Source organism: Chiloscyllium punctatum, chromosome 13 (assembly GCF_047496795.1).
Source record: "Chiloscyllium punctatum isolate Juve2018m chromosome 13, sChiPun1.3, whole genome shotgun sequence".
Lineage (NCBI taxonomy): Eukaryota > Metazoa > Chordata > Chondrichthyes > Orectolobiformes > Hemiscylliidae > Chiloscyllium > Chiloscyllium punctatum.
Genome location: NC_092751.1, coordinates 40,684,486 through 40,756,574, shown reverse-complemented (window position 1 = coordinate 40,756,574; position 72,089 = coordinate 40,684,486).

Here is a 72,089-nt window from a genome sequence, read left to right as displayed (position 1 = left end):
TGCTCATATTGGGGTGGGGATAGGCCTTGACCCCCAGGCGTTTGGTCAGGTGCCTGAAGGGGGTGTGGTTTGCAGCCGGGGCTGGGCCAGCCGAGCCTAAGGCAGCGGCTACCCCGGCGTAGGTGCGGCTGGGCCCCGCGACCTTCGGGTTCGCCATCCTCTGCTGCCGGTGGTGGAGTCGGTCCTCTGGCAGCAGCAGTGGTGGAGGTCGCAGGGAGAGCCCCAAGCAGTGACGGTGGAGACCTGCCTCAGGTGACAACAGCGGTGGAGGCAGGCCTCAGGCGAGTCCCAGGTAGGCCCTCGGTCGCTGTGGTGTGGGGCAGACCTGTTGGGGAGGGTCCCCAAGGCAAGTGCCAGGCAGCCCCAAAATTGAGTCCCAGGCAGCAGATGTAGAAGCAGGCCTCAGGCAACAGCAGTGGTGGAAGGCAGGCCCCCGGCAAGTCCCAGGCAGTACCTCCAGTCACAGCAGTGGGGGGGGCAGGCCTGCTGGGGAGGGTCCCCAAGGAAAGTCCCAGGCAGCCCCAAAACCGAGCCCAAGGCAGCAGTGGTGGAGGTAGGCCTCAGGCAACAGCAGCAGCAGTGGTGGTAGTGGAGGTCCTGGGGAGGGGCCCCAAGGCGAGTCCCAGGCAGCAAAGGCGGAGGCAGGCCTCGGGCGGCAGCAGCAGTAGAGGCAGGCCTCTCCTCAGGCCACAGCAGCAGTGGTGGTGGTGGTGGAGGTCCTGGGGAGGGCCCCCAAGGCAAGCCCCAGGCAGCAACAGGAACAGTCCTCGCATGGTCACAGTCACAGAAATGGTCCAATCTCTCCAGCAGGGAAGGAAACACTCAAGTGGCCAGTCACAACTCCAGGGTGTCAGTGGACACCCGCGTGCTCCTTCTCCAAGGACACCCGGGCTCTAACGTAACCCTGGAAGAGGGGCAGGCAGTCGGCCCTAACGACCCCCTCCATGGCCCGCTGCCTGGACCTGTTGATGGCCAGTTTGGCCAGGCCCGGGGGGCCAAAGTATTTTTTTTTTTTTGTCCCGTGTGCTCCTTCCCCAAGGACACCCGGGCCGCTCCTGTGTTTTTTTTTCGCCTAAGTGCGGTAGTGCTTATTTTTTCCCCTGCACCCATGGTGTGTGTGTGTGCGCAGGTGTGAAACACAGTGAAAGACACAAAGTGCACGAATCTTTATTCAATTTCCACCACCAGGAAGATATGAAAAACACCCGAGTGGCCAGTGACAAGCACTGCCCTTCAAACCACAGGGCAATGCTGTGTGAGCAAAACAGTGAAGGGGAGGGTAGGGACTAAATCAAAATAGAGTTGGAGGGAGAAATGATGCACTCCACTCCCTGCGACGCCCACCTCTCCCTGAACGACTCCAGGGTGTCGGTGGACACCGCGTGCTCCTTCTCCAAGGACACCCGGGCTCTAACGTAACCCTGGAAGAGGGGCAGGCAGTCGGCCCTAACGACCCCCTCCATGGCCCGCTGCCTGGATCTGTTGATGGCCAGTTTGGCCAGGCCCGGGGGGCCAAAGTATTTTTTTTTTTTTTTTTTTTTTTTTTTTTTTTTTTTTTTTTTCTTTTATATTTTTTTTTTTTTTTTTTTTTAATTTTTTTTTTTTTCTTTTTTTCCTTCTATCCCCACACTACCGCCTAAGTGCGGTAGTGCTTATTCTTTCCCCAGCACCCATGGTGTGTGTGTGCAGGTGTGAAACACAGTGAAAGACACAAAGTGCACGAATCTTTATTCAATTTCCACCACCAGGAAGATATGAAAAACACCCGAGTGGCCAGTGACAAGCACTGCCCTTCAAACCACAGGGCAATGCTGTGTGAGCAAAACAGTGAAGGGGAGGGTAGGGACTAAATCAAAATAGAGTTGGAGGGAGAAATGATGCACTCCACTCCCTGCGACGCCCACCTCTCCCTGAACGACTCCAGGGTGTCGGTGGACACCGCGTGCTCCTTCTCCAAGGACACCCGGGCTCTAACGTAACCCTGGAAGAGGGGCAGGCAGTCGGCCCTAACGACCCCCTCCATGGCCCGCTGCCTGGATCTGTTGATGGCCAGTTTGGCCAGGCCCGGGGGGCCAAAGTATTCTCGGGCAGTGAACGCTTCAGGATTGGTTGGAAAGCAAACTATTTTGCAGGATTGATTATCCTCACTACATAGTGGGGCATTAAATCTGTCCCATGAATCAATGTGAGATTTTTAAGAAATAGTTGAGATGTAAATCTGATAACGTGCATTAGGGAGATTTGAACAATCCTGAGATAAACACGTGTGATTTTGCAATAGTGTAGCGGGACGAGCTGAGAATAATTCACAGGTCGGTTGACACAACTCAAGTAAGAAATTTACTTTCAAACTGCCAGAACGTTTGGTAATTTACGTATCTGGCTAGCGTGGTTAAATTGGACCAAGCAATCTATTTGCATACGAACAATCTGAATGTCTGCAAGTCGAAAGAGCAATTGTTAATGACGAATATTTCACCCATGATCCTGTGCTGATATGAATATTCTCCGAAATCCTCAGACGCACGCGCAGTTTGATTTCTATGGAGAGCATGCGCAGTGTCACATTGATCAGGACACAGAAAGAGAGACATGGAGCTGCTTTCTCCGGCAGCGGCTGCGATCAGCTTCAGAGAGCGGCGCTCAGAGCCAGTGTGTGGGGGCCTTGCTGGGAGAAAGGAGTGGAGAGATTTCACAATTCCTGGATACAGGTTAAAATAACTCGAAAAAGACCCTCCAGGCCCGGGTAAGGAGGTGGCGGTCTCTGATCAGGGAAGGGGCCCAGGGTCACGGCCGCCATTTGTTTGAGGGAAGAGGGAGCACGGGCCTGAGTGCCGCCATCTTGAGAAGGTCAAGGTGCAGGAGGGCGGGGCTCTCGGGGTCTGTAGAACAATCAGAGGAAAGGGAAGCCCCATTGTTATTGATTAATTCCACAAACACAGCTTCACTGGGCGATCCTGCAGGAATATCCTCTCTCAGTCCTGCTGTGATGTATCACCCCATCAGAACCAGCAGCTCTCCTCCTCTCTCAGCTCCCCTTCTGTCCTTCCTGCAGCATCTGTTCCCTGGAACATTGAGCTGCCTGTCCTGTCCCTCCCTCAGCTGTTGTTTCTGTAAACCCTGTGATATCCCAGTCCCACCTTAGATTACTTCACTAAAGACAGGAATGCACTCGATGGATTTTTCTTAACATCAGCAATTGTTTAATACTCACTTACAGGTTTTTAATTACATTGTTTTTGAAGCATTTACTTCACATTCAACCATTTGCAATGGTGGGATTTGAATTTGTGTCCAGAGAACACTTGCTGAGTTTCTGGATAAATTGTCACATAATAATGCCACTAGGCCATCACTTCACCTGCTCACAGTTTGTATATCCCAGTGAAATCTGAATCAAAACCCTTTCTTCCTGCACAATTGTTTGACCCAGCACTCTGGTGATGTGACTCAGTACCTCTCCATGTGGTATCCCTCACTGTGTGGGTCTAATTGCTGCCTCTGTCAGTGTCTCTCACTTTTGAAGCTACTCCAGACCATGAGCCAACAGAGTTCTCCACTCCAGAGAGATGAGACAGCACAGGTCAGGAATGGAGACTGGGATTTTCCAGATCTCTGTGGGGCTCAGTGCCATTCTATGTGTAGCCCTCAAAGCATTAGTCTAATTTCCCATTCTGCCTATTTCTGTGTCCTCTACAGGTACTCATGGAGTTCCTGACTCAATAGACTTGCCAACTGCAGGTTGGGACGTTGGTTGGTCAGCCAGAAAGACAAAGTCAGGGAGTTCGGGTGTCTTCAATAAATCCTGCTGCCAGGTAAGATCATTCCAGTGCACAGAGCAGAGAGTAATAAGAGGGATCTAAACATCAGCTAACAAGACATGACATAGAGAAAGTGCTGGAGGGGGAGCACAGTACAGGCACACCCCAGGCTCAATCATCACACCTGCTGCAAGTTTTGTTGTAATGAGACAGTATCGGGAGTTCCCAGTTATCAGTCCAGGCCTGTGCTTTCTTAGGGAGCATCAGAACAACTGAGGGGAAAGCAGGCCTCCCACGAGAGGGTGGTAATGCTGCCTGGGATCTTTCTGTTCCCTATTCCCTCTCCAACACTGTATCTATGGCTTGTATTGAGGACCAGTGTCTTCAATCATTCTAACTCCTATAACAGTTCCTGTCTCTGTCATCCCCTCCCCTCTCAAAAATTATTTCACATATTTGAAACCTCCAGTCCCGATGACCATCCCTATCACTGAAACTTGCTTCAGTCTCTACAACATGCCTTGTCTCGATAGTCCCCTCCTCCAATAACTGGAGACATGGGGTCTGTTTCTGTGCGGCATGACTCTTCGGCCGAGGTTCCCTAAATGGAATGAGTCGCGTTTGCCTGTGTTTGGCCCATATCCCTTCAAACCTTCTCCTCTCCATGTACCTGCTCGAGTGTCTTTTCCATGTTGTAATTGTACTTGTTTTCACCATTTCCTCTGGCAGTCCATTCCGTCTATGCACCATCTTCTGTGGATAATGTTGCCCCTCAGCTCCCTCTTGAAATCCTTGCTCTCACACCTCATGTTTATGCCTCCTGCTATGGACTCACCTACCCTTGGCTATTCACCTTACTTAGGTCCTACATGGTTTCATAAATCTTTATAACGTCACCCCGTGGCCTCCTCTGCCCAGCAGAAATATTGACGACAATGTTACAAATATCTCCAACTCATGTACTCAATGTTCTGACCAATGAAGACAAGTGTGCCAATTGCCGCGTTCAACACCCTGTCACCCTGTGATGCCAGTCCAAGGAACAATGTAGCTGCACCCCTTGGTCTCTCCCTTTTCTACAACACTGCCCAGGGCCCGACCATTAACTGTGTTAGTCCTCCCTGGTTTGTCCGAACTAAATCCAACACCTGAATTAAACTCCATCTTTCATTCCTTGGCCCACTGGCCCAGTTGATTACCATCCCCTTCGATAACTATATTCCCTGCCCACTCTTCCACTAATCTTGGTTTCCACAAACATACTAACAGGGACTCCTATATTTTCACTCAGATTGTTTATGTAAATGGTGCACAACAGTGGCCCCAGCCCCAATCCTGACAGCACACTCCTGGTCAGAGGTCCCAGTCTGAACAACAACCCTCTCCCACCACCCGCTGTCTCCCACTGTCATCCCATTTTGTATCCAGTTGGCTAGCTCTCCCTGATCCTTTGTGATCTACCCTTACTAACCAATGTATCATGCTACACCCTGAACAAGGGTTTGTGGAAGCCCGAAACAACGTCTGTTGCTCTGCCTTCATCGATCATTTTGGTCACATCTTGAGCAAACTCCAGTCAAGTTTATGGGACATGTTTTCCCACGCACAAAGCCATGCTGGCTGTCCGTATTCAAGCCTTATCTTTCCAAATGCATGGACGGCCTACCTCTCAGAATGACCTCGAACAACTGACCCACCCTGATGTCTCGCTCATCAGTCTGTAGTTTCCTGGCTTTCTCTTGCGGCCTTTCTTAATTAATGACACAACATTATAATCATAGTCAGAGAGTCAGACCGCACTGTTTGGTTAAACCTAACCAGACATTAAAACTGATCTCATCCCACCTTCCTATTCCTGGATCATATCCCTTCAAACCTTTCCTATTCCTGTACTAATCCAAATGTCTTTTGAACATTGTAATTGTCCTCATGTTCACCCCTTCCTTGGGAAGTTCATTTCACACACAACCCACTCTCTGTGTAACAATGTGCCTCTCATGTATTTTTTTAAAAAATGTCTCTCCACTAAACATAAAAATGTAGTGCTTTGTCTTGAAACTCCCCTGTCCATGGGAAAAGACAACTCCCATTAACTCTATCGATCCCCCTCATGATTTTATAAACTTCTATGAGGCCATCTGTCAACATTCAGGTTTCAGTGAAAAATACCAACCTATTCAGCCTTTCTTTATACTGAAGCCTTTCGTACCCAGCCACATCCCAGTAAATCTCCTCCCAACCCTTTCCAGCTGAATAATATCCTTCCTATAACTGGGCGACCAGAACTGGACACAGTATTCCAGAAGAGGACTCACCAATGGCCTGTATAATCTCAATGCGACTTCCCAACTCGTATATCCAAAGGACTGAGCAATGAAAGCAAGTGAGGCAAGCACCTTTTTTTAAACTATCCTGTCTCTCCATGTTGCAAACTTCAAAGAAATATGCAGCTGAACCCTGAGGTCCCTATGTTTTATACCACTATTGAAGGCCTTGCTATTAATTGTATAAGCCCTGCCTGTGTTTGTTGTACCAAATGCATTACCTCGCATTTATTCAGATTGAACTCCATCGACAGTTTTTCAGCCATTCACACATTTCATCAGGATCCCTTTGTAATCTCAGAAAACCTTCTTCACTGTCCTCAATGCCACCCTCCAGTCTACCAGCCTATCACATGCAGCTCTCTATGGTACAAATATCTCTGCTAGGGGCCCTACAATTTCTTCACCAGCTTCCCACAATGTCCTGAGATACATTTGATCAGGTCCTGGGGATTTATCTACCTGTGTGTTTTAAAACCTCCAGCACCTCCTTTTCTATAATGTGGACTCATTTCAAGACATTGAGTCATAGAGATGTACAGCACAGAAACAGACCCTTTGGACCAATCCTGCATGATGTTTCTAGTCACATTTGCCACAATTTTGCCAATATCCCCCTAAACCCTTGCTATTCATACACCCCTCCACATGCCTTTTAAATGTATTTCTATCAGCCTCCGCTATTTGCTCTGGCAGCTTATTCCATCCACTCTGCGGGAGACCATTGTCCTTTAGACCCCTTTGAAAAGTTTCCCTCGCCTGGGGAAATGACCTTGTCTATTGACCCTGTCGATGACCATCATGATTTTAAACACCTTTTATCGGTTAACTCCTCAGCCTCCCATGTTCAAGTGAAAACAGCCCCAGCCTATTCAGGCTGTTCCCTGAAGCACAAACCCTCCAACCCTGGCAACATCTTTGGTCATTTCTTCTGAGCCGTTTCATGTTCCACAACATCCTTCCGATGGCATTGAGACCAGAATTACACACAATATTCCAATAGTGGTCAGGCCAAACACTGTTTAGTCCCCTGAGCGCCCCAGTCTTTATCCACAGTAAGTTCCAAAGTGAAATATTTGTTTTGGATCTTGTAGTTTCACACATCGTGGCCTTCATTGATCATTAAGGAGACCGGGTTTGTCCCGAGCTCTTCTTTTGCCACTCTCAGACCACCAGTTTTCCCTCATTGTCTGCTATGTTCTTGCCTGCCTTGTCTACTTATATTCCTCTCTTGAACATTTGTACCATCCTCAACTTTCTTTCTGGCCTTACGACGCTTTGGGGTCACACAGCCCTGCCAGACGAGTTTAAATCCTCTCGAGCAGCTCCAGCAACGTTCCCCACCAGGATGTGGGCCCCCCCTCCTGCTCCCAGTTCAGGTGTATTCCCCACCCTGTCTACCTGTGCTGACACCTTTCAGACATCCAGGGACTTGCCCACCAAGGTCACTGTGTCCCTCAGTTCTCCAGGAGGACCTCCCATTCATGATGTATATCATTCACAGATTAGACTTCCCACAGTGCATTACCTCACAGTGATCAGAAGTAAACTCCATCTGCCATTACTCTGCTCAGTTTATCATCTGATCGATATCAGACTGCACCCTGAGTCCATCCCCCTCACTGTGGACAACACCCTCACCTTTCAGGTTATCTGAAAACCTGCTGATGTTACCTTCTGCTTTCACACCCGAGTGATTAATGTCCATAATGAACAGCAATGGCTCCTGCACAGATCCCTGTGGTACACCCGCTGGGCAAAGGCTTTCAATCACAAAACCAACCCTCCACCAATTGTGGAGCCAATTTACCAACTTACCTTGGATCCCATGGGATCTTCCCTTTTGGACCAGCCTTCCATGTGGGACCTTGTCAAAGACCTTACTGAACTCCATATAAACCACATCATCTGCACTGCCCTCATCAATATCAGAGAACAGTCATCAAGCAAATCCATACAGAAAATCCCTAATGAAATTGTGGGGGTATCCGTTTTTGGCGAATACATTGTATAGGTGTTCTTCCTCTTTTTGCTGTTCTGGTGTACTGCAGTGTGTTGTGGCCCTTTTGAACAGTGTCTTGATGCAACTTCTTTTGTGTGTGTTGGGGTGGTTGCTTTCGTAGTTCAGGACTTGGTCTCTGTGTGTGTCTTTCCTGTAAACCTTTGTGGTGAATTCTCCGTTCGGTATTCTCTGTACCATCACGTCTAGGAATGGGAGTTTGTTGTCCTTTTCTTCCTCTCTAGTGAATCTGATTCCTGTGAGTGTGGCGTTGATGATCCGGTGTGTGTTCTCTATTTCTATGTTTTTAATGATTACAAAGGAGTCATCCACATATCTGACCCAGAGTTTGGGTTGAATTTGCGGTAAAACTGTTTGTTATAATCATTGCATTACCGCTTCTGATATGAGTCTAGAGATGGGTGAGCCCATGGGTGTGCCGTTGATTTGTTCATATATTTGGTTGTTGAATGTGAAGTGTGTTGTGAGGCCCAGGTCCAGTAGTTTGAGTATGCCGTCTTTGTTGATATGTTCACCGTCCTGTTGTCTGTTCTGTATGTCCAGCAGGTTGGCTATTGTTTCTCTGGCTAGGGTGTTGTCGACAGAGGTGAACAGTGCCATTACATCAAGTGAAACCATAGTTTCTTCCTTGTCTATGTGTGTATTTCTGATGATGTCCAAGAATTCCTGTGTCGATTGTATAGATTGTCTGGATCCGCTGATCAGGTGTTTCAGTTTCGGCTGTAGTTCTTTAGCCAGTTTGTGTGATGGTGTCCCTGGTAGTGATACTATGGGTCTGAGTGGGATGGCTGGATTGTGCACTTTATGTATTCCACAGAATCTAAGAGTGTTGTTGCTTTCAGTTTTCATTCTCTCTAGTTCAAACCTGGTTATCTGTCCTTTTTTTTGCAGGTTCCTCAGTGTGTTGTTTATCGTATTGGTGAGCTGTGGGGTGGGGTCAAACTCCACGCAATTTCATCCACAGATGCCTCAGGGAAAGACAACGGAATGAAGACATGCCATGACCCAAAGGACTAGCCACACTACCATACATCAAGAACATGTCGGAACTGACAGCCAGACTACTGCGACCACTAGGACTCATAACAGCACACAAACCAACAGCCACTCTCAGACAACAACTCACCAGAACGAAGGACCCGATACCCAGCATGAGCAAAACCAATGTAGTGTACAAAATCCCATGCAAGGACTGCACAAAACACTACATAGGACAAACAGGAAGACAGCTAACGATCCGTATCCATGACACCAACGATCCACGAAACGACACGACCAGCTATCCTTAGCAGCCACACACGCAGATGACAAACAACGTGAGTTCAACTGGGACAACACTACTATTATAGGACAAGCCAAACAGAGAACAGCCAGGGAATTCCTAGAGGCATGGCACTCATCCACAGATTCAATCAATAAGCACATCGACCTGGACCCAATATACCGACCACTGCAGCGGACAGCTGGAACTGACAACCGGAAGCGGCAGATCAAATCACTATAAATGCCAGAGGAAAGATCACAAGCGCTTCACAGGAGGTTCCCAAGCACTGAGGATGTCACCTAGACAGGGGACGAAACGTCTGCAATACAAATTCCCAACTCGGTGAACAGAACCACAACAACGAGCATCCATGCTACAAATCTTCTCCCAAACTTTGAAGCCCTTTAGACTCTACAAAGCTCCGTCAAGAACAAGCCACCATCTCTCTATTTCCTTTGCCTTCTTCAGTGTCTGGAACTCTCGCTGTATCTTCCAGTAACGTTCTTTCGTTACTGCAGGTCAGCCTAGCTTCCCAGATAACCTATTTCATCCCCTACAGCTCCCTCAATCACTGTAACACCCTCTGCTGTGTCTAATCCTCCTCTTTCCCACTGTCTTCCAGGTACAACGGCGATCCTGTAAGAGAGCAGTGCGGAATGGGATATTATAAATCTCAGCTGAGGCTTGAGGCTTACCATTACCTGGGAGTCACAAGGGGAGAGAACCTGAGCGAGTGCAGCACAGAGCGGGAGAATATAAATCAGCAGCGAGGGTCAAGGCTGACTGGGACTTGGATTTGGATAAAAAGCAGAGCAGGAGGCTCGAAATCAGCACCGAGTCACAGAGGGAGGGACCGTGTGAGGGAGCAACTTGGAGCAGGAGCGTGAGGGTGACTCACACCTGGGAGAATATAAATCAGCACTGAGGATCGAGGCCTAGTTGTACCTGGGAGTCACAGAGACGGTGACCCTGTGAGGGAGCAGACTGGAGTGAGAGCTGGACGATTACACGTCCGAGGAGACACATCACTGTGTGTGCACGTGTCCCTCCATTGTTCTGTGTATATGTGTGTGTCCGCTTCCCGCGCTGTGTGTGTGTAATTCTCCTCACTGTGTGTTTTGTACCTCCCTCGTTGTGTGTGCGCATGTCCCTCCCTCACTATGTGTGTGTGCGCGAGTGCCCCTCTTGCAGTGTGTGATTGTGTCCTCCCCTCACTCTGTATGTGTGTGTATGCATATTACTCACTCACAGTGTGTCTGTGTGTCCCTCCATCGCTCTGTGAGTGTGTGTGTGTGTGTGCATGACCCTCCCTCGCTGTGTGTGCATGACCCTCCCTCGCTGTGTGTGCATGACCCTCCCTCGCTGTGTGTGCATGACCCTCCCTCGCTGTGTGAGCATGACCCTCCCTCGCTGTGTGAGCATGACCCTCCCTCGCTGTGTGAGCATGACCCTCCCTCGCTGTGTGTGCATGTCCCTCCCTCGCTGTGTGTGCATGTCCCTCCCTCGCTGTGTGTGCATGTCCCTCCCTCGCTGTGTGTGCATGTCCCTCCCTCGCTGTGTGTGCATGTCCCCCCTCGCTGTGTGTGCGTGTCCCCCCTCGCTGTGTGTGCGTGTCCCCCCTCGCTGTGTGTGCGTGTCCCCCCTCGCTGTGTGTGCGTGTCCCCCCTCGCTGTGTGTGCGTGTCCCCCCTCGCTGTGTGTGCGTGTCCCCCCTCGCTGTGTGTGCGTGTCCCCCCTCGCTGTGTGTGCGTGTCCCCCCTCGCTGTGTGTGCGTGTCCCCCCCTCGCTGTGTGTGTGCGTGTCCCCCCCTCGCTGTGTGTGTGCGTGTCCCCCCCTCGCTGTGTGTGTGCGTGTCCCCCCCTCGCTGTGTGTGTGCGTGTCCCCCCCTCGCTGTGTGTGTGCGTGTCCCCCCCTCGCTGTGTGTGTGTGTCCCCCCCTCGCTGTGTGTGTGCGTGTCCCCCCCTCGCTGTGTGTGTGCGTGTCCCCCCCTCGCTGTGTGTGTGCGTGTCCCCCCCTCGCTGTGTGTGTGCGTGTCCCCCCCTCGCTGTGTGTGTGCGTGTCCCCCCCTCGCTGTGTGTGTGCGTGTCCCCCCCTCGCTGTGTGTGTGCGTGTCCCCCCCTCGCTGTGTGTGTGCGTGTCCCCCCCTCGCTGTGTGTGTGCGTGTCCCCCCCTCGCTGTGTGTGTGCGTGTCCCCCCCTCGCTGTGTGTGTGCGTGTCCCCCCCTCGCTGTGTGTGTGCGTGTCCCCCCCTCGCTGTGTGTGTGCGTGTCCCCCCCTCGCTGTGTGTGTGCGTGTCCCCCCCTCGCTGTGTGTGTGCGTGTCCCCCCCTCGCTGTGTGTGTGCGTGTCCCCCCCTCGCTGTGTGTGTGCGTGTCCCCCCCTCGCTGTGTGTGTGCGTGTCCCCCCCTCGCTGTGTGTGTGCGTGTCCCCCCCTCGCTGTGTGTGTGCGTGTCCCCCCCTCGCTGTGTGTGCGCGTGTCCCCCCCTCGCTGTGTGTGCGCGTGTCCCCCCCTCGCTGTGTGTGCGCGTGTCCCCCCCTCGCTGTGTGTGTGCCTGTGTCCCCCCCTCGCTGTGTGTGTGCCTGTGTCCCCCCCTCGCTGTGTGTGTGCCTGTGTCCCCCCCTCGCTGTGTGTGTGCCTGTGTCCCCCCCTCGCTGTGTGTGTGCCTGTGTCCCCCCCCTCGCTGTGCGCCTGTGTCCCCCCCCCTCGGAAAACCATAGTTAAATTAGCCACGGTCGGTATGGGTTTGTGAGGGGTCAGGTCATGCCTCACAAACCTTCTTGAATTCTTTGAGGATATGGCAGAATACGTTGATGGCTCATTCAGAAAAGAAGGAAAATTGGGATACAGGGAAATCTGTCTGTCTGGATACAGGATTGGATGGCCTAGAGAAGGCAGAGTGTGGCAGCAGATGGACAGTATTGAGCCTGGAGCTCAGTGACCAGTGGTGTTCTGTTACAATCGGCTCTGGGACTCTGCTCTTTGTGATTATTGTAAATGACTTGGATGTGGATGTTGGAGAGTGGGTTAGTAAGTTTGCCAATCACACGGAGGTCGGTGGAGTGGTGGGGAATGTGGAGGGCTGTTGGAGATTGCAATGGGACATTGACAGGACGCAGAGCTGGGCTGGAAGTGGCAGATGGAGTCCAAACTGGAAAAGAGTGAAGTGATTCATTCTGGAAAGTCGAATTTGAATTCAGAATACAGGGTGGAAGGCAGAATACTTGGCAGTGTGGAGGAACAGAGATCATGGGGTCCGTGTCTATAGATCCCTCAAAATCGCCACGCACGTTGGTAGGGTTGTTAACACGGCATATGTTGTGTTGGCTCCCCTTAGAAGGGGATTGACTGTAAGAGCCGTGAGGTTTTACTACATCTTTATAGCGTCCTGGTGAGACCACACTTGGAATATTGTGTTCAGTTCTGGTCCCCTGTTTACAGGAAGGATGTGCACGTTTTAGAGAGCGTACACAGGAGATTTACCAAGATGCTGCGTGTAATGGAGGGCAGTTCTTACGAAGAAAGGTTGAGGGGGCTAAGGCTTTTTTCATTGGAGAAGGGGGCAGGGCGACTTTGTGGAGGTGAACAAGGTGATGAGAGGCACAGAGTGAGTGAATAGTCAGAGACTTTTCCTCCTATGGCATAAATAGCTATTACAAGGGGGTGTAATTTTAAGGTGAATGGAGGATGGATAAGAGGATAGAGAATGGTAGGTGGTTGGATGGACTGCCAATGGTGGGAGTAACATTAGATACTTTCGGAACATTTAATAGACTCTTGGACAGACACATGGATAATAGTAAAATGAAGGGTATGTAGTTACTTTGATCTTACAGTTGGATAAAAGGTTGGCATGAAATCATGGCCGAAGGGTCTTGGGCTGTACTGTTCTGCGTTCTGTGTTCTGTCTGGTAAACTGGGTAATAAGCTCAGATCAGTGTAAAAGGACATGGCATTCAGGAGGAGCTAGTGAACTGGATACAAAATTTACTTGATGGTTGTCGACAGAGGGTGGTGGGAGACATGTTGTTTTTCTGACTGGAGACATGTGACCAGCGGTGGAGTGGGTCCCCTGTTGTTTGTCATTTGGATAAATGGTTTGGACGGGAATATTGGTTTCCTGGTAAGTAATTGTTTTGGGTGACACTGAAATTGGTGGGAAAGTGGACAGTGAAGAAGGTTATCTATGATACAACAGGAAGAACAGTACTGCTGGGATAGTGGGCTGAAGAATAGCAGATGGAGTTTAATTAGATAAACGTGAGGTGTTCCATTTTGGTGAAACAAACCAGGGCGGGACTTGTACAGTTAATGTTCGGGCCCTGGGTAGTGTTGTCAATCAGTGACCCATTGACCCAGGTACACAGTTCTTTGAATGTGGTGTCCCAGGTAGACAGGCTGGTGAAGCAGGCGTTTGGGATGGTTATCTTCATTGGGGAGAGCATTAGGAGTAAGAGTTGGGAAGTCATGTTGTGGCTGTAAAAGACATTGATGGGGCCACCATTAAAACATTGTTGATCAGGAGGAAGAACTCATCTAGTTCACTAACCTCCTTTAGGGAAGGACATCAAATATTCTAACCTGGTCTGGCCGCCATGTGACTCCAGACCCGCAGCAATATGGCTGACTCTGAGCTGCCCTCTGGGTAATTAGCAGTGGGGCAAAGAATGTTGTTCCAGGCAGTGACACCTACATCCCATGAATGAATAAATAAAAATACATATGTCCCTACCTACCTCTGCAAACACCTCCAGCTGCAGCAATTCGTACTGGCTTTGTAACACCCTGACCACTCTCTGTGACACTCTCACCACCGCCAGCACCTTCACCTCTCCCTGTTCCTATTGTGTCACTAAACCCTGACCGTGGCTCCCCTTCCCACAGCCCTCCTGCTGTGATCAGATCCATTGCAATCCATTAACATTTACTCCTAAAACACTCTCTCACTTCAGGATTTTACGTACTTTTTGGTGATCTTCTCAGCCTCATAATCTCGTATGATCCCTTTTGTCCTGAGTGAGGAATTTCTTGCTGAGGTTTTTCCTGTTTCAATGGAATGTCCTTTTGTTGAGTATTTTGCACTGTCCCTTCAAATGTTTTCCACTGTTCATTTACAGGCACATACTTCAGTCTGTTTAGCCTGTTTACCTTGTTCAGTTCTCCTCTCCAACTCATGTCATTGGCTATTTTTGTTTTTAGTTATAGCTTGTCCTTTCTGTGATTCACTTTAAAACTTTATATTTCTTTAAACTGCACTTTATCACAATTTCCCAGAGGATCTCTCCAGGTGACATTACTCATTCACGAAGTTTCATTACACAGTCGCTCTGCGATAGTTATGTCCCTTAACAGTTGCACAATGTGTTTTTCAAAGAAACACTTAAAAAAAATTAACCGAACTCCTTCCAATATCAATGTTGACCTTGTGATTGTCCCAGATTATACAAATATTGAAGATTTCCAAAATGATCATAATACCTTTGTTAAAAAATTCCAATGAGTTCCTGTTTAATGCAGTGATGAGCAATGAAATGCTGTTTGGTGGCTAAAACTGTTCTGCTGCTTGTGTCCTTGGCAAGTCGGAGCCAGAATGTACATTCAGACTGACTCTACTTCATGATCTGCGGCCAAATGATTTCTCTGTAATGCCTTTGGTATCCATTATTGTTAGCATTGCCCATTTTGCCTGAGTTTTCACAAGATTACGAACCACTGAATATTTTTGTTCACCCTGTATCCATGTCTCCATGGTGTCTAAATCTCTTTTATCTCTGTGTCACAAATCCATCGACCTTATTGCAGCAACGTTGTCCATTCAAAAAAAAAACGTAATCTACTCTCTTCCAAAATTTTCTTTCACAAATCTATTTGCTGATGTACAGTTTTAGTTAAACTCTGTCCCATCCTGTTCCTTTCTGCTTGTCTTTAGCCACATTCCCATGCTGTTCCATTGCTTCACCTTTTCCCTTTGGATTTGGAAAGCTCCTTTCACCTGCATCCTCTCTGTCAGTTTAATGACCTGTCCATAAACCTACCGACATGATTGGCCAGGACACTTGTCCCCGCACAGTTCCAGGGGGACCATCCTAATAGATTTTGTTTTTAAATCAGGTATGGGATGTGTGAGTCTCTGGCTGACCAGCCTTTCTTGCCCAGCCTGAGCTGCCCTTGAACTGAGTAACTTGCTCGGCCATTTCAGAGGGTAATTGAGAGGCAAACCCTTTGCTGTGGGGATGTCGTGCAGACCACGTGAGGATGGGCAGATGTCCTTCACTAAAGGACAAGTGTTTGGATTTGTTCTACATCAGTAATGGTTTCATACTTATTAGTGGATTGTTAATTATTATTTTTAAAATTATTGATTTCAAATGTCTCCTTTTCAGATGGTGGGATTCAATCCTGCCTCCCCTGAACATTAGCTGAGGTTTTGGATACATTCTCTCGCTATAATACCACTAGGCCATTACTTCACCTGCTCACTGGGTGCTCATCCCTGAGCACTGATACCAGGGCATCATGAAGCTAAACCCATTCTCCAGACACAATTGTATGATCCTGACATCTTCCAGCAATCTGGAACGATTACTTAATATTGCTCCATTTTCCAGATCTCTGTGGGACTCAGTGCCATTCTCCATGTGTAACCCTCACTGCATCTGTTTAATTTCCCATTCTGTCTATTTCTCTGTCTCCTGTAGGTATTCAGGAAAGTCCTGACTCAATAGCCTTCCCAGCTGCTGGGTGGATCGTCCATCACCTCATTGAATGCAGTTGGTCTGCCAGAGAGAGACAAAGTGAAAGGAGTTCTGGAGCCTTCAATAAATCCTGTAGTGAAGTAAGGTCACCCACAGTGCACAGAGCAAAGAACAATGAGAGGGCTCCAAACATCTGTTAACACAACATGACAAAGATACAGTGCTGGAGGGGAGTACAGTACACACACACACCCCAGTCTCAATCACCATCCCAATGTAAGTTCTGTTATATTAAAACTCACTACTCTGCAACAGTGTATCTATGGCATGTCTTGTGGTCCAGTGTCTTCAATAATTTTTAATTCCTATAACAGATCCTATCGCTGTAACCTCTCCCCTTCCCGATAGTCCCTCCACATATTTGAAATGTACTGCATTCCAGACTACCATCCCTATCCCTGTAACTTGGTTCAGTGTCTACAACATGTCTTATCTCGGTAGTCTCCTCCTCCAATAAGGTAAAAACAAGGACTGCAGATGCTGGAAACCAGAGTCTAGATTAGAGTGGTGCTGGAAAAGCACGGCAGGTCAGGCAGCATCCGAGGAGCAGGAAAATCGATGTTTCGGGCAAAAGCCCTTCATCAGGAACAGAGGCCGGGACCCTGCAGAGTGGGGAGATAAATGAGAGGGGGGTGGGGATGGGGAGAAAGTAGCATAGAGTACAATAGGTGAGTGGGGTGGGGAAGAAGGTGATAGGTCAGAGTGGAGGATGGGGGAAGGTAGCAAAGAGTACAATGGGTGAATAGGGGTGGGGATGGGGGTGATAGGTCAGAGAGGAGGGTGGAATGGATAGGTGGGAAGGGAGATAGGCCATTAGGACAGGTCATGAGGGCGGGGCTGAGCTGGAAGGCTGGAGGTGGGGTGAGATGGGGGAAGGGGAAATGAGGAAACTGGTGAAATCCACATTGATGCCCTGGGGTTGAAGTGTTCCAAGGCGGAAGGTGAGGCGTTCTTCCTCCAGGCATTGGGTGGTGAGGAAGCCCAGGACCTGCATGTCCTCGGCAGAGTAGGAGGGGGAGTTGAAATGAAGGGTCACAGGGCAGTGGGGTTGCTTGGTGTGGGTGTACCAGAGATGTTCCCTAAAGTGCTCTGCTCGGAAGTGTCCAGTCTCCCCACTGTAGACGAGACCGCATCAGGAGCAATGGATACAATAAATGATATTGGTGGATGTGCAGGTAAAACTTTGGATGTGGAAGGCTCCTTTGGAGCCTTGGATGGTGGTGAGGGGAGAGGTGTGGGCGCAGGTTCTGCAATTCCTGCAGTGGCAGGAGAAGGTGCCAGGAAGGGAGGGTGGGTTTTTGGGGGGCATGGAACTGACCAGGTAGTCACAGAGGGAATGGTCTTTGCGGAGAGTGGAGAGGAGTGGGGAGGGAAATATATCCCTGGTGGTGGGGTCCGTTTGGAGGTGGCGGAAATGGCGGTGGATAATTTGGTTCATGCGAAGGTTGGTAGGGTGGAAAGTGACCACCAGGGGGGTTCTGTCCTTGTTACGGTTGGAGGGGTGGGGTCTGAAGGTGGAGGTGCAGGATGTGGACGAGATGCGTTGGAGGGCATGTTTTACCACGTGGGAAGGGAAATTCCGATCTCTAAAGAAGGAGGCTCTCTGGTGTGTTCTGTGGTGGAACTGGCCCATCTGGGAGCAGGTACGGTGGAGGCGGAGGAATTGGGAATAGGGGTTGGGAATTTTTGCAGGCGGTAGGGTGGGAACATGTGTAATCTAGGTAGCTGTGGGAGACGGTAGGTTTGTAAAAAAATGTCGGTGTCAAGTTGGTTGTCATTAATGGGGATGGAGAGGTCCAGGAAGGGGAGGGAGGTATCAGAGATGGTCCAGGTAAATATAAGGTCAGGGTGGAATGTGTTGGTGAAGTTGATGAATTGCTCAAACTCCTCGAGGGTGCACGAGGTGGTGCCAATGCAGTCATCAATGTTGCGGAGGAAGACGTGGGGAGTGGTGCCATTGTAACTACGGAAGATGGACTGTTCTACGTAACCAACAAAGAGACAGGCATAGCTGGGGCCCATACGTGTGCCCATGGCTACCCCTTTGGTCTGGAGGAAGTGGGAGGATTTGAAGGAAAAATTGTTAAGGGTGAGGACAAGTTCAGCCAAACGAATGAGAGTGTTGGTGGAAGGGTACTGTTGTGGACGTCGGGAGATGAAGAACCGGAGGGCTTGGAGGTCCTGGTCATGGTGGATGGAGGTGTAGAAGGATTGGATATCCATTATGAAGATGAGGCGTTGAAGGCCAGGGAAACGGAAGTCTTGGAGGAGTGGAGGGTGTGAGTGGTGTCTCGAATGAATGTGGGTAGTTCCTGGACTGGGGGATAGGACAATGTCGAGGTAGGCAGACATGAGTTCGGTGGGGTAGGAGCATGCTGAGACAATGGGTCGGCCAGGGTGGTCAGGCTTGTGGATCTTGGGAAGGAGTTAGAACCGGGCAGTGGGGGATCCCGGACAATGAGGTTGGAAGCTGTGGGTGGGAGATCTCCTCCTGAGGTGATGAGGTTCTGTCTGCTCTGGGAGATGACGGTTTGGTGATGGGAGGTGGGTCATGGGAGAGGGGGTGGTAGGAGGAGGTGTCTTTGAGTTGGCATCATGGCTTCAGCGGTGTAGAGGTCAGTGCACCAGACTACCACTGCACCCCCTTTATCTGTTGGTTTGATGGTGAGGTCGGTATTGGAGCAGAGGAAGTAGAGGGCTGCACGTTGTGAGGGTGAGAGGTTGGAGTGGGGGAGGGGGTTGATAGGTTGAGGCGGTTAATGTCTCGGTGGAAGTTGGAAATGAAGAAATCGAAGGCAGGTAATCGGCCAGCGCGGGGTCTCCAGTTGGATGGAGTGTATTGGAGGCCGGCAAAAGGGTTCCTCAGAAAATAGGCGGGAGTCTTCATTGTAAAAGTAAGCTCTGAGGTGGAGGGGGTGGAAGAAGTGTTCGATGTTACGGCGTGTATTAAATTAATTGCTGTGTGGACGGAGGGGGATAAAGGTGAGGCCTTTGCTGAGGACTGGTCATTCGTCCTCAGTGAGGGGGAGGTCCAGAGGGATGGTGAAAACTCGGTAGGACTGGGAGCTGGGACCAGGCATAGGTGCGGAGCTGGGGGAGGTGACGGAGCCTGTAACTGGAGTGGGTGTGGTGTTAGGGGGAATGGGGATAGAGTCATGAGCAGGGGTGGGGTTCCCCTCAGGGTTCTGGGGGCAGGGATGGTGACGGTGAGACCTGGGGGTGGTGTCAGCAGAATGCAGGTGAGTGGCTTTGGTGGGGGCGGAAGTAGTGGCAAACACGGCAGTGGGGGGGCGTGGAAATCACTGAGTGTGTGACATCAGCGATGATGTGAGGGGTGGAAGTGATGTCACTTGTGGTGTATGAGGAATTGAGGGGTGGAACTGGCATTTACTTTATTTTAACCAATGATTTCCTGTCACAAATCTGTTTGACAATGTCGTTTTTAATTAAACTCAGTCCCTTACTGTTTCTTTCTTTTGGTCTTCATTCACATCTCCAAGTTGTTCCAATATTTCAACCTTTCTCTTTGGACTTGGGAATTGCCATTCATCTCAGACCTGTCCCCCTCCTCATCTGTGTCCATTTATAGCACACTGCATAATCCTGGTACCAGAGGAGCCTATCCCAATAAAATAGCTCAGTCCTCCCTGAGTACTGGTAGCAGTGCTCACTGGTCAGAACCACTTCTGATGATACCATTGTATGATCCTGATACATTCCTGCACTCTGCTGATATCACTCTCTCTCTCTCCATGTGATATCCCTCACTGTGTGGGTCTAATTGCTGCCTCTGTCAGTGTCTCTCTCTCTTGCAGCTACTCCAGATCCTAAGCCAACAGCATTCTCCACTCCAGAGGGAAGCAACACACAGGCCAGGGATGGAGACTGGGAATTTCCAGATCTCTGTGGGACTCAGTGCAATTCTTCATGTGTAACCTTCATTGCATTAGTCTAATTTCCCATTCTGTCTACTTCTCTGTCTCCTGTAGGTCCCGATGTCCCGGACGCAGCAGAATTCCCAATTCCTGTCTCGTCCATCACCACATTGAAGACAGTTGGTCAGCCAGAGAGATGGAGAGTGAGATCTGGAGCCTTCAGTAAATCCTGCAGCCGGTAAGATCACTCACAGTAAACAGCACAGGGAGGTGTTAGTGGACTGTAATTCAGACCCTGAGGGCATGATGTAGGAACAATGCTGGGCAAGGATCATGAGAAAATTGGGAGCGACCAGAATTGCACAAAATATTCCAACAGTGGCCAAACCAATGTCCTGTACAGCTGCAATATGACCTCCCATCTCCTGTACGGAATACTCTGACCAATAAAGGAAAGCATATCAAATACAGCCTTCACTGTCCTACCTACCTATGACTCTACTTTCAAGGAGCTATGAACTTGCACTCCAAAGTCTCTTTGGTCAGCAACACTCCCGAGGACCTTACCATTACGTGTATAAGTCCTGCTAAGATTTGCTTTCCCAAAATGCAGCACATCACATTTATCTGAATTAAACTCCATCTGCCAGATAGCCCATTGGCCCATCTGGTCCAGATCCTGTTGTAACCCTCTTCGCTGTCCACTACACCTCCAATTTTGGTGTCATCTGTAAACTTACTAACTGTACCTCTTATGCTCGCATCCAAATCATTTATGTAAATGACAAAATGTAGAGGGCCCAGCACCGACCCTTGTGGCACTGCACTGGTCATAGGCCTCCAGACTGAAAAACAACCCGACACCACCACTCTCTGTCTTTTACCTTTGAGCCAGTTCTGTATCCAAATGGCTAGTTCTCCCTGTATTCCATAAGTTCTAACCTTGCTAATCAGTCTCCCATGGGGAACCTTGTCGAATGCCTCTCTGAAGTCCATATAGATCACATCTGTCACTCTGCACTCCTCAATCCTCTTTGTTACTTCTTCAAAAAACTCAATCAAGTTTGTGAGACATGATTTCCCACGCATAAAGCCATGTCGACTATTCCTAATCAGTTCTTGCCTTTACAAATACATGTGCATCTTGTCCATCAGGATTCCCTCCAACAACTTGCCCACCAGTGAGTTCAGGCTCACCGGTCTATAGTTCCCTGGCTTGTCTTTACCACCCTTCTTAAACAGTGGCACCACGTTTGCCAAACTCCAGTCTTCCGGCATCTCACCTGTGACTATCGATGATACAAATATCTCAGCAAGAGGCCAAGCAATCACTTCTCTAGCTTCCCATAGAGTTCTAGGGTACACCTGATCAGGTCCTGGGGATTTATCCACCTTTAACTGTTTCAAGACATCCAGCACTTCCTCCTCTGTACTCTGGACGTTTTGCAAGATGTCACCATCTATTGCCCTACAGTCTATATCTTCCATATCCTTTTCCACAGTAAATACTGATGCAAAATATTCATTTAATATCTCCCCCATTTTCTGCGGCTCCACACAAAAGCTGCCTTACTGATCTTTGTGGGGCCCTATTCTCTCCCTAGTTACCCTATTTCCCTTAATATATTTGTAAAAACCCATTGCATTCTCCTTAATTCTATTTGTCAGACCTATCTCATGTCCGCGTTTTGCCCTCCTGATTTCCCTCTTAAGTACACTCCTACTTCCTTTATACTCTTCTAAGGATTCACGCGATTTATTCTGTCTATACCTGACATATGCTTCCTTCTTTTTCTGAACCAAACACTCAATTTCTTTAGTCATCCAGAATTCCCAATACTTACCAGCCTTCCCTTTCACCCTGACAGGAATATACTTTCTCTGGACTCTTGTTATCTCATTTCTGAAGGATTCCCATTTACCAGCCGTCCCTTTACCTGCGAACATCTGCCTCCAATCAGCTTTCAAAAGTTCTTGTCAAATACCGTCAAAATTGGCCTTTCTCCAATTTAGAACTTCAACTTTTAGATCTGGTCTATCCTTTTCCATCACTATTTTAAAACAAATATAATTATGGTCGCTGTCCCCAAAGTACTCCCCCACTGACAGCTCACTCTCCTGCCCTGCCTTATTTCCGAACAGTAGGTGAAGTTTTGCACCTTCTCTAGTAGGTACATCCACATACTGAATCAGAAAATTGTCTTGTACACACTTAAGAAATTCCTCTCCTTCTTAACCTTTAACACTATGGCAGTCCCAGTCAATGTTTGGAAAGTTAAAATCCTCTACCATAACTACCCTATTATTCTTACAGATAGCTGAGATCTCCTTACAAGTTTGTTTGGCAATTTCCCTTTGATTATTGGGGCGTCTGTAATACAATCCTAATAAGGTGATCATCCCTTTCTTATTTCTCAGATCCACCCAAATAACTTCCCTGGATGTATTTCTGGGAATATTATCCCTCAGCACGGCTGTAAAGCTATCCCTGGTTCACTTACGTCCTTTAGAGAAGACCATCTGACATTCCAACCTGGTCTGGCCTGCACGTGACACCAGACCCACAGCAATATGGCTGACTCTGTGCTCTACTCTGGTTAATGGGCAGTGGGGCAAAGAATGTTGGTCCAATCAGTGACATCCTCATCCCATGAATGAATAAATAAAAATACATATGTCCCTCCCTACCTCTGCAAACCCCTCCAGCTGCAGCAATCTGTACTGGCTTTGTAACACCGTTCAGACCATGACCAATCTCTGTAACACTCTCACCTCCTCCAGCACCTTCAGCTCTCCCAGTTCCTTTTGGGACATAAAACCTTGACGGTTATTCCCTCTTCCATCTGACCTCCTCGTGCGAGCAGACCCTTTGCAATCCCTTTAAAACTCACTCCTAAAATATTCTCTCACTTCAGGATTTTAAGTACTTTTTGGTGATCCTCCAAGCCCGATAATCTAATATGATCCTTTTTACTTGAGTGAGGGACCAATGGGGATTTCTTGCTGAGGATTTGTCTGTTTCAGTGGAATGTCCTTTTGTTGAGTATATTACACTGCTCCTTCAAATATTTTCCACTGTTCATTGACAGGCACATATTTCAGTCTGTTTAGCCTGTTTACCTTGGTCAGTTCTCATCTCAAACTCATGTAATTGGTTATTTTTGTTTCTAGTTGTAGCTTGTCCTTTCTGTGATTCACTTTAAAACTTTATATTTCTTTAAACTGTACTTTATCACAATTTCGCAGAGGATCTCTCCAGGTGACATTCCTCATTCACTAAGTTTCATCACACAATGGTCGCTCTGAGATAGTTATGTCCCTAGCCAGTTGTACAATTTGTGATTCAAAGAAACACTGAAAACCAATTCTCTGAACTCCTCTTCCAATATCACTCTTGCCAGTGTGACTGTCCCACATTTTGTGAATATTGATTTTTCCCAAAATTATCACAATGTGTTTGTATAAAAAATTCCAATGAGTTCCTGTTTAATGCAGTGATGAGCAAAGGAATGCTGTTCGGTGGCTAAAACTGTTCTGCTGCTTGTGTCCTTGGCAAGTGACAGCCAGAATTTACATTCAGACTGACTCGTCTTCATGATCTGAGGCCAAATGATTTCTCTGTGATGCCTTTCTTCGTGTAACCCATTTTGCCTGAGTTTCTGCAAGATTGTGATCCATTGAATATTTATGTCCACCTTTTGTTCACCCTGTAACCATATCTCTCTGGTGTCTAAACCTCTTTTATCTCAGTGTCACAAATCCATCTGCCTTATTGATAAGACTTCGTCCATTCAAAAAAAAACATAATTGACTCTTTCCCACAATTTCCTGTCACAAACCTATTCACTGATGTACACTTTTAATTAATCGCTGTCCCATCCTGTTCCTTTCTGATTGCCTTCAGCCACATCCCCATACTGTTCCGATGCTTCACCTTTTCTCTTTGGATTTGGAAAGCTCCTTTCACCTGGACCCTGTCCCTGCATCCTCTCTGTCAGTTTAAAGACCTGTCAATTAACCTACTGACATGAATGGCCAGGACACTGGTCCCAGCACGGTTCCAGTGGGACCATCCTATTGGATTTTTTTTATAAATCAGGTAGGGAATGTGGGTGTCTCTGGCTGACCAGCCTTTATTGCCCAGCCCGAGCTGCCCGTGAGCTGAGTAGCTTGCTTGGCCATTTCGGAGGGCAATTGAGAGGCAAACACTTTGCTGTGGGTATGTCGTGCAGACCAAGTGAGGATGATCAGGTCTCGTTTTCGAAAGGACAAGTGGGCGGCACGCTGGCTCAGTGATTAGCACTCCTGCCTCACAGCACCAGGGTCCCAGGTTCGATTCCAGCCGCGGGCGACTATGGAATTTGCACATTCTCCCCGTGTCTACATGAATTGCTTCCGGATGCTCCGGTCAGGCGAATTGGCCATCCTAAATTGCCCATTATATTAGGTGTATTAGGTCGAGGGAGATGGGTCTGAGTGGGTTACTCTTTGGAGGGATGGCGTGGACTGGTTGGGTCGAAAGGCCTGTTTCCACACTGTAGGGAATCTAATCTAAGGGATTGAGTTTTTTGTTCTTCAGCAATGGTTTCATATTTGTTTATGGATTGTGAATTGCTATTTTTAAAATTATTGATTTTATATTCCACTATATCTTATGGTGGGATTCAAACCTGCCTCCCCTGAACATTAGCTGAGGTTATGGATAAATGCCCTAACAATAATGTTACTAGACCATCATTTCACCTGCTCACTGGTTGCTCATCCCTGAGCACTGATACACGAAGCTAAACCCATTCTTCCAACATGACTGTGTGATCCAGAAGTCTTTCAGCACGCTGGTGATATCACTCAGTCTCTCTTCATGTGGTATCCCTCACTGTGAGGGTCTAATTGCTGCCTCTGTCAGTGTCTCTCGCTATTGCAGCTACTCCAGATCCTGAGCTAACAGAATTCTCCACTCCAGAGAGACGCAACAGCGCAGGCCAGGGATGGAGTTTGGGATTTTCTGTGGGGCTCATTTCCATTCTCCTTGTGTAACCCTCACTGCATCAGTCTAATTTCCCATTCTGTCCATCTCTTCCTGTAGGTACTCAGTAAGTTGTTAACTCGATAGACTTCCCAACTGCTGTGTCTCATCCATCACCCCATTGAAGATGGTTGGTCTGCCAGAGAGACAAAGGGCAGGGAGATCTGGAGCCTTCAATAAATCCTGCAGTGAGGTAAGATCACTCACAGTGCACAGAGCAGAGGGCAGTGAGAGGGCTCCAAACATCGCTAACAAGACATGACATAGATACAGTGCTGGATGGGGAGCACATTATAGTCACACCCCATGCTCAATCACCACATCTACTTTAACTTATGTTGCACTGAGACAGGATCGGGAGTTCATAGTTATCAATCCAGTCCTGCGCTGTCTTAATGAGCATCAGGACAACTGAGGGGAAAGCAGGCCTCCGACGAGAGGTTGTGAATGCTGCCTGGGATCTTTCTGTTCTGTGTTCTCCCTCCAACACTGTACTCAGAATCATTACTCTGCAACACTGTATCTGTGGCATGGCTTGTGCACCAGTGTCTTTAGTCATTTTAAACTCCTATAACAGTAATTGTCCCTGTAACCTGCTCCATTCCCGATACTCCCTCCACATATTTGAAATGTACTGCATTCCAGACTACCATCCCCATCGCTGTAACTTGCTTCAGTGTCTACAACATGCCTTATTTTGGTACACTAATCCTCTTTAACTGGATACAGAGTGATACAGCACGGAAACAGAACCTGTGGTCCAACCCCTCAATGCTGCCCATGTTACCTAAACTGAATGAGTCTCATTTGCCTGCATTTGGCCCTTATCTCTTCAAACCTTCTCCTCTCCATGTACCTGACCAAATGTCTTTTCCATGCTGTAATTGTTCTTGTTTCTCCCATATGCCTGAGGCAGTCTGTTCCATCTATGCACCATCATCTGTGAATAATGTTCCCCCTCAGCTCCCTCCTTAAATCTTTGCTCTCTCACCTCCCGTTTATACCCTCTAGTTTTGGACTCACCTACTCTTGGTTATTCACCATTCTTAGAGTCACCCCTTGGCCTCCTCTGCCCAAGGGAAATATTTAGGACAATGTTACAAATATCTCCAATGGATGTAACAAAGTGCTGGCCAATGTCAGCAAATGTGCCAAATGTCGCTTTCCCCACCCTGTCCACCTGTGATGCCACTTCCGAGGAACAATGTAACTTGCACCCCCTGGTCTTTATCTCTCTCTCTCTCTCTCTCTCTCTCTCTCTCTCTGTTTGACAACCCTGCCCAGAGCCCTTCCATTAACTGTATTAGTCCTCCCTGGTTTGTCTTAACAAAATCCAACAGCTGAATTAAACTCCATCTTTCATTCCTTGGCCCACTGGCCCAGTTGGTCAGTATCCCCTTTGATAACCGTATTTACTGCCCACGACACCATTCATTTGATCATCAACAAACTTTCACACAATCACTCCTATATTTTCAACCAAATAGTTTATGTAGATGATGCACATCAGTGGACCCAGCCCTGATCCTTTCTTCAATAATGGAATCAAACCATATTCTTGTCATAGAGCCATACAGCGTGGAAACTGACCCTTCAGTTGATACCCACCCTAATCTAAAACTAAACTCTTCCCAGCTGCCTGTAGTTGGCCCATATCACTCCAACCCTTCCCTATTCTCCTGTTTTTCCAAATATCTTTTAAATGTTGTAATTGTACCCACATCAACCCCTTTCTCAGGAGGTTCATTCCACACTCAAACCACCCTCTGTGTAGCAAATTGCCCCATATCTTTTTATTTTGAACATCTCTCTGCTCTAACCTTAAAAATGTGGAACCTCCTCTTGAGACTCCCCCATCCTGAGGAAAAGCCAACTACCATTAAATTGATCGATATACCTCATTTGTTTTTCATAAACCTTTAAAGCGTCATGTCTCAACCTCCAGGCTCTAGTGAAAAAAAGACTCAGCCTATCCAGCTATTTTTCAGAACTCAAGCCTTCCATACCCAACAATGTCCTGGTAAATCTCTTCTGAATGTCCTGCAGCTTTATGATATCCTCCCTGTTAACTGGGTGACCAGAACTGGACAGAGTATTGCAGAACAGGCCTCTCAAATGTCTGTGCAATCTCAACATGACGTCCCAAATCCTACACTCAATGGACTGAGCCATAGTCAGGGATGGCAAGCAGTGTCTTATCCATCCTGTGATGCAAACTTCAAGAATTATGTACCTGAACCCGGAGTGCCCTCTGCTCTAAAACACTAACCGAGGCCTTAACATTAATTGTATAAGCTCTACCCTTGTTTGTTTTACAAAATGCATTCCTTCGTATTTATTCAGATTGAATTCCATCTCTAGTTTTTCAGCCCATTCACTCCCTTCATCAAGATCCCTTTGTAATCTCAGAAAACCTCCTTCATTGTCCATGATGCCACCCTCCAGCCTGCCAGCCCATCACACATGGCTGTCAGTAGTACACATACCTTTGCTAGGGGCTCCACAATTTCTTCCCTAGCATCCCACATTGTCCTGTGATACACTTAATCAGGTTCTGGAAATTGCCACAGCTTTGTGTTTTAAAACCTCCAGCACCACCTCTTTTATAACGTGCACTCTTTTCAAGTCATAGAGATATACAGCGTAGAAACAGACCGTTCGGTCCCCAACTCGTCCAGGTTTACCAGAAGATCGAAATAAATCCATTCCCTTTTCCAGCATTTGGCCCATATACGTCTACACCCTTACTATTCAGATGCCCGTCCAGATACAATTACAACATTTAAAAGGTATCAGTCTCCATTACTTTCTCTCTCAGCTCATTCCATACACACATCACCATGTGTGTGAAGAAGCTCTCCCTTGAGTCCCTCTGTAAACCATTCACCTCTAACCTTAAACCTATGCCCTCTAGTTTTGGGCTCCCAAACTTCTAGGAAAAGGCCTTGAATGCTTACGCTATCCATGCCCCTCATGTTTATATAAACCTCTGTAAGGTCATCCCTTAGTCTCCGATTCTCCAGTGACAGTAACCCCAGCTTATTCAGCAACAACCCGGGCAATATCTTGTTAATCTTTTCTGAGCCCTTTCAAGTTTCACAACATCCTTCCTGTAGCAGAGAGACTGCAATTGCAGAGAACTCCAATTGTGGTCTAATGTGTTACTCTTGTTCCCTGAGTTCCCCAGTCTTTCTCCACAGTAAGTTCTGGAATGAAAAAAATTGTTTAGGATCTTAGCAAATATCCTGCAGTTCCACACATCGATGGCCTCATTGATCTTTAATGGACACTATTTTGTCCCGAGTTACTTATACACTCTTCATATACTGATACAATCACTTTTGGATTCTCCTTTCCTTCTCTGCTGAGGCTATTTCATTTAGCCTATCTCCATTCCTGTTTTCTCCTCAAAGTGTATTCCTACAGCCCCTGTATATCCTCAGGGAGTCCCTTGATCCAGCTGGCTATACCTGACATATGCCCCCTTTTCCTTGACCAGACCCTCAATATACAGCCAGTGTTTGCGAATGCTGTCAGCATTGACCTGCACACAAACAGGAACATGCTGGCGATGATCGATCCGTTTATCTCACTTTTAAAATATTCTCACTTGCCAAACTTCCCTTTCCCTGTAAATAATTCCCTTCCCCAATCACATTTTGTAAGTTCCTGGCTAATACAATCAAGATTGGTCAATCTTCATTTTATAACTTGCACTTGTGGACCAGGCCTGTCCTTTTCCAAAGCTGTTTTCAAACTACTAGAACTGTGGTCACTTTGGCAAAATGCTTTCCCACTCACACCTCAGTCCCTTTCCCTACCTTAATTCCCAAGTGGAGGTCAGGTTTTGCCTCTTTCTCTTTTCAGGCCATTTACATATTGATTGGCAGTTTTCTGGAAGACAATTACCAAACTCCTCCCTTGCAAACACTGAACACTGGCAGTCCCAGTCTAGGTTTGGAAAGTTCAAAAACCCTACCATAACAGCCCTATTATTATGGTTGATATTTAAGATGTCCCGACATATTTGTTCCTCAGTCTGCCACAGATTAATTGGGGTCAGCAGTCCGATCGTATCAAAGTGATGACTCATTCTTATACCTCTGTTCCACTAACATAGCTTCACTGGGAGATCCCACAGGAATATCCTCTCTAAGTACTGCTGTGATGATTCATGCAATCAAAACCCACCACCACACGTCCTCCCCTGCCTTCCCTTCGTGTAGCATCTCTACCTTGAAACAATGAACTGCCAGTCCTGCCCCTTCCTCAGCTGTGTTTCTGTAATAACTATAATCTCTCAGGTCCATGTTCCAATCCATGCCCTGAGTTCATCTTCCTTAGCTGTCAGGCCTCTTGCATTGAAATAAATGCAGTTTAATCATCAGTTTCCCCCCATTTCCTGCTATGCTCTTGCCTGCCTTGTCTGCTGAAATTGCCGTCTTTAACTTGTGTACCAGCCTCAATCTTCTTACTGGCCTTACGACTGTTTAAGGTCCAACACCCTGCCAGACTAGGTTATATCCTCTCAAGCAGCTCTCGCAGTTCACCCCATCAGGATATGGGTCCCTCTCCCGCTCCCAGTTGAGGTGCCTTTCCCACCCTGTCTCCCTGTGCTGACACTTTCAGGGATCTATGGACTTGTCCTTCAAGATCCCTGTATTCCTCAGTACTCCGCAAGGACCTACCGTTTATTATGTCTGTACTTCTCTTATTGTACCTCCCACAGAGTATTACCTCACTTCAATCAGAACTAAACTCTGCTTCGATTATCATCTGATCGACGTCGGACTGCAGACAGAGACCATCCTCCTCACTGTGAACAACACCCTCACCTTTCATGTCATCTGCAAATGAACTAATGATACCTTCTGCTTTCACATCTGAGTTATTAATGTTCAATGGTTCCTGCACAGATTCCTGTGATACATCCACTGGTGAAAGCATTCTATCCACCAATTTTGCATCCAATTTGCCAACTTGCCTTGGAACTCAGTCCTTTTGGACCAGCCTTCCAGTTATTCAAGTCCATGTAAACCACATCATCTGCACAGCCCTCATCAATATAATTAAGCACCATTTCAAAAAAACTGAACTGAATTCCTCAGACAGTATCTTCCTCTGCCAAATCCGTGATGACTAAGCCGAGTTGATCCTTACCTTTGCAAGTGTTGATTCATCCTCACAATTGTGTCCAATAATTTCCCTCCCCCTGCTGTCAGACTGTCTGCTCTGTAATTACCTGGCCTATCCCTGCTGCCCTTCTTGAACAAAGGAACCACATTAGCGATCCTCCAGTCATTCAGCACTTCACCTGTGTCCAGCAAAGTATTATATATATCCACCAAGGCCCCAACAATCTCTGGGTAATTTAGCATGGGGTCAAAGAATGCTGGTCCAGGCAGTGACACCCACATCCCATGAATGAATAAATAAAAATACATATGTCCCTCCCTCCCTCTGCAAACCCCTCGAGCTGCAGCAATCCGTACTGGCTTTGTAACACCGTTCAGGCCCTGACCACTCTCTGTAACACTCTCACCACCTCCAGCACCTTCACCTCTCCCTGTTCCTATCGTGTCATTAAACCCTGACAATGATTCCCCTTCCCACTGCCCTCGTCCTGCTAGCAGACCCTTTACAATCCCTTTAAAACTTACTCCTAAAACTCTCTCTTACTTCAGGATTTTAAGTACTTTGTGGTGATCTTCTCAGTCTCATAATATAATATGATCCATTTTGTCCTGAGTGAGGGACTGGTGGGGATTTCTTGCTGAGTTTTTATCTGTTTCAGTGGAATGTCCTTTTGTTGAGTGTTTTAAACTGTTCCTTCAAATGTTTTCCACTGTTCATTTACCGACACACATTTCAGTCTGTTTAGTCTGTTTCCCTTGGTCAGTTCTCCTCTCAAACCCACGTAATTGGCTATTTTTGTTTCTAGTTATCCTTTCTGTGATTCGCTTTAAAACTTTATATTTCTTTAAATTGCACTTTATCACAATTTCCCAGAGGATCTCTCCAGGTGACATTACTCATTCACTATGTTTTATCATACAACAGTCGCTCTGAGACAGTTACGTCCCTGGCCAGTTGCACAATGTGTTATTCTCAGAAACACTGAAAAAAATTCTCTGAACTCCTCTTCCAATATCACTGTTGTCAGTGTGATTGTCCCAGACTTTGTGAATATTGACGTTTCACTAAATGTTCCCCATGCCTGTATTAAACATTCCAATGAATTCCTCTTTATTGCAGTGATGAGCCATGAAATGCTGTTCGGTGGGTGGTCTAAAACTGTTCTGCTGCTTGTGTCCTTGGCAAGTTGTAGCCAGAATTAACATTCAGACTGACTCTACTTCATGATCTGATGCCAAATGCTTTCTCTGTAATGCCTTTCTTACCCATTATTGTTAGCGTCGTCCATTTTGCCTGAATTTGCACAAGGTTGTGAACCATTGAATATTTATGTTCCACCTTTTGTTCACCCTGTAACCACATCTCTCTGGTGTCGAAATCCCTTTTATCTCTGTGTCACAAATCCATCTACCTTGTTGCAGAGACTTTGTCCATTCATAAAAACACATAATTTACTCGTTCCCACAATTTCCTGTCACAAATGGATTTGCTGATCTACAGTTTTAGTTAAACTTTGTCCCATCCTGTTCCTTTCTGTTGTCTTCAGTCACATTCCCACGCTGCTCTGATGCTTCACGTTTTCTGTTTGGATTTGGAAAGCTCCTTTTACCTGAAGCCTGTCCCTGCATACTCTCTGTCAGTTTAAAGTCCTGTCCATAAATCTACCAACGTGATTGGCCAGGACATTGTTCCACTGGAACTGTGCTGGGACCAATCTGAATGGATTCTTTTAAAAATCAGGTATGGGATGTGGGTGTCTCTGGCTGACTAGCCTTTATTGCCTATCCCTTGCTGCCCTTGAGCTAAGCAGCTGGCTCGCCCATTTCACAGGGTAATTGAGAGGCAAACACTTTGTTGTGGGGATGTCGTGCAGACCACATGAGAGTGAACTGTTGTCTTTCTCTGAAGGTCAAGTGTTTGGATTTTTATCAATACTTATTTATGGATTGTTAATATATGATTTAAAAATTGAAATTCATTTAAAATTCCACATTGTTAGAAGTTAGATAGAAGAACGGGGGAGGGGGTCACTTTGTTGGGACTGTATTGTAGACTGTTGTGGACCCAACAGATACCAGAGGAGCAACTATGTAGAGAGATTGCAGATAACTATAGGAATAATAGAGGAGTGCAGGCTGGAGATTTTCATATTCCCTGTACTAACTGGGCCACTTCTAGTATAAAAAGAACTGGCCGGAGGGCAATTTTTCAAATGTGTCCAAGGAAAGTTCCTAAATCAATATGCAGAGGGCCCTACTCTACTCAGGCAGGTGCAACACTGGACCTCCCCTCAGAAAACGAGGTCGGGCAAGTGACTGAACTGTCATTCAGAGAGCACTTTGGGTCCAGTGCCCACAACTGTCTTCGTTTTAACATAGTTATGGAAAAAGATCAGCAGGTCCACAGATTGAAGAGGAAAACTGGAACAGGGCCAGGTTTGGGACCATTCTGCAGGATCTGGCCAGTGTCAATGCCGTGAATTTAAAATTGCACAATGCCCAGTTATAATCCAACTCGCTTTGGAAGGGCTGGTGATCACTGAAACAGATGAAAGGCTTAAACTAAATTTGTTTGATATTATATTCCATGACACTGCCATCCTGTTGCTATAAATTCTGTACCATAGGATTGTGCTCCACAACCACCTGATGAAGAAGCAGTGCTCTGAAAGCTAGTGCTTTCAAATAAACCGGTTGGACTGGAACCGAGTGTCGGGTGATTTTTAACTTTGTACATCCCCAGTCCGACACCAGCACCTCCACATTATGATTCTAATCGATTGGGTGAGTCTGTTTGAAGGAAAAGGAACAACTGGCAAATGGGAGGCTTTTCAAAGTGCGATCTCAAGAATCCAGGACTAGGATGCCCCATTGGGGTAAAGGGAAAAGCTGGCAGGGTTAGGGATCCTTGGCTGATGAGGGATAATAAGGCTCTGGTCTTGAAATGAAGACTGCATGTATTGGGTTTAAGATTTCCGTATCTACATATTCTTAAAGACACGATCAATCTGTGGAGACCCTACAATCCTCTCAGTCCCTGTAATACTCCCAATCTGCAGAAGTCATTCCAATGCCTGTGACTCTTTCAATACAGTTCCTACAAGACCCACTATCGATGTGATATCTTTTCATTGTCAGCACCCACCCTGTCAATGTAAGCTCCTCCAGTGTCTCCATCCATCTACTCATTTCCACAATCTTCTCCAGCTCTTCCATGGGTAAACATCACCCTCCCCTACAACCCTTCCCACTCTGACCAAACTGGAGGAGGTTACTAATGCTCCCTAATCTGTGAAACTGTCTCCAACCAAAATTGCTGTCTTTATCACTTGGAGAATCTGTCTGATTCCACACCCTCTTTATCTAAATAACCTGCAGAAACTAAGCCTTCCTGTGTCTATAAACATTTTCAGTCACAACTACCCTCCATACGTCTATTTGTTTTTCCAATCTGTACAACCCACTTTTTCTCTGTACTCCGCTCCATTCACCTGAAACATTCCTGTCTGTGTAAAACACCCCATCCTACCAACATCCTTATCCCTGTAAACTGCTCCATTCCTCCCAACCTCCCCATCTCCATGAACTCCTGTCGGCCCTGTAGCTCTCCACATTTCTGGAACCTCCTGTGGCTCTATGCTCCCCCCTCCCTGTGAAACCACCTCCAGTCCCCACAATTCTCCCAGTCTGGTCATCTGCCCCAGATCAGACCATTGCTGTCTCTGTTACCTCATACAACTTTATCAACGCCTCCTATTTGTGTCACTTCATTCAGATCGCATCCTCTCCCGCTTCCCGAAACCTCTTGCTGCCATCATAACCCTTGCTATTTAGAACATGGAACAGCACATTCCAGTACAAGCCCTTCCGCCCTCAATATTGTGCTGACCTTTTATCCTACTCTGAAGATGAAACAAACCTACATAACTTACATATTACTATCATTGATGTGCCTATCCAAGAGTTGCTTAGATGTCTGTAATGTGTCTGAATCTACTACCATGGCTGGCAGTCCATTCCACGCACCCACCACACTCTGTGTAAATAACGTACCATTCCCTTCCATGCCGACAGGATATCCCAACCCAATCTAGTCCTACCTGCCAGCACCTGGCCCATATCCCTCTTATATCTAAGGTAAACCTTCCGCCAATTACGTTAAACGTATGTCCCCTTGTGATAGCCATTTCGCCATGGGAAGTAGTCTCTGGTTATCCACTCTATCTATGCCTCTCATTCCCTTGTACACCTCTATCATGTCACCATTCTTCCTCCTTCGCTGTGATCAGAAAAGCCCTAGCTTCCACAACCTACCTTCTATGGACATGCCCTCCAGTCCAGGCAGCATCCTGCTAAATCTCCTCTGCACTATCTTTAAAGCTTCCACGTCCTTCCTATAATGAAGCGAACAGAACTGTTCACAATATTCGAAGTGTGGTCTAACTGGGGTTCTGTAGAGCTGCAGCAAAATCTCACATCTCTTAAATTCAATCCCCCTGCTAATGAAAGCCAACACACCATCCGCCTTCTTAACAGCCTGTCAACTTGGGTGGGAACCTGAGGGACACAGGATCCCTTTGTTCCTGCACGCTGCTAAGAATCCTGCCTTTAACCACGTAAAGGTTTTCTGCAGAATCCTCCAATCTAAAACTATCCCTATCTTTGTATGTTCCTCCAGTCCCTACAACACACATAAACTGTGAAACCTCCTCAAGTCCCTATTTTTCAAATATCTGCAAAATCCTCCCGTCCTGATGTCCCTGCATATCTCTGTAACCCCCACCATCCTCCAGTTCTCTTCTGGGGAACATTGCAGAGGAAGGAGGAGTTGGAGAGTCATGTTACGAGGTATGAAGGGCTGCAGAACCTGGAGGATGGTACAAATGTGGGAAGGGACGTGGGACTTGGAGAAGGTTAGAGGTTCCAGGATTCATTGAACCTGCAGGATGAGACAGGGGATGGCTTGTGGAACATGGAGGATATTATGATTTGAACCACAGGTAATTTTTGATTGGACTATTCACCCTATCTTACAGTCATAGTGATGTACAGCATGGAAACAGACCCTTCATTCCAACCCAGCCATGCCGACAGGATATTCCAACCCAATCTAGTCCCACCTGCAGGTACCTGGCCTGTCTCCCTCCAAACCCTTTCTATTCATATGTCCATCCAAATGCTTCTTAAATGTTGCAATTGTACCATCTGTAAGATTGGCTGAAAGATCCAATCAAACATTACCTGTGGTTCAAATCATAACATCCTCCAGGTTCCACAACCCAGTCATGGTCCCATCCTGCAGGTCAGATATCCCAACCCAATGTAGTCCCACCTGCTAGCTCCCGGCCCATCTCCCTCTAATCCGTTCCTATTCAGATACCCATCCAGATGCCTTTTAACTGTTGCAGTTGTACTAGCTTCCACAACTTCCTCTGGCAGCTCATTCCATACATACACTATCCCCTACGTGGAAATGTTGCCCCTTAGTTCTCTTATATATCCTTCTATTCTTACCCTAAACCTCGCACTATAATTCTGGACTTGCACACCCCAGGAGAAAGACTTTGTCTACTTACCCTATCCATGCCCCTCTTGATTTTATAAACCTCCTTAAGGTCACCCTCATTCTCCGACTCTCCAGGAAAAACAACCATCACCTGTTCAAACTCTCCCTACAGCTCAGCCCTGGCAACATTCTTGTAAATCTTTTCTGAACTCTTTCAAGTTTCACAACATCCTTCCGATATGAAGTAGAATAGAGTTGCATGCAGTATTCCAAAAGTGGCCTCACCACTGTCCTGTACAGCCACAACATGACCTCCCAACTCCTGTACTCAATACTCTGACCAATAAAAGAATGTATACCAAACGCATTCTTCGCTATCCTAACTAACTGTGACTCTACTGTCAAGGAACTCTGTATTTCATTTGAAAAATTGCATAGACGGGTAGAGTGGACCGAGGTCTTCTGGGTAATGCCAATTCAGTCTAAGCTGGTAGGCAGAACCAGTGAAATATTTGCAGCGCCGTCTGATGAATGTTCGAGAGATAATGCACATGTCAAACAGGCTGTTTTGAGTCCTTATGAATTGCTTCTGAAAGGGAAGCCACTACAATTCCCTTTACTGTACCTTCGCTTTCTGTCAAAGCTCCTTCAGGTCTATATCCTCCGAATTGTTGAAACCTGCTCTTACCTTTGCAACTCCCATTATTTCAAAACATTGTTAAGTCTCTAAAACCATCTCTATCTGTTTAATCTCCTCCACTGCATACAACACTCCTAGTCTGTGTAATCTCTTCACATCCTTCAGTTCCTATATTCCCATGTATTGGTGTGATTGCTTTGTGGCCATTGTATTCTCGTTTATATCTGCAAAAGGCTCCGCTCACTGCAGTACATCCTAGCTCATGAGTGAATCTGGTCTCTTACAAGACTCTCTATGACTCTCTCCTCCAGTATCTATAAGCTTCCCTATCCCTGTCGTAACTTGCAGCATGCACACCACTCTCTCTCTCTGACATACCTTCCAGTGCATAAACTCATCTCTCCTAACTTTATCCAGTCTACAACTTCCTCCCTATCCGTGCAACATTATCCAGTCTATATCATCTTCCATGTGTTTGCAACATTCTGCAGTCCATACCACCCTCCCTTTCCCTGTAATATTCTCCAGTCCATACCATCCTCCCTCTCACTGTGATATTCTCCAGATCCCACAACTGTTGTTAAATGTACGACATCCTGGAATCCTGTGAATGTTTCTCCGCCCTGATGAACATAGTCCATGTAACAATCCACAACCCTATACACATCACTCTCTCTGGAATATCATCAAAGACGCTTTATCTCTCTAACCTCCTCCAAACAATAAAATGTTTTCTCCTGCGAACATTCTGTAGCAACTATAACTATGTTTAACCCTGCAACATTGTCGCGCCCCCAAACTTCTATCCCACTCTGTGGCCTCGATCCATCCCTCAAAGGCCCTCACTCGGTGACACGCGCCATGCATTTGCAACAAGGCAGATGGAATGACAGCATTAACTGAAGGGAACAGATATGATCGAACTGTTATTGTGGAGGGGTGGCTGCAGAATGACCATGGCTGGGATGTGATTATTGAGCGGTTGTAGGGATTTCGGCAGGATCAGCAAAAAACCAAACAAGGTCCTGTTTTGTTGTGAAGAAAGGACGCAGTCAGTACATTAGTGAGACAGCCAATTTAATCCGGATAATCAAAATATAGAGTCATTTTGAATGGACAGCTTCCAAATAGCAAGGGGGATCTGGAAGATCAAATCACAATCCATGCTCGTTGTTAAGTTGGTTGCAATATTTTCTTGGTGATAGTGGACAGAGGCATGTGGAGTGGTGAATTTCTGATTGAACGTCTGTGGTCAATGCTGTTTCACAAGGATCAGTGCTGCGATGTCTGTGTGTAATTTATATCTGTGATTCAGATGAAAAGGTCAGCAGTTTGAGTGGTAATTTTGCAGACAACATTTGGAAAGGCATGTAATGATTAGGGATAGTTAGGGGAATTGTGGATAGTGAGGAAGAGTGTTTAAGGTTGCAGCAGTATGTAGATCAGCTGGAACGCTGGGCAGAGATGTGGCAAATTGAATTTCATCGGGACAGGTGTGAAGTGATGCATTTATGAAGCCAAATGGAAGAGAGAAGTGCACTAATTGACGAGTTGGAAACATTGATAAACAGAGAGACATTGGAAGCAAATCCATAGCTCCCTCAAAATAACAACACAGTAGGATGTGGTGGTAAAGGAGGAGTATGGTAGGTTTCCCTTCATTGGTCACAGTATTGAGTACAGACGTTTGCATGTCATGTTGTGACTGAATGAAACTTCAGTCGGCCATGTTTGGAAGGTTGCGTGTCGTTCTCATCGACACACCATAGGAAGGATGTGGAGGCTTTGGGGAGCGTGCAACAGAGGGTTGGCAGAATGTTGCCTGGATGAGAATGTGTTTACTGTAAGGAGGTTGGACGCAGTTGGATTGTTTTGCGTGAGTATCGGAGACTGAGGGGTGACCTGGTATAGGTATATATCATTAGGAGAGGCGTGAATAGTGTGGATAGTTGGAATCCTCCTTCCAATGTAGAAATATCAAATACTAGGGTGCCTCAGTTTAAGGTGAGAGTGAGAAGTTTTAAGTGAGATGAATGAGACCAGTTGTCTTTTCCGAGAGGGTGGAAGCTGCTCAGGAGGTGGGAGAGGTGGAAATAAGAGCAAAGTTTTGAAGAGCATGTAGACAGAAACATGAACAGGCCGAGAATAGAGGGAAATCGCCCATGTGCAGGCAGATGGGATTAGTTTAGAATAGCATCATGGTCAGCACAGCCATGGTGGGCCGAAGGGCCTATTACTCTGCTGTACTGTTCTAGTTTCTAACTTCACGGCATCTACCCTGTCAAAGCCCCTCAGAATCCTGGATGTTTCATTTAAATTTCTTTCCCATTCTTCAAAATCCCATTCAGTTAAAGGGCAATCTACTCCACCTCTTCTCATTGGAAAATCCCGCCATCTCCAGGATCAGCCGAGTGAACCTTCCCTGGCCTGCCTCCAACACAAGAATGTCTTTCCTTGGGGCACACATACTATTCATTATAATCTAGGTGTGGTCTGACTTGTACCTTGCATCGTTTTAGCAAGACCCCCCTATTTTTAGACTCCATTCCCTTTGTAATAAATGACAACATTTGATTTGCCTTCTCTATGACCTGCTGATCCTTTAAGCTACCTGTTTCAGATTGATGCACAAGGATTCCCAAAATCCTTTGTGCAGTCAGTCTGAAACCAAACGGTGTTAGCCTGACAGTAAGTCGGGAACGTGCTGGAATGTGTTTTAAAGGATATGACAATAAATGATAACTGGATGTTTAGAAACAATGGGAGCTGTATGATTTTATAAAAGGGGAATATTTTTAAATCTGTTGGATTCTATATTTTGGTGTGACCTTAAATGCAGAATAGATAAGGTTGGGGGAGGCTAGTAGCGGTGGAGGGATGTTTGAAATTTCAGAAGCATTTTGACAAGTTTCAACCAGGGCTAAAACTTAGCTCGTGAGAGAATAGGGCCCCTGAAAGGTCAATGAGGCTGTCTGTGTGGAATCACTGCTGATGGGTGAGATACTGAACAAATATTTTGTTTTTGGATTTATGGTGGTGAAAGACATGGATGCTCGGAAACTTGGGAAAATACATAGGGATGTCTTGAAAAGAGTTCACATTGGAGAACAGGAGGTGCTGGATGTCTTAAAATGCAATAAGTTAGATAAAACCTTTGGACATGGTCAGATATATCCCAGCGCCTTGTGAGAAGCGAGGGAGGAAATTGCAGGGCCCCTCCCAGAGATATTTGTATCATCGACAGCTACTTCGGACCAGTGAGACTGATGGCAGGGTGGTAAGTTGTTGGAGGAGATTCTGACAGAAACGATCATCGTGCATTTGGAAAGGTAAGGACAGATTAATGATCATCAGCATGGCTTTGTGCACGGGAAATCATGCCTCAAACCTGAGTGTGGAGATAGACAAGTGAGAGGTCAAAGCAGAGCAGTACACAATGTCCACATGAACTTTATCAAGGCCTTTGACTAGGTTCTGCATGGCAGACTGGATCGTAAGTTTAGATCAGACATAATCAGGGAGCACTCACCAACTGGATACAAAACAGGATTGACGCTAGGAGACAGAGCATGTTCATAGAGGGTTGCTGCTCAAACTGCAGGCCTGTGACCAACGGTGTGCTATAGGGTTCGGTGCTGGGTCACTGTTGTGCATCATTTATATGAACAGTTTGGATGATAGTACAGGAGTCATGGTTAGCAAGTTTGTGAGTGAGACTGAAATTGGTGGGAAAGTGGACAGTGAAGAGGGTTATCGAAGAGTACAATGGAATCAACAGTACTGCTGGACCAGTGAGGTTAGGAATAACAGGTGGAGAAATGCACAGTGTTGTATTGTGGTAAAGCAGACCAGGCTGGACTTGTACAATTAATGTTCGGGCCCTGGGTACTGTTGTCAATCAGTGATTCAGGGATGCAGGTACACAGTTTTTTGAAAGTAGCGTCACAGGTGGACAGGCTGGTGAAGCAGGTGTTTGGGATGGTTACCCTTCATTGGGCAGAGCATTGAGAGTAGGAGTTGGGATGTCATGGTGTATCTGTACAGGATATTAGTGAGGCCACTGTATAAGCATTGGTGATTATCTGGAAAAAATCAACTTGTTCACGTATATCCTTTAGAGAGGGATATCTGACATTCTTACCTGGTCTGGCTCACATGTGACTCCAGTCCCACAGCAATATGGCTGACTCTGAGCTGCCTCTGGGCAATTAGCAGAAGGGTAATGTATGTTGGTCCAACCGGTGACATCCTTAGGCCGTGAATGAATCAATGAAAATACATATGTCCATCCCTACCTTTGCAAACAGCTCTAGCTGCAGCAATCCGTACTGGCTTTGTAAGGTTGTTCAGGCCTTTGCCCCTCTCTGTAACACTCTCACCACCTTCAATTCTCCCTGTTCCACTACTCTGATTAATCACTGACAATATTTCCTCTTCCTACTGCACTCCTCCACATTTCTAAATGTTGGTTACTTCAGAATTGATCGGTTCTTTTTCATCTCTTAATCAAATCGGCCAAGACCGTCTGAAGTGGGGAAGGAGCATTGGGAAGGTGTCGAGCACCTCGAGACTTTCTGTGGGGAAAACGGGAATCCAGGAGAAAACAGCCAAGGAGCGCGCTGTCATATCAACGCCCCAGCCACCCCCTTTCCATGTCCACCTTCTGCCTCAAGTGTAACAGAGTCTGTGGAAGGCCACATCGGTCTGTACAGCCAACTCCAGACTCCCCCACCCCCACTGAGAGTGGGAGAGGGTCAGCCTTATCTGTGATCCACTGCCAAAGAGATGATGAGATTCGAAGGTTGAATCCCCTCACAATTATCCCAGTGCTTTTGTTACAGATTCAAACAATTCCTTGTTAATGCAGTGTCTAATAATGTGCTATCACTCAGTATCTCTCTATCTGGTATCCCTGGCTGTGTCGGTCTATTTACTGCCTCTGTCAACATTTCTCCCTCTTACAGATGATCTGAGATCCTGAGTCAACAGAATTGTCCACTCCAGAGAGATGCAGCAGCACAGGCAAGGGATGGAGAATGGGATTATCGAGATCTCTGCTGGACACAGTGCCACTCTGCATGTGTTCTCCTCATTGCATCAGTCTAGTTTCCCATTCTGTGTATTTCTGTCTCATGCAGGTCATCAGGATGTTCCTAACTCCTGTCTCATCCATCACCTCATTGAAACTGGTTGGTCAGCCAGAGAGAGATGGAGAGGGAGATCTGAAACCTTCAGTAATTTCTGCAGCTGGTAAGATCGCTCACAGTGAACAGCACAGGGTGGAGGTAGTAGACTTCTATATTCAGACCTGGAAGACAGGATACAGACACAGAGCTGGGTAAGGAACAGCAACATTCTAGGCTTCATTCCCACCATCTTGTGAGGGTCCTGCTTTCATCTCTTCTGTATTGGTCCTCAATGCGACAGCACAGGGGATCGCAGGCATCAATCCTGGACCATGCTGTGTTAATGATCTCTGTAATATTCTCCATTCCCGATAATCCTTCCTCTGTTTGGAATCTCCTCTAGTCCACATCATTCTCTGTGTCTCTGTCTCTGTCTCTGTCACGTTCTCCAGTCCCTAACACCCTAATCCCTAACCTTCTGCAGTAGATACTAAATCCCATCATCCCTGTAAACCCTGACAGCCCTGTCTATCCCTGTGAGCTCCTCCCACCAATACCACCTTCCATGTCAATGTATTTGTCTTTAACCTCTCCATCCGTCCCTACCTATGTAATCTTCTCCAGCTCCTACAACCCTTCCTTAGCTGTGAAAAATTTGTAATCTCCTTATCCTTCTCCAATTCTTTGATCTTTATCTTGTTAAATTTCACCCTCATTCGCGACACCATACCCCTCCCAACCATGGGAACCTGTTTCAGTTTGTGCAACCCTCCCCATCTGTGTAACTGTCTCCAACCCAGTAACCTGGCATTCTCCATTGCCTTCCTATCTATGGAGCCTCCAGAGCCTAGAAGCCTTCTTATATCTGTAAATGTCTTCAGTCACGACAACCTTCCGTATCTCTGATAGTATACACAATACTCTCCGAGATGAAACAGCCCCTTGTCTGTGCCTCTCAGTCTGCCTGCCTCTTCCTATCTCCATCCCTACCCCATCTCCAGAATCTAATCCAGCTCCCTCTATCTCTGTAAATTCCTCCAATCCCCAAACCCCTTTGTCCCACTGACATTCTTAACCAGATGTAACTCTGTTTAAACTAACATCCTTGAGCCCCTGTAAGCCTCCCTGTCTCTGTAACCTCTACCCATCTGTTCAAACCCCCACTACTGAGGTGTGACTCCCTGCGTTTGCCATAAGGCAGATGGAATGACAGTGATCAGATATGATGGAACTGTCATTCCGGAGATGTAGCTGCAGAATCACCATCACTGGGAAGTGAATACTGAAGGGTTATTTGCATAGAGTCAAAGAGTCATAGAGATGTACAGCATGGAAACCGACCCTTCGGTCCAACCCACCCACGCTGTGCAGATATCCCAACCCAATCTAGTCCCAATATGCAGACTAGGCAAAAAGCCAACAAGTTATGAAGGAAGGATGAGGTTAATGCATTAATGAGACAATCATGTGGATCTGAATATGAAAAGTAGAGCTGAGAATAAGCAAGCAGCAGCAACCGTTATCAGGAATTCTTTTGTAGGCACCAAACAGTGATGGGAATGTCAATATGGTTACAGTCAGGACACTGAATGTACTTATGGCAAGGGCAGTACAGTAACAGTGTGTGACAGTGGTCTCCATGCCGACTGATCCAGCAACGAGACTGTTGGATTGAATTTGTTGGTGAGAATATAAATGGCAGAATTGTAAGGGTGTAGGAGGGGTGTACTGGTATAGGGGATATGGTATATTTGAATTATCAGAAGCCTTTTTGCAAGTTTCAATAAAGGCTAAAGAGTAACTTGGGAGAGAATAGGACCCCTTAAAGATCAATAAGGTCGCCTATGTGTGGAACCAGAGGAGATGGGTGAGATATTAGACAAAATAGTCTTGTCAGTATTTACTGTGGAGAAAGACATGGAAGCTCGGGAACGTGAGGAAATAAATAGTGATGTCTTGGAAAGAATCCTCAACAGAGAAGAGAAAGTGCTGGAATCTTAAAACAAATAAAGCTAGATCAATCTTCAGTAGCTCATTAGGTCAATCCTAGAATATTGTGGGAAGCTAGGGAAGAGATTGCACTAACCCTTACTGAGATATGTATATTATCAACAGGCACAGTAAGATGTTGGAAGAATGGAGGTTGGCTAACGCTGTTCCATCACTGAAAGACTGCAGGGAAAAGCCAGGAAATCACAGCCCCATGAGCCCAGTGATGGGGAAGTTGTTGGAGGAGATTCTGAGAGAAAAGAGATCCTTACATTTACAAAGGCAAGGGCTGATTCGAGATGGTCAGCATGGCTTTGTGAGTGGGAAACCACGTTTCACAAATCGGATTGACTCTTCGAGGAGGTGGCCAAGAGATAGATGAAGACAGAGCAGTCAACATTGGCCACGTGAACTTTAGCATCTAATCAAGAGGAAGAAGGAAGTTTACTTAAGGTTGAGGAAGCAAGGATCAGACAGGGCTCCAGAGAGTTACATTGGGTGGCACGGTGTCTCAGTGGTTAGCGCTGCTACCTCATAGCACCACGGACTCCATTTCGATTACAGCCTCAGGCGACTGACTGTGGGGTGTTTGCGCATTCTCCCTGTGGGTTTCCTCCTGGTGCTCCGGTTTCCCCCCCACAGCCCAAAGATGTGCCAGTTTGGTGCCTTAGCCATGCTAAATTACCCATAGTGTTCAGGGATGGGTAGGTTTGGCGCATTAGTCAGGGCAAATGGAGAGCAATAGGGTGGGGGAATGGGGCTGGGTTGGATACTGTTTGGAGGATTGATATGGAGGTGTTGGGCCAAATGGCCTGTTTCCACACTGTAGGGATTCTCTGAAGGTACCAGGAAGGAACCAAGAGATTGACTGAGGGCAACTAGAAGGAGACGTGAAAAAGCATTGTTGGGAAGGATTAAGGAAAACCGTGAGACATTCTCCACTTATGCGAGGAACAAGAGCAAGGCCAGAGTGAGGATAAGGCCAATCTGGGAGAGTGGGAGGAACTTGTGCCTGGAGTCACAGGAAGTAGGGGAGATCCTTAATGAATACTATGCCTGAGTATTCACTGCTGAGAAGGGTCTTGTCGTTTGTGAGGACAGCGTGAAACAGGCTGATGTACGTGAACAGGTGGATGTTAAGAAGGAGGATGTGCTGAGAATTTTGTAAAAGATAAGGATAGATAAGTCACTGAACCAGACTGGATGCATCCAAAGTTACTACAGGAACCAATGGATTGGATTACTGAGCACCTGGTGATGACCTTTGCACCCTCACTGTCCACTGGAGTTGGACCAGATGATTGGAGGCACGAAAATATTATTCCCTTGTTCAGGAAAGGGAATAGGGATAATCCTGGGAATTGCACACCTGTCAGTCTTATGTCTGTGGTGTGCAGATTATTGGAGAGGTCTCTGGGAGACAGGATTTATTATTCCTTGGAAAACCATAGTTTGATTAGAGATAGTCAGCATGGTTTTGTAAGGGGCAGGTCATGCCTTACAAGTCTTATTGAATCTTTAGAGAATGTGACAAAACATCTTTATGGCTCATTCAGAAAGTACAGAGGCATGGGGTACAGGGAAACCTGTCTGTCTGGATACAGGATTACTGGCCCACAGAAGACAGAGGGTGATGATAGATGGAAAGCATTCATCCTGGAGCTTAGTGACCAATGGTTTTCTGTAGGGAGAGGTTACAGGACCTCTGCTCTTTGTGAGTTTATGAATGACTTGGATGTGTGATTGAAAGAGGGGTTAGTTTCCCAATGACACAAAGGCTGGTGGAGTGGTTGATAGTGTGGAGGGCTGTTGTAGGTTGCAATGGAACATTGACAGGATGCAGAGTTGGGCTGAGAAGTGGCAGATGGAGTTCAATGTGGGAAAAGTGTGAATTCATTCATTTTGAAGATTGAATTTGAATGGAGAATACAGAGTTAAAGGCAGGATCTTTGGCAGTGTGGAGGAGCAGAGGAATCTTGGGTTCCAGGTCCATAGATCCCTCAAAGTAGCCACCCAAGTTGATTGGCTTGTTAAGAAGCAATATATTGTGTGGGATTTCATTAGTTTGGGGATTGAGTTTTAAAGCCGTGATGTTATGCTGCAGCTGTACAGAGCCCTGATTAGACCCCACTTGGAATATTGTGTTCAGTTTTGTTCCCTTCATTGCAGGAAGGATGTGGAAGCTTTAGAGAGGGTAAAGAGGAGATTTACCAGGATGCTGCCTGTACTGGAGAACATGTCTTATGAAGAAAGGTTGAGGGAGCAAAGGCTTTTCTCATTGGAGTGAAGAAGGGTGAGGGGTGACTTGGCAGAGGTGAACAAGATGATGAAAGTCAGAGATAGAGTGAATAGAGAGAGAGAGATTTTTTTACCATCATATAAATAGTTATTACAAGGTGGTATAATTTTCGGGTGTTTAGTGAATGGTTAAGGGAAGATTTCAGAGGTAGGTTCGTTTCATACAGAGTGGTGGCTGAGTGGAATGCACTGCCAGCGTGGCGGTAAAATTAGATGTATTAGGGACATTTAATATACTTCTGGATAGGCACATGGGTGATAATAAAATGAAGGGTATGGAAGTTAGAGTCGAAGAGATGTACAACATGGAAACAGAAACTTCAGTCCAACCTGTCCATGCTGACCAGACATCCCAACCCAATCTAGTCCCACCTGCCAGCACCCGGTCCATATCCCTCCAAACCCCTACTATTCATATACCCATCCAAATACCTCTTAAATGTTGCAGTTGTACCAGTCTCCACCACTTCCTCTGGCAGCCAATTCCATACACATACCACCCACTATATGAAAAAGTTTCCGCTTAGGTCTTTTTTATATCTTTCCCCTTCCATCTATAACCTATGCCCTCTAGTTCTGGACACCCCAAATCCAGGGAAAAGACTTTGTCTATTTACCCTATCCATGCCCCTCATAATTGTGTAAACCTCTATAAGGTCACCCCTCAGCCTCCGACGCTCCAAGGAAAACAGCCCCAGCCTGTTCAGCCTCTCCCGATAGCTCAAATCCTCCAGCCCTGACAACATCCTTGTAAAACTTTTCTGAACCCTTTCAAGCTTCCCAACATCTTTCCGACAGTAAGGAAACCAATATTGCACGCAATATTACAACAGTGGCCTAACCAATGTGTTGTACTGTCGCAACATGACCTCCCAACTCCTGGACTCAATACTCTGACCAATAAAGGGAAGCATAACAAACGCCTTCTTCACTATCATATCTATCTGCGACTCCACTTTCAAGGTGCTATGAACCTGCACCCCAAGGTCTCTTGGTTCAGCAGCACTCCCTAGGACCTTACCATTAATTGTATAAGTCCTGTTAAGATTTGCTTTCCCAAAATGCAGCACCTCGCATTTATCTGAATTAAACTCTATCTGCCACTTTTATTTTTGGTCTTATGGTTGGATAAAAGATTGGCATATCATCATGGCCGAAGGGTCTTGTTCTGTACTGATCGGTGTTCTACGTGTCGTATGATAAAGTGGGTAATAAGCTCAGATCAGTGTAAAAGGTTATGGTGTTCAGGAGGAGCTAGTCAACTGGACAGAAAATTGGGCTTGATGGTAGGAGACAGAGGGTGGTGGGAGACATGTTGTTTTTCTGACTAGAGGGATGTGACCAGCGGTGGAGTGGGTCCACTGTTGTTTGTCATTTGGATAAATGGTTTGGATGGGAATATTGTTAAGTAAGTTAAATAAGTTTTTTGGGTGACACTGAAATTGGTGGTAAACAGGACAGTAATGAAGTTTATCTGTGATACAACAGGATGAACAGTACTGCTGGGATAGTGAGCTGAAGAATAGCAGATGGAGTTTAATTAGATAAATGTGAGGTGTTACATTTTGGTGAAACAAACCAGGGTGGGACTTGTACAGTTAATGCTCGGGCCCTGGGTAGTGTTGTCAGTCAGTGACCCAGGGATGCAGGTACGCAGTTCTTTGAAAGTGGTGTCACAGGTAGACAGGCTGGTGAAGTTGGCGTTTGGGATGGTTACCTCCATTGGGGAGAGCATTGAGAGTAGGATTTGGGATGTCATGTTGTATCTGTACAAGACATTGTTCAGGTCACCATAAAAGGGTTGTTGATCAGTGGGAAGAACTCATCTGGTTCACTGACCTTCTTTTGTGTAGAACATCTGATATTCTAACTTGGCCTGGCTAACATGTGACTCCAGACCCACTGCAGTATGGCCAAATCTGAGCTGTCCTCTGGGTAATTAAAAGTGACACCCACATCCCATGAATGAATAAATAAAAATGCATATGTCCCTCCCTACCTCTGCAAACCCCTCCAGCTGAAGCAATCCGTACTGGTTTTGAAACATCGTTCAGGCCCTGACCACTCTCAGTAACACTCTTACCACCTCTGGCACTTTCACCTCTCCCTGTTCCTTTTGTGACATTGAACTCTGACACTGATTCCCCTTCCCACTGCCCAACGTCTGCTATCAGACCCTTTGCAATCCCTTTAACTCTTACTCCTAAAACACTCTGTCACTTCAGGATTTTAAGTACTTTTTGGTGATCTTCTAAGCCTCATAATCTAATATGATACATTTTGTCCTGAGTGAGGGGCCGGTGGGAATTTCTTGCTGAGGTTTTGTCTGTTTCAGTGGAATGTTCTTTTGTTGAGTGATTTGCACTGTCCTTTCAAATGTTTTCCACTGTTCATTTATAGGCACAGATTTCAGTCTGTTTCCCCCGTTTAACTTGGTCAGTTCTCCTCTCAAACCCATGCCATTGACTATTTTTGTTTCTAGTTGTAGCATGTCCTTTCTGTGATTCATTTTAAAACTTTATATTTCTTTAAACTGCACTTTATCACAGTTTCCCGAAGGATCTCTCCAGGTGACATTAGTCATTCACGAAGTTCCATCACACAAACGTAACTCTGAGATAGTTATGTCTGCAGCCAGTTGCACAATTTGATATTCAAAGAAACACTGAAAAAAATTCTCTGAACTACTCTTCCAATTCACTGTTGTAAGTGTGACTGTCCCAGAATATGGGAATATTGAGGTTTCCCAAAGTTATCACAAAGTGTTTGTTAAAAAATTCCAATGAGTTCCTGTGTAATGCAGTGATGAGCAATGGAATGCTGTTCGGTGGCTAAAACTGTTCTGCTCCTTGTGTCCTTGGCAAGTAGTAGCCAGAATGTACATTCAGACTGACTCTACTTCATGATCTGAGGTCAAATGATTTCTCTGTACTGCCTTTGTTATCTATTATTGTTAGCGTTACCCATTTTGCCTGAGTTTCCACAAGGTTGTGATCCATTGAATATTTATGTTCCACCTTTTGTTTGCCCTGTAACCACGTCTCTCTGGTGTCTAAATCTTTTTTATCTCAGTGTCACAAATCCATCTACCTTATTGAAGAGAGTTAAAAATCAGACAATACCAGGTTATAGTCCAACAGGTTTAATTGGAAGCACACTAGCTTTCGGAGCGACGCTCCTTCATCAGGTGATAGTGGAGAGCTCGATCGTAACACAGAATCTATAGCAAAAATTTACAGTGTGATGTAACTGACATTATACATTGAAAAATTGATTGTCTGTTAAGCCTTTCATCAGTTAGAATACAGTGGTAGTTTCACTTCTTTCATGTGTAAGTCACAAAACATTTGTTTTTAAGTTGCATTCTCGGGTTAGCTGTTAAGAATGGTGATAGCTAGACAATATGTTAAGGTGTTAGCCCCCTGTGTTCTCTGTCTAGGCCCTGATATTTAGATTTATTCTAATCTAAAAAGTGAGAGAAGAGTTTGACATAAATTCATGCAGTTTTTAAGCTCAGAGTTCTACATGAATGCATGTAGTTTTTGAACAAAGTACAATGTAATCCTGCAAGTACAAATTCACCCCACAAAATATATGTGTGCATGTGGGTCTTTATCTGTCGGTGGGGGTTGTGAGTGTGGGAAAGTGTGTTGTAGTGAGTGCAGAGTGTCTTGAGTCTGTGAGGGGGTGCATGTGGGAGTGTGTGTGTCTTTTAGGGTGTGTGTGGGTGTCTGTGTGCGCGTCTGTGTGTACCAGTGTCCATGTGTATGTGAGAGTGCAGGATGTGTGTAGGAATATCTGTGTGTGTGTGTAGTGCAATGGTGATCACCTGTAGTGTGACATGAACCCAAGGTCCCGGTTGAGGCCCTCCCTATGGGTACTGAACTTAGCTATCAGCCTCTGCTCGGCCACTTTTCTCTGCTGCCTGTCCCGAAGTCCACCTTGGAGGATGGTCACCCGAAGGTCCGAGGCTGAATGTCCGGGACCACTGAAATGTTCCCCAACTGGGAGGGAACCCTCCTGTCTGTTGATTGTTGTGCGGTGCCCATTCATCCGTTTTCGTAGCCTTTGCTCAGTTTCCCCAATGTACCATGCCTCCGGGCATCCTTGCCTGCAATGTATAAGATAGATAATGTGGGCTGAGTCACATGAGTACCTACCATGTACAAGGTGGGAGGTTTTCCCACGCGGAATAGTGGTATCTATATCCACAATCTGACACGTCTTGCAGCGTCCACCGTGACAGGGTTGTATGGAGTTGTCCTGAGGGCCATCTGCTTTATCCTCGATTACAACGTCTTCACTGTCCACTATGCCACCCTCCAGCCTTTCCAGCACATCACACATGGCTATCGATGGTACAAAAACCTTTGCTTGGTGCTCCACAATGCTCTGTGATACACTTAATCAGGTCCTGGGGCTTTCCATAGCTTTGTGTTTTAAAAACCTCTATAACATGCACTCTTTTCAAGTGATAGAGATGTACAGCATTGAAACAGACCCTTCGGTCCAACTCGTCGATGCTGACCAGAAGATGTAAATAAATCCATCCCATTTACCAGCATTTGGCCCATGTACTTATTATGATATTATTCATATACACATCCAAATAACTCTTAAATGTTGTCATAGTATCAGTATCTGCTACTTTCTCTCTCAGCTCATTACATACACACACCACTGTGTTCATAAAAAAGCTGTCCCTTCAGTGCCGTTTAAACCTTTCTCCTTTAACCTTAAACCTATGCTCTCTAGGTGTGGATCTCGAACCCCTGGGAAAAGACCTTGACTGTTTACCCAATCCATATCCCTCATATTTATATAAACCTCTGTCAGGTCACCCTTCAGTCTCCGATGCTCCAGAGAATATAATCCCAGTTTATTCAACAACAACCCTGGCAACATCTTGTCAATCTTTTCTGAGTGCTTTCAACTTTCACAACATCCTTCCTATAGCGGGGATACTGGAATTGCAGAGAACTCCAAATGTGGTCTAACGTATTATTCTTGTTCCCTGAGTTCCCCAGTCTTTGTCCACAATAAGTTCTGGAGTAAAAAATGTGGTCAATGTCTTTGACATAGCCTGCTGTTACACACATCAGTGGTCTCATTGATCTTTAAGGGACAGCATTTTGTCTCGAGTTACTCTTTTACTCAATATATTTATACAATCACTTTTGGATTCTCTTTATCATTCTCTGCCAAGGCTATTGCATGTAAAATTTCTGCAATCCTGATTTCTACCCAAAGTGTATTCCTAAAGTCCCTGTGATCCTCAGGGATTCCCTTGATCCAGCTGGCTATACCTGACATGTGCCCCCTTTTCCTTGACCAGACCCTCAATAGACAGCCAATGTTTCCAAATGCTGTCAGCATTGACCTCCACGCAAACAAGAACATGCTGGTGGTGATCGCTCAGTTTATCTCACTTTTAAAATATACTCACTTGCCAGACTTCCCTTTCCCTGCAAATAGACTCGCCAATCACATTTTGAGTGTTCCTGGCTAATATTATCAACATTAGTCTGGCCCCATTCTATAACTTGAACCTATGGACCAGCCCTGTCCTTTTCCATTGCTATTTTCAAACTAATAGATTTGAGTCACTTTAGCAAAATGCTTTCCCACTCACACCTCAGTCCCTTTTCCTACCTTCTTTCCCAAGGGGAGGTCAGGTTTTGCCCCTTTCTCTTTTCAGGCCATTTACATATTGATTGCGAGTTTTCTGGAACACAATTACCAAATTCCTCTCTTCCAAACAATGAACACTGGCAGTCCCAGTCTAGGTTTGGAAAGTTTAAAAACCCCAACAATAACAGCCCTATTATTATGATTGATATTTGAGATCTCCTGATATGTTTGTTCCTCAGTCTGCCACTGATTATTCGGGGTCAGTAGGACAATCGTGTCAGAGGGATGACCCATTCTTATTTCTCAGTTCCACTAACATAGCGTCGCTGGGTGATCCCACAGGAATATCCTCTCTAGGTACTGATGTAATGATTCATGTAATGAAAACCCACCACCACGCGTCCTCTCTTGCCTCCCCTTCGGTGCGTCCTGTAGCATCTCCACCTTGAAACAATGAACTGCCAGTCCTGTCCCTCCCTCAGCTTTGTTTCTGTAATAACTATAATATCCCAGTCCCATGTTCCAATCCATGCCCTGAGTTCATCTTCCTTAGCTGTCAGGCCCCTTGCATTAAAAAAATGCAGTTTAATCATCAGTTCCCCCTCCCCCATTTCCTGCTATGTTCTTGCCTGCCTTGTCTGCTAAACATGCTGTCTTTAACTTATGCACCAACCTCAATCTTCTTTCTGGCCTTATGACTGTTTACGGTCCAACACCCTGCCAGATTAGATTATATCCTCTCAAGCAGCTCTAACAATTCGCCCCATCAGGATGTGGGTCCCCCTCCTGCTCCAAGTTCAGGTGCCTTCCCCACCTTGTCAACCTGTGCTGACACCTTCAGACATCCAGGGACTTGCCCACCAAGGTCCCGGTGTTACTCAGTTCTCCAGGAGGACCGACACTTCATGATGTATATCCTTCGCTTATGAGACTTCCCACAGTGCATTACCTCACAGTGATCAGAAGTGAACTCCATCTGCCATTACTCAGTGTGTGTACAACTCTGAGTATGACTAACTTCATCCAGTCTCCCCAACTGTCCCTACCTCTAATTGTCGAGAGAATGCACAACCCTCCCTATTGCGTTATCCTCCTCCAGTCCCTCTCATGGACACCATCTATGTAAGCTTCTCCTGTTCCTGACTATATTTTCCTCCTGTTCCAATAAACCCTTGTGAACTTTGTGAGCTAGTCCAATCTCTGCAGTGCTCTGTATAATCAGCCTCACTGTGACTGGAATCTGGCTTCAATTCCAGCCTTGGCCGACTGTCTGTATGGACTTTGCATGTTCTCCCTCCGAATGTGTGGGTTTCTTCCGGGTGCTCTGGTTTCCTGCCATAGTCCAACATTTGCACGATACTTGGATTGGCCATCATAAGTTGACTGTAGTATTCAGGCAAGTGTGGTTTATGTGAGTTCACCATGAGGAATGCAGGGTTTATTGGACAGGGAGAGGGATGGGTCTGGTTAGGATGCTCTTTAGAGGGGTTGGTGTGGACTTGTTGGGCCGAATGGCCTTTTTCCGCACTGTGGAGATTCTATTCAGGTTATTGTCCAGTCCTGTCAACTATCCCTGTCTCTTGAACCTTGCCTCATCTCCAATACTCTCCTTATATGTAATCTCCAACAGTTTCTAAAACACTCATTGGCAACGTAAGCTTCTCCAGTCCTTAGCACGATCAATAAGACTGTCACCTCTTCCTGCTTTTAGAAACCTCCCGATAACTGTTGACATTTGTTACATCACTCCCAATCACTGTTCCATCCTGAAACCCCCAAAAACATTTATATCTCTGTAAACTCATCTGGACTGTCTATACTTCCTTTTGACAATCCCGTTTTGAGACTTTCTCTATATCAAAAAAGTCCTGAAGTGTAGGTAACCCTTATTATTGTAACCTCCCTTGCCTTACAGCACTGAGGATCTGTAAAAGCTAATTTCAAACCGACAGCCATCTCTGTGTCTGTAATCTCCTCCACTCCCCATCATATATTCTCTCTGAACTCCTCTGTAGTCCACTAAACACTCCCTAACACTGTCTGCATCAGTGTAACCTTGTCCAAAAACACAATCTCCCCATCTGTGTAAATCCCTACACCAGTCCCTATCCCTCTCAGCTCCGTCTAACAATACAACCCTCCATGTCTGTGTATTCACCTTCAGTCCTACTCACCTCCCTATCTGTGTAACCTTCTCCGTGCACTTTTGCTTTAGTCTCTTCAACTGTTCCTGTCAGTGTAATATCTTCCGGACCTGAAAACCCTCCCTCTCTTTAACATTCTCAGGCCACACAACCCTCACTATCTGTGACCTACTCCTGTTGGAGAACACTTCCTCTGTGAACTGCTCTAACTCTTCAACTCTCCATAATCTCCTGCAGTCTTACAGCCCTCCCTGTCGACATAACCTCTTCCAGTCCCTAAAATGCCATCAGTCTGTGGAGACCCTACCACCATCCCTATCTGTGTTATGCTCTCAGGTCCCTGCAACACTCCTGATCTGTCAATCCCACTCAATGCCTGTGCTTCTCTCGGTCCTGTTCGTACAAGACTCATTAACTATATAACAACCTCCCGTCACTATCACCCACCCTGTCAATTTAAGCTCCTCCTGTATCTTCATCCACCTACCCATCTCCATAACCTTCTCCAGCTCTTCCCCTCCATCTGCGTAAACATCACTCTCCACTTGAACCCTCCCTACCGCAGGAACTTCCTTCTGTTTGTGCTATGCTCCCTTATCTGTGAAACTGTCTCCAACCAAACTTGCTACCTCAATCTCTCAAAAACGAATCCAGATTTCACAGCCTCCATGTCTAACTAACCTCCAGAACCCATGCCTTCCTATATCTATAAACATCTTTAGTCACGATGACCCTCCATATCTGTTTGTTCCGCCAGATGATACAAACCTCTTTATCTCTGTAATCTGCTCAGCTCCCTAAAACAGTCCCTGTCTGTGTAATCCAGCCCTGTCCCAGAAACATCCTTTTCCCTGTAAACTTCTTTATCCCTCCCAACATTCCCAACTCCATGAACCTGTCAGCCCTACAGCTCTCCATATTTTGTAACCTCCTGTGGCTCGATGGTCCTCCTTCCCTGTGAAACAACCTCCAGTCCCCACGTCCCTCCCAATCTGGGTCCTCTGCTCTAGATCAGACCATTGCTGTCTCTGTAAACACCTCCACTCATGACAACTCTTCCCATTTGTGTAACCTCGTTCAGATCCCATACTCTCCAGCTTCCTGCATCCTCTTCCTGCCACTGCAACCAAAATCACATGTTTATGTAATATTCACCAGTGCTTAAACCTCACCAACTGAGTAACCTCTTGCAGCCCTAGCAAAACACCTAAACTATGAAACCTCTCATTTCCCTACAATCCTACCTCCCTCCTCAAATGCCTTCATCACCATTAAACCTCACAATTACTGAAGCCTCCTTTTGGTATTGCAACCATCCTAATGTCCTCGTGTCCTGATATACCTCCCTACCTCTGTAACCCCCACCACCCTCCAGTGCACTTCTGGGGAACATGGCAGAGGACAGAAGATTTGTAGAGTCTGTACCATATTACGGAGGCAGAATCCTGGGAATTACAGATTTGGTCTAATGTCTGTGGTGTGCAGATTATTGATGAAGACACGAAAGACAGGATTTATGACTACTTGTAAAACCGCAGTTGAATTAGAGATGGTCAGCATGGGTTTTTGAGGGGTCAGGTCATGCCTCACAAAACTTATTGAATTCTTTGAGGATATGACAGAATACTTAATGGCTCATTCAGAAAAGAAGGATGATTGGGATACAGGGAAATCTGTCTGTCTGGATACAGGATTGGATGACCCAGAGAAGACAGAGGGTGGCAGCAGATGGACAGTATTGAGCCTGGAGCTCAGTGACCAGTGGGGTTCTGTATCAATCAGCTCTGGGACTCTGCTCTCTGTGATTTTTATAAATGGCTTGGACAATACGTTGGAGAGTGGGTTAGTAAGTTTGCCAATAACATGAAGGTTGGTGGAGTGGTGAGGAATGTGGAGGGCTGTTGTAGGTTGCAATGGGACATTGACAGGACGCAGAGCTGGGCTGGAAGTGGCAGATGGAGTTCAGTCTGGAAAAGTGTGAAGTGATTCATTCTGGAAGGTTGAACTTGAATACAGAATACAGGGTGAACGGCAGAATACTTGGCAGTGTGGAGGAACAGAGAGATCATGGGGTCCGTGTCCATAGATCCCTCAAAGTTGCCACGCACGTTGGTAGGGTTGTTAAAAAGGCATATGTTGTGTTGGCTTTCCTTAGCAAGGGGATTGATTTTAAGAGCCGTCCGGTTTTACTGCTTCTTTATAGCGACCTGGTGAGACCACACTTGGAATATTGAGTTCAATTCTGGTCCCATTTTTACAGGAAGGATGTGCAAGTTTTAGAGAGCGTACACACGAGATTTACCAGGATGCAGCCTGGAATGGAGGGCATTTCTTATGAAGAAAGGTTGAGGGTGGTAATTTTATTCTCATTGGAGTGAAGAAAGGGGTGGGGTAACTTGGTAGAGGTGAACAAGGTGATGAGAGGCACAGAGAGAGTTAATAGTCAGAGACTTTTTCTCCTATGGCATAAATGGCTATGATAAGGCGGCATAATTTTAAAGTGATTGGAGGATGGATAAGAGGATAGAGAATGGTAGGTAGTAACATTAGATACATTCGGGACATTTAATAGACTCTTGGATAGACACATGGATAATAGTAAAATGAAGGGTATGTAGGTTAGTCTGATCTTACAGTCGGATAAAAAGTTGGCATAGCGTCATGGCCGAAGGGCCTTGGGCTGAACTGTTCTGTGTACTATGTTCTGTGTGGTAAACAGGGTAATAAGCTCAGATCAGTGTAAAAAGGATATGGCATTCTGGAGGAGCTCGTGAACTGGATACAAAATTGGCTTGATGGCAGGAGACAGAGGGTGGTGGGAGACATGTTTTTCTGACTGGAGGCATGTGACCAGCGGTGTAGTGGGACCCCTGTTGTTTGTCATTTGGATAAATGGTTTGGATGGGAATATTGGTTTCCTGGTAAGTAAGCTTCTTGGGTGACACTGACATTGGTGGAAAATTGGTTATTGGAGAAGATTGTATGATACAACAAGATTAACAGTACTATTGGGATAGTGAGCTGAAGAAGAGCAGATGGAGTTTAATTAGATAAGTGTGAAGTGTACCATCTTGGTGAAACAAACCAGGGTGGGACTTGTACAGTTAATGTTCAGGCCCTGGGTAGTGTTGTCAGTCAGTGACCCAGGGACGCTGGTACACCGTTTTTTGAGTGTGGTGTAACAGATAGACAGGCTGGTGAAGCAGGCGTTTCGGATGGTTACCTTCACTGGGGAAAGCATTAAGCGTAAGAGTTGGGATGTCATGTTCTACCTGTAAAAGGCATTGATGAGACCACCATAAAAACATTGTTGATCAGTGGGAAGAACTCATCTAGTTCACTTACTTCCTTTAAGGATGTACATTAAATATTCTAACCTGGTCTGGTCAACATTGGACTCCAGACCCACAGCAAAATGGCTGACTCTAAGCTACCCTCTGGGTAATTAGCAGTGGGGTCAAAGAATGTTTGTCCAGGCAGTGACACCCACATCCCATGAATGAATAAATAAAAATGCTTATGTCCCTCCCTACTTCTGCAAACCCCTCCAGCTGCAATGATCTGTACTGGCTTTGTAACACCGTTCAGACCCTGACCACTCCCTGTAACACTCTCACCACCTCCAGCATCTTCACCTCTCCCTGTTCCTATCGTGTTACTAAACCCTGACCGTGGTTCCCCTTCCCACAGCCCTCCTCCTGCGAGCAGACCCATTGTAATCCATTAACATTTACTCCAAAAACACACTCTCACTTCAGGATTTTAAGTACTTTATGGTGATCTTCTCAGCCTCCAAATCTAGTATGATCCCTTATGTCCTGAGTGCGGGACCAGTGGGGATTTCTTGCTGAGGTTTTTACTGTTTAAGTGGAATGTCCTTCTGTTGAGTATTTTACACTGTTCCTTCAAATATATTCTGCTGTCTACTTACAGACACAGGTTTCAGTCTGTTTCGCCTGTCTACCTTGGTCAGTTTTCCTCTCACAAACATGTAATTGGCTGTTTTTGTTTCTAGTTGTAGCTTGTCCTTTCTGTGATTCACTTTAAAACTTTATATTTCTTTAAACTGCACTCTATCACAATTTCCCGAAGGATCACCCCCGGTGACATTACTCATTCACTAAGTTTCATTACACGGTCGCTATGCGATAGTTTTGTCCCTAGCCAGTTGCACAATGTGTTTTTCAAAGAAACACTGAAAAAAATTAACCGAACTCCTCTTCCAATATCAATGTTGACCGTGTGATTGTCCCAGATTATACAAATATTGAGGTTTTCCAAAATTATCACAATGCCTTTGTTAAAAAATTCCAATGAGTTTCTGTGTAATGCAGTGATGAACAATGGAATGCTGTTCGGTGGCAAAAACTGTTCTGCTGCTTGTGTCCTTGGCAAGTAGTAGCCAGAATTTACATTCAGACTGACTCTACTTCATGATCTGCGGCCAAATGCTTCTTCTGTAATGCCTTTTGTATCCAATTTTGTTAGTGTTACCCATTTTGCCCGAGTTTTTGCAAGTTTGTGAACTATTGAACATTCCTGTTCACCTTTTGTTCGTCCTGTCACCACGTATCTCTGTGTTTAAATCTCTTTCACCTCTGTGTCACAAATCCATCCACCTTATTGAAGAGACTTTGTCCATTCCAAAAAATACGTAATTTATTCTTTCCCACAATTTCCTGTCACAAATCGATTCGCTGATGTATTGTTTTAGTTAAACTCTGTCCCATCCTGTTCCTTTCTGCTTGTCTTTAGCCGCATCCCCCATGCTGTTCTGATGCGTCACCTTTTCTCTTTATATCTGGAAAGCTCCTTTCACCTGAACCCTGTCCCTGCGTCCTCTCTGTCAGTTTAAAGTCCTGTCCATTAACCTACTGACATGATTGGCCAGGACACTAGCCCCAGCACAGTTTCAGTGGGACATTGAAATGGATTTTTTTTAAAAGTCAAGTATGGGATATGAATGTCTCTGGCTAACCAGCCTTTCTTGCCCAGCCCTAGCTGCCGTTCAGCTGAGTAACTTGCTCGGACATTTCAGAGGGTAATTGAGACGTAAACGTTTGCTGTGTGGATGTCATGCAGACCACGTGAGGGTGGGCAGATATCCTTCTTGAAAGGCGAAGTATTTGGATCTATTGTACATCAGTTATGGTATTTATAGATTGTCAATTACTTTTTAAAAATAATTTATTTCAGATTCCACCCTTTCAGATGGTGGGGTTCAGACTTCCTCCCCTGAACATTAGCTGAGGTTTTGGATACATGGTCTAGCAATAACACCACTAGGCCTTCGCCTCGCCTGCTCACAGGCTATTCAACCCTGAACACCGATACCAGTGCATCATGGAGCTAAACCTGCTTTTTCTTCATGATTGTTTGATCCTGATACCTTCCTGCAATCTGGTGATATCACTTAGTATCTCTCCATGTGGTATTCCTCATTGTGGGGGTCCAATTTCTGCCTTTGTCAGTGTCTCTCACTCTTACAGCTTCTCCAGATCCTGAGCCAACAGAATTCTCCACTCCAGAGAGACACAAGAGCACAGGCCATGAATGGAGACTGGGATTTTCCAGATCTCTGTGGGACTCACTGCCATTCTCTATCTGTAATCCTCACTACATCAGTCTAATTTCCAATCCTGCCTATTTCTCTATCTCCAGCAGGTAATCAGGAAAAATAGATTTCCCAACTACTGGGTATTTCGTCCATCACCACATTGAAGATGGTTGGTCAGCCAGAGAGACAAAGGGCAGGGAGATCTAGAACCTTCAATAAATCCAACAGTGAGGTAACATCTCTCACAGTGAACAGAGCAGAGAGCAATGAGAGGGCTCCAAACATCGGCTAACAAGACATGACTTAGATACAGTGTTGGAGGGGGAGCACAGTACAGATACACCCCAGGACTATCACCACCCCTACTGTAAGTTTTGTTGAACTGAGACAGCATCGGGAGTGTCACAGTTATCTATCCAGGCTTGTGATGTCTTAGTGAACATCAGTATAACAGAGGGGAAAGCAGGCTTCCATGAGTGGGTGGGAATGCTGTCTGGGATCTTTCTGTTCTGTGGTCTCTCTCCAACACTGTACATATACCATGTCTCATGGACTAGTCTCTTCAATAATTTGTAACTCCTACAACAGTTCTTGTTCCTGTAACCTTCTCCCTTCCTGATAGTCCCTCCACACATTTGAAATATACTGCATTCCAGACTACCATATCCATCGCTGTAACTTGCTTCAGTGCCTCCAACATGCCTTATCTCAGTAGTAGTCTCCTCCTCCAATAACTGGAGAAAGAACCATGCAGATCAGAAATGGTTCCTTCGATCCAACTAGTCCATGCTGACCACAGTTCCTGAACGAGTCGCATTTGCCTGCCTTTGGTCCCTATCCCGTGAAACCTTCTCCTTTCCATTTACCTGCACAAACGTCTTTTCCATGATGGAATTGTACTTTTCTCTACTACTTCAGTGGCAGCTCATTCAATATGTGCACAATTCTCTGTGTAGAAATGTTCTCCTCTGGTCGTTTTTAAGTATTTCCTCTCCCACCTCATATTTATGTCCTCTAGTTATGGATTCCCCTACCCTGGGGTAGAGACCTTCACCATTCAACCTACGTATATCCCTCATGTTTTTATAAACTTTTATATGGTCACCCCTCAGCTAGCTACACCAAATGGAAATATAAAGGATAATGATACAAATCTCTGCCACATTCCCCACTGCCACTTTGCCTCAATGTTCTGGGATACACTTGTTCAGGACCTGGGGCTTTCTCTACCTTTGTGTTCTAAGACCTCCATCACCACCTCTTCTGTAATGGGGACTCTTTTCAAGACATCACTGTTTCTTTCTTTTGTTTCCTAATCTTTGTCCACAGTACTTTCTGACGTGAAATATTCATTTCAGGTCGCGGCCATCTCCTGTGTTTCCAGGCATAGATTGCCTCATTGATCTTTGAGAGGCCTTATTGTCTCTCTAGTAGCTTTTTTGTACTTGTATGCTGTAGAATCTTTTTGGATTATCCTTAACCTGATCTGCCAAATCTATCTAATTTCACCCATGTTGCTTTCCAGCTTATCCAGCCTCTCTGTTTCTGTCAAACCCTGCAGTATCAGTAACATCTTCATCAATCTTCGCTCCATTTGCAGTTTCAGAATATGCTTCCTAAATCAGGATGATCAGAATTCTATACAGTACTCCAACTGGAGACCCAGCAATGTCTGATACAGCCGTATCATGATGCACCAACTCATGTCCTCAATGCTCTGACCCATGAGGCTAGTCTGCCTCATCTGCTTTCTCCTTCCTGTCCACCTGTGATGCCACTTCGAAGGAACAATGTAAATGCAGCCCTTGGTCTCTCTCCGTTCGACAACACTGTCCAGAGCTCTGCTATTAATAATATTAGTCGTCCCTTGTTCGTCTTAACAAAATCAAATACCTGAATTCAGCTCCATCTTTTATTTCTTAACCCACTGGCTCAATTGGTTAAGATCACCTTTGATAATTGTATTCACTGCCCACTATAACTCTTATTTTACTATCCACAAACTTAGTAACAAGAATTCATATATTCTTGTTTATGTCAATAATACACATGCGTGACTCCAGCACCAATGCTGATGGCACACCGCTGGTCAGAGGCACCCAGTCTGCACAACAACCCTCTCCCACCATCCTCTGTCATCTACTGTCAAGCCCATTTTGTGTCTGTTTGTCTCGTTAGCCCTGATCCCATGTGATCTAACCTTACTAACCAGTGCACCACGCTAAACTTGCTGAATTCAGGATAGACAACGTCCACTGCTCTGCCTTCATCCATCTCCTTGGTCACCTCTTCAACAAACTCTATCAAGTTTGAGAGACTTGACTTTGTATGCACAAAGCTATGCTGACTATCCCTAATCAATCGTTGCCTTTCCAAATGCATGTAAGTCCTGTCCCGTGGAATTGCTTCCAACAACATTTGCACGACTGACATCAAGCTAATTTGTGCTTATGTCCCCAGCTTTCCATCGCAGCCTTTCCTAAATACTGGCACAACATTAGGCAACCTCCAGGCTCTGGGCTCACCACCCGTGGCTGTCAGTGATATAACAATCGTTGTAAGTTTCTTCCCTAACTTACCTCAATGTCCTGGGATATACTTGATTAGTTCCCAGGGAGTTGTCTAATTTTAATGTGTTTGTAAACCTTCAGCACATCCTGTTCTCCAATGTGGACTCTTTTGAAAACATCACTGTGTATTTCCCTGCTTTCCAGTGTGTTTTCCACAGTAATTTCTGTCGTGAAGTGTTTGTTTCGGACCACACCCATTTCCTGTGGCTTCATTAATCTTTAAGGGGTCAGATTCTGTCCCGAGTTATTCTTCTGTTGTTAATATACTAGTAGAATCTCTCTGGATTTTCCTGAACCTTCTCTGCCAAAGCTCTGTCAGTTCCCCTTTACGCCCTCATGGTTTCCATATTTAGAGTAATACTACACCCACAATGTTCTTCAAGGGATTGACTTAATCCAGATGGCTGTATATGACATGTGTCCCCTTTTGTCTCTGCCAGAACCTCAATATCCACAGTCATCCAATTTTTCCCACTTGAGTCAGCATGGTCCTTCACACTAACAGGAATATGCTGGCCCTGAAATCTTAATTTATCTCTCTTTTGAAAGAATCCCACTTGCCCGACGTTCCTTTACTTGCAAACAGCCTCCACGAATCAACTTTTGGACAGTCTCGCCTAATACCTTCTAGACTGGGGCAAGGCCAGTTTTGATCTTTAACTTGCAGACCAGGCCTGTCCTTTTCCATCGATATTTTCAAACTAATAGAATTGTGGTGACTTTGCAAAAGTGCTCCCCCACAAACACTTCAGCCCCTTTCTCTACCTTGTTTCCCGAAGGGAGGTAATGTTTTATCCCTTCCTTCAGTCGGGCCAGTTACATACTGATTGAGAGAGTTTTCTTGAACACACTGAACAAATTCCTCCCATCCCAGCTGTGAACACTCTGGCAGTCCCAGTCTAGGTTTGGACAGTTAAAATCCCCGACCATTACAACCCTATCATTCTTACAGATATCTGAGATCTCCGACATATTTGCTGCTCAATTTCCCGCTGACTACTGTGGGCCTGCAGTACAGTCATATCAAACTGATTATTCATTCTTATTTCTCAGTTCCATTACACAGCTTCACTGGGCGATCCTCAGGAATATCCTCTCTCAGTGCTGCAGTGATGTTTTCACTGATCCACTCCCCCTACTCTCTTGCCTCCCCTTCTATCCTTCCTGTTGAATCTGTCGTCTGGAACAATGATCTGCGAGTCCTGTCCGTTCCTCAGCTGTGTTTCTGTAGTTCCTGTGATTTCCCAGTCCCATGTTCCCATCTATGACGTGCGTTCATCTGCCTGACCTGTCTGGCATTTTACATCAAAATAAATGCAGCTTAATTCATCAGTTTTCCCTCATTGCCTGCTGTGCTCTTACCTGGTTATCAATTGATATTACTCTGTTGAAATTCTGTCCCAGCCTCAACCTTCAGACTGCAGCCTGAGGCCATCCCCCTCACTGTGGACAACACCCTCACCTTTCACGTCTTTTGTAAACCTACCAACGAAAACTTCTGCTTTCACATCTGAGTGATTAATGCCCCTCATATGTTCCTCCCCATCTCTGTGATATTCTTCAGTTACTGCATTTCTCATTCTTTATCTCCAGAGCTTCCAATCCCCCTGATCGATATTGATCCCTTGCAGCATGTTTAACACCTGTAGCAGCCTCCAACTCCTCAACGCATCCTGTCCCTGTAACCTCCTCAAATACTACAGCTCACTGTCTTTGTAATATCTTCCATAATCTGCAACCCTGTTGATTTCTGTACCCTCCTCCAGAACAGCACCCCACATCTCTGTGTAACTGATGGGAATGCTGCAAACCTGCCTTCACAGCGCTCAGTAGCTCTCTGAGCTTCTACAGACCTACAACCCTCAGTATCTCTGGCTCCTCCATTCCCTACACTTCTCCCTGGCTGTGTGAACTGATCCAGACCCTTCAACCCTCTCTATCTCCCTTTCTCCTGCAGCTCCAACTTTTGTCCATGTCAGTGTAGCTCCCAGCACCAACAACCCTCCCGGGCTCTATAAACTCCTCCAGCTCCAAGTATCACTCCAACTGTCTACAATCAGTGCCTACAATCCTCTCTTTCTCCTAAAACTTCTGTAGCTCCAACTATCACCAATATCTGTGTAATCTCCAGTCCCGAGAACCCTCCCAGTCTCTGTATTTCCTGAAGCTGCAACGACCACCGCTATCTGTGAAATCTCTAGTGCCTATATTCCTCGCTATCGCTGTAATTCCTTCAGGACTGATAACCCTGTAAATCTCCTTGACATCTTTCAGCCCGACAACCTATCCGATTTCTAACCACCAACAAAAAGGTCTCAAACCACTCGAACTCTGTAACATCCTCCAGTCTCGACAACCCATCTTTTCTCTGTTAGCTTCTCTGGTAACTGTATTCCCCTTCATCTCCGGTTACAGATCCTTGCTCAGTGAAACAATGTCTCTTTACCTAATCTGTAAGAGCACAAGAATCTTCAGTGTATCAATAAATTTGCCTAATTTTCTAAATTTTAACGACTGCAAGTTCAAGCTTCTCCACCTCTTCTCATCAATATCCCTCCATTTTGAAGACCAGCCTGGTGAACCTTCTCTGGGCTGCCTCCAATGCAAGGGCATTTTCCCTCCAGATAGGGGACCAAACCTGTTCACAGTATTCTCAGTGTGGGCTGACTGGAGTCCTCTATACTTGTTACAAGCCTTCCCTATTTTTATTCTCCATTCCCTTTGAAATCAATGCCAACATTCCATTTGCATTCTCTATGTCCTGCTGGCCCTGTATGCCACCTTTCTGAGATTTATACACGATGATTCTCAAGTTACTCTGTGATGTAGCTTTCTGCAGTTGATCTGAAACCAAGAGGTGACAGCAATAATCAGGAAAGTGCTGGAATGTATGGTAAACAATATGTCATAAATGATAACTGCACACTTAGAAACCTAAGGAAAAAACGCAGACCATAAGACCATCATGTATAGGAGCAGAATTAGGCCATTCGGTCCATCGGGTCTATTCCACTATTTGATTATGGCTGAATTGTTTCTCAATCCCAGTCTCTCACTTACTCCGGGTAACCCTTGATCTCCTTACTCATCAAGAACCGAGCTATCTCTGAATTCGATACAGTGAATTACTTAACATCCACAACCCCATGATGCAGTGAGTTAAACATATCCATCACCCTCTTGATGAATAAATTCCTCCACATCTCTATTCAGAAGGGCCCTCCTTTCACTCTGAAGCTGTGCCCTCGGCCCCTCGTCTCGCTTGTTCGTGGAAATATCTTGTCCACTCCATCCAGACCCCTCAGTATTCTGTAAGTTTGAATAAGATTCTCCAGCCGCCGCTGCCTAAACGTCGTCAAGTGCAGACCCAGAGACTTCACCTGCTCTTCATATGACACAAAATTCATCCCTGGCATCTTGGAAACCCATTTCTCGTACGCTTCATATTCTTTGTCCAGACTCTTAATGTACAATGTGTAGAGTGTCATCCCAATACTGACACCTGCGGAGCTCCCCCATCACCAGATCCCATCGTGAAAAAGACCCCTTTCTTCACACTCTCTGCCTTGTGCCAATCAGACAAATCCTCTATCCATGCTCAGCATGTTGTTCTGAAACGGAAATTTCATTTCACACCCACTGCTGGATTTATTTTTCTGTCTGACTGTAAATAGCAGAGTTTCACCATTACCTTTCCATCTGTAATTCCCTGGAGAAGGTGGTGGGAGCTGCCTTCCTGACCCATTGCAGTCCTTTGGGTGTAGGGACAGACACAGTGCTGGGAGGATGGAGCGTGCCTTGGAGGGCACCTTGGAAATGCTGGTGTTCCTGTGCACCTGGAGCTCCTGTCCTTCCAGGGAATAGTGGTGGTTCCGGGTTTGTGAAGTACTGTTGAAGTAGCCTGCATGAGTGACCTCAGTGCTACTTATAGATCTTATATTCCTTCATTCATTCATGAACATGAGCTTTGTTGACTGAGCCAGCATTTATTGTTGATTTGGAGTTGTCCCTGAGAAAGTGGTGGTGAGCTGCCTTCCTCAGCCACTGCACCAGCCGTTGGAACTGTTGTTACCTGTGTCCCATTCAGCAGGTGCTTGTCCTGATCTGCAACTGCATACAGACAATGCAGCTCTCCCTTTCATATCCTACATACTCCCCGCCATATAAATCTGACAGTTCCTCACAATATCTCACCTCCTCCATTCCCATCTGTGCGAGAGATCACTGAAATTCATTTATTCTTGTTTAAACTTCTGATCACCCAAAATCTCTCCCTTTTAAAATGTGTAACCCTTTCAGCTTCTGTAACGTTCCATATAACTGTAATCAATGATAGCACAGGTTCCCTTCCTAAATCTCTGTCATTACAATGGTTGCATGTGCTAAATTGGCAATTTTCTTCCTCCTTATACATCTCAGGACTTCCAGCCCCTATAATCCCAATATTTGGAATGCTCCCATTGTCTGCACCTCCTCATGTCCTGAGGGTCCTTGAACACCACCAGTGCTCCAAAAGTTTATATTACCCCCAAGTTACTGCAAGTCTTCTAACTCTGTAACATCCAACAGTCTCCAGTACCATACGACACTTGCTGGCTATCAATTTGCATTTGTTGAAGACTGCACACCTCTGTAATCAACTCAGAAAAAGCCCTATAGACTGTACAAACCTCCGTCATGAATAAGCCACTATCTCTCTATGTCCTTTGCCTTCATCAGTATATGCAACTCTCGTGTATCTTCTAGCAAACTTCTTCAGTTGCTGCAGATCAGCCTAGCTCCCCAGATAACGTGTTCCATTCCATATGGCTCGCTCAATCACTGTGACACCGCCTGCTCTGTCTAATTCTCCTCTTTTCCACTGTTTTCCAGGCACAACAGTAATTCTGTAAGACAGCAGTGCGGAATGGGACGTTATAAATCTCAGCTGAGGTTTGAGGCCTGCCATTACCTGGGAGTCACAAGGACAGAGAACCTGAGAGAGAGCGGGAGAATATTAATCAGTAGCGAGGGTCGGGACCGACTGGGACTTGGAGTAGGAGAAAAAGCAGAGCAGGAGGCTTGAAACCAGCACAGAGTCACAGAGGGAGTGACCATGTGAGGGAGCAACTTGGAGCACGAGCTTGAGTCTAAAATACCTGGGAGTTACAGAGGCAGTAAAGCAGGAGGATATAAATCAGCACGGAGGATCAAGGCCGAGTCACACCTGGTAGTCACAGAGACAGTGACCCTGTGAGGGAGTAGAGTGGAGTGGGTGCTGGAGGGTTACACGGACCTGGGAGTCACAGAGACGGTGACACTGTGAGGGAGCAGAGTGGAGTGGGAGCTGGAGGATTACATGTCCCTGGGAGTCACAGAGACAGTGACCCTGTGAGGGAGCAGAGTGGAGTGGGAGCTGGAGGAATACACGTACCTGGGAGTTACAGAGGCAGTAACCCTGTGAGGAAGCAGAGTGGAGTGGGAGCTGGAGGATTACACGTACCTGGGAGTCACAGAGACGGTGACCCTGTGAGGAAGCAGAGTGGAGTGGGAGCTGAAGGATTACACGTCCCTGGGAGTCACAGACGGTGACCCTGTGAGGGAGCAGGGTGGAGTGGGAGCTGGAGGATTACACGTACCTGGGAGTCACAGAGACGGTGACCCTGTGAGGAAGCAGAGTGGAGTGGGAGCTGGAGGATTACACGTCCCTGGGAGTCACAGAGACGGTGACCCTGTGAGGAAGCAAAGTGGAGTGGGAGCTGGAGGATTACACGTACCTGGGAGTCACAGAGACGGTGACCCTGTGAGGAAGCAGAGTGGAGTGGGAGCTGGAGGATTACACGTCCCTGGGAGTCACAGAGACTGTAACCCTGTGAGGAAGCAAAGTGGAGTGGGAGCTGGAGGATTACACGTACCTGGGAGTTACAGAGACGGTGACCCTGTGAGGGAGCAGAGTGGAGTGGGAGCTGGAGGATTACACGTATCTGGGAGTCACAGAGACGGTGACCCTGTGAGGGAGCAGAGTGGAGTGGGAGCTGGAGGATTACACGTATCTGGGAGTCACAGTTATAACTTTCTGCTGCTGGGACCTGCCTGCACTGAGTTTGGAAGAAGTGCAAGAGCCATCACAGAAAAGGCTGTAAATTCATTGGCTGATAAATACACCGTTATTAACGACTATCAGTTAATTTCTGTAAGTCAGCAAAGTTAATTTTCCAATTCTGAAGTAAGGTTTGAACTCAGAAATAAGAGAGACTGTGAAATTCTGAGCTAATATAGTCAATTACCCTCAGTAAGCCACAGTGGAATAAGGGACTTAACCATATTGTTATTTCCCGGATGTTAACTTCATTCTAAGTAAGTATTTAAGTTATTCTAGACTGTTGCATTTTACGACATGGCAAGACATATTTGTCAGATGGAAATTGTGTTCTGTTACCTTGGGAATTCATAGCCCCTGCTCGTGTCCTAGATGAACACGGTGTCTCGGAGATCAGACAGTTCTAGAGACTCTGTGATGCTGAGAGTTATGGGGATAGCACACACAGAGAGCAGATCACCCTGCAGACATGACAGCCTGGAATAAGGAAGGGAATGGGGGACTAGGCAATCGAAGAGAAACAGTCAGGGAATCCAGGAATACCGTGATATCTCCCTCCCAATTCAGTTTCCCAATTTGGAAGCTGATGAAGGTGTAGGCTGCTCAAGGGAGGGCAGTCGGAGCCATTGTCTGTGGCCCCACAAGCAGCCTGACTGTCCAGGATCGGAGGGAGAAGGAAGGAGGAACAATAGGAACAGGAGATTCAGGAAATTGAAGAAGATGTCAGTGTTTCTGTAATTCCAGGATAGTGGGGTTAAGAATATCACTGTGTCTGCAGGACATTCGTCTGGGGTACAGTGAGCAGTCCAAGGTCACGTCCATGCTGATAGGAATGATCTGGGTAGGAAGGGTGAAGTGGTCTGGGAATCAGAATTTAGGGAGCTAGGTGGATAGTTAGCAAGCAGCACCTCAAATGTAGCAATCCCTTGGTTACTGCCAGTGCCGTGTCAAAGTGAGAACAGAACTCGGAGTTTTAGGTAGATGAGAGTGTGACTGGAACGATGGTGCAGCAGGAAGGGCTTCAGATCCCTGGGACATTGGGACTGGTTCTGAAGAAGGCAGCAACTGTGCAAGGTGGATGGGCTAACGTGACAGAGCCGGGACTGAATTTCTTATGGGGTTTTTTGGGAGGGATTGAAAATAACTTGGCCTGTGCTTAGGATCCAAAAAGGAATATTAGAGGAGACTACCAGGATTCTCAAAATACTGGGAGATACATTTGGTACTAACTTACAACAACAAGTTTATCAGTGGAAGATGGAGCAAGAAAGAAAGCCTTAATCTGAGGTTCTCTGCATAGACATTAATACTCGGAGTGTGTGGAGTTACAGATGCAGATTGGTGTGTCTAAATCTGGCTCAAGGAATGGCAGGACTGGGTGTCAAATATTGCTGGGGATAAAGAATTCCAAAATGATAGAAGTGAAGGGAAAGGATGAAGGGAAAAGTACTGGTTTAAATTAGCATTAGTTTAGGAGTCCAAGACAAAGATGATCCATCCAAGGACACAATTAATTTGGCTGGAGCTACAGAACAAAAAAATATACAATTTCAGTGTGAGGTACAGTCTGTCGGTCAGAAACCAAAAAAAAATGACGGAGGGAATAAATATTAACTGATATTAACTGTGTTATTGGTGTTGCAGGGTCACGAGGTTCGAGTATTCCTAGATTACATGGAGGAGCGCTTACTGCAGGAGTATGTGTCCAGCCCAAGACAGCATGTACTGTTGGACCTAGTCCTTGGAAAAAGATGGGGCAAGTAGATCCAGTGTCAGTAGGGGAAGATTTTGGGGCACAGCGATCATTTTATTGTAAAGTTCAGGATGATGGTAGAGAATGATATAAGTAACTGAGAGTGAGAAACATTAGTTGACTGAGAGCAGCCTTCAATGGGGCAAGAGTGAACCTGGGAAGGTTTGACCGGAACACCAATTTGGTCAGAAAATGACAAACTGAACTATGGGCTCCCTGCAAAGACAAGATGGCTTGGGTCCAGTTGAGGAATGGTCCCTCAAATAGGAACAGCAGGATAAACAACCCCAATGATGCTTCGTGTGAATAACAATAGAATTTGTGTCAGATGGAGAATCGAATTAAGAGCCACGAAGAATGCTGGAGGTTCAGAGGGGAGATGGTAGAGCAGAGGGGAATTATGGGCAAACTGAGAGCCACCATAGAGCTGTCCCGGAATCCTCCTGCGGGCCCCTCATAACGAGCGTATCAAAAGATGGAGTAAGGCTGCGTCGGAATTAGAAAGAGGATTTATACCTGGAAAAAGATCTTCGCAAGTAGTTAAGATGCACTTAGATGCGTTGTAGATGCATGTTTGACTGACACATTCAGGAGGCGATTAGATGATATTTGATACAAAACAAATGTGAGGATGTGAATGAAGGAGGAGATCATTACTCAGCAAAGAGTTCAGTTGAAGAGCTGGTGTAGCCATGATCGACCAAATGATACCCTTCTGTGCCAAAAGGCGTCTGTGTCATTCCGTGTGATGTCTTGAGAGTCCTCCAAATCCATAAATATCCCGTCTTTATAACCTCGTCGATCCTGTATGATACATTCTAAATCTCCATCAGCCAATGTCACCGTCCTTATCTCTGTAACTCATACAGGCTATACAAACCTTCTTTCTCTGAAATCTCCTCCAGCCCCAATAACCTTTCCTCTCTATAAAATATTTCTCAAGTCTTTACAGCTCTCCCCTTCTCTGCAACTATCTGATCCATATAAACCTAATCTTTGCAATCTCCTCCAATCCACACAACAATCAGCCTTACTAACCTCCTCCTGCCCTGACAGATTGCAATATCTCCATAAACTCCAGCCACTACAGTGTTCATTATATCTCCAACGTTCTCCAGCACTGACAACACTGCCAATCTATTTTCTTTGTTCCAGTTCCTACAATTTTCCCTGTTGTGTACCCTAATCCAATGCCTAACCAGCTGTGTAACATCCTCTAGTCCCAACCATGCTCCTGATTCTGTAACCACTTTCTGCCCCGACACAGCTCACTGTCTCTGCAACCTCCAGATTCTAAACCCGTACTGATCTGTGGAAATTCTCCCAGCCCTCCCTCTCTCTGTAATATCTACCAGATGTTAAAACTGAAATAACTCCACAGAGGCTGGTATCCTGTTACCAAATCACCTTTTATTTCTTCATGCAGATCCATGGGACTGACCCAAGCTAGCTCAGAGCCGGCTCTTATAGTTAACAGAGCCCCTGATGCTTCTGTTTATTTTTGAGCCAGGATTCCCTGATTAGAGTCAGTTAACAGTCCCAATCAGGTAACACGTATTAATGAGATTTAACTGACTGACCTCGTTCCAATCACTGTAAAAACACTCCACGTATCTCTAAGGTTAATTAACACCTACAAGTCCCCTAGTCTCTGAAACCTCCTGCAGTTTCACCAATGCTGTCTCTGTACATTTCCCCAATGGCTGTCCTGTACCTTTCAGTCGATCCTCCTGTTATCAATCTCCTGCAGGCTTTTTTTCCTGTTTTCTACAAACTCTCCGTCTCAATGTTCTCCACCCAAAATGTCTCTTACTAATCACTAACTGGTTCCAAAGACTCGGTCTGCCGTTTGTGTGTGACCTTCTCCATAAGGAGGAAGGGGGTTTCGAAACAGAGAGCTTCATAGGGCATGGAGACCTTTACACAAATAGGAATGTTTGTAGAAACTAGTGGGTTTACAGAAGTGGGAAGGGTCATGGAACATGTAGGATGTTTCAGAGACTGGCAGTATGTAGGCACAGTGGACAGAATTTTTTTTATATCTGGAGCTGAGAGGTAAAGATAAATAAATCATGTGATAAATTGTCCAGGTAACATTTTCATCTGGTGTCGGGGAGGGTTTCTCTCTACAAGGCTCTCGTAGCCAGAAAATTGATCTGGCTGCTCCAGCTTCATTTTCACTTCAACCGAAATCTAAAACTATTCTTGTCTTTGTAATCTTCTTCAGCCTCCGGAACAACCCATATCCCTGCAATATCCCATAACTTTCACACAACTTCCTATCTCTCTAACCACCTCTGGACCCTACAGCTATCCTGGACTTTGTACTTGCTGCCATCCCTGAATTCCTTCCTCACGTTTCAACAAGGCCAATGAAATGGTCGTTTTAAATAGCATGAACCAGGTCAGATGGAGCTGTCATAATGGAGATGTGGCTCCAGTGTGACAATGACCGAGAACTGAATATATCAAAGGGGTTTACCATTTACACAGGAAGGATAAAAAGGCTAACTCAGTGAAGTACACTGTGTATAAAGATTGGGATCAGTATTATTGTGATGATAATCAATTCACACACTGCTACTCGCTGTTTTCTCCCCTCATTCCTGCGTATTGATCCTGTCAGATATTGGTAACCCTT